At 37.2% G+C, this 72,089-nt stretch overlaps 3 protein-coding genes and 1 long non-coding RNA gene across 10 annotated transcripts; 2 read left to right on the forward strand and 2 right to left on the reverse strand.

The window, feature by feature from the left end:
- Positions 1-8,126: 8,126 nt before the first annotated feature.
- On the forward strand, positions 8,127-12,789 carry LOC116265229 (uncharacterized). 6 transcript variants are annotated; one of them, XR_007575106.1, is made up of 5 exons: positions 8,127-9,789; positions 9,925-9,987; positions 10,100-10,275; positions 11,782-12,168; positions 12,292-12,789. It is a non-coding gene; the product is annotated as an uncharacterized LOC116265229 (long non-coding RNA). The 6 variants fall into 6 exon arrangements; XR_007575107.1 differs by having other exon boundaries at positions 11,785-12,168; XR_007575108.1 differs by having other exon boundaries at positions 8,127-9,532; positions 9,663-9,789; positions 10,100-12,168.
- Positions 12,790-28,533: 15,744 nt separating this feature from the next.
- LOC116266372 (SNF1-related protein kinase regulatory subunit beta-3) lies at positions 28,534-35,823 on the forward strand. Its single transcript, XM_031647552.2, has 3 exons — positions 28,534-29,094; positions 35,089-35,221; positions 35,317-35,823. The coding sequence occupies exons 2-3, from the start codon at positions 35,195-35,197 to the stop codon at positions 35,632-35,634; spliced, it is 345 nt and encodes a 114-aa protein (XP_031503412.1). The 5' UTR covers positions 28,534-29,094; positions 35,089-35,194; the 3' UTR covers positions 35,635-35,823.
- Positions 35,824-36,919: 1,096 nt separating this feature from the next.
- On the reverse strand, positions 36,920-41,332 carry LOC116266135 (uncharacterized). The gene is made up of 5 exons (XM_031647236.2): positions 41,128-41,332; positions 37,761-37,841; positions 37,534-37,670; positions 37,299-37,447; positions 36,920-37,222 (listed from the first exon to the last, which is right to left on the reverse strand). Exons 1-5 carry the CDS (start codon positions 41,174-41,176, stop codon positions 37,135-37,137), a joined length of 504 nt encoding a protein of 167 aa, XP_031503096.1. The 5' UTR covers positions 41,177-41,332; the 3' UTR covers positions 36,920-37,134.
- A 17,790-nt stretch (positions 41,333-59,122) lies between these two features.
- On the reverse strand, positions 59,123-67,922 carry LOC116265886 (cell division cycle protein 48 homolog). 2 transcript variants are annotated; one of them, XM_031646862.2, is made up of 9 exons: positions 67,815-67,922; positions 66,178-66,349; positions 63,752-63,980; positions 62,534-63,303; positions 62,082-62,303; positions 61,431-61,502; positions 60,860-61,141; positions 60,216-60,575; positions 59,123-59,595 (listed from the first exon to the last, which is right to left on the reverse strand). In XM_031646862.2, the coding sequence occupies exons 1-9, from the start codon at positions 67,841-67,843 to the stop codon at positions 59,287-59,289; spliced, it is 2,445 nt and encodes an 814-aa protein (XP_031502722.1). In that variant the 5' UTR covers positions 67,844-67,922; the 3' UTR covers positions 59,123-59,286. The 2 variants fall into 2 exon arrangements, with proteins under 2 accessions (XP_031502722.1, XP_031502721.1); XM_031646861.2 differs by having other exon boundaries at positions 61,431-61,505.
- Between the last annotated feature and the right edge of the window lie 4,167 nt (positions 67,923-72,089).

A 72,089-nucleotide genomic window follows, 5' to 3' on the forward strand; every position in this document is an offset into this window, starting at 1 on the left:
CATTTTCATTAAATTAAATTGCTCCCCAACTGCCTTCCACATGTGATCATGACATGGCTTGTGGGGAGTGGCATGGGACATTATGACATGTGCAAGATCAACAATATGTTTACATGTAAATGTATATTTGCATGTTTAAGCATCACCACTATTATTGGCGAGAGGGGAAACCCACCATTCCCCCACCACCCAACACAAAGCTGAAGCTCCCATCTGACCTCTTGTTTCCCCTAAAGGTTGTTTGGTACCAAGAGCACTCTGTAAGTGCCCTATAAATTTGCCCAAAAAATGAGGCAAATTTATAGAACCCTAAAACTAATATTCCGTAAATCTGGCCCAACCTTTGGAGCAGATTTACGGGGCACTCACAAAGTGTTCTAACTGTCAACCAATTCTTAGGGGCATTATGTGAGTCTCTCATAAATCTACTTTAAAGGATAAAGCAAAATCATGAATCTATCTCATTCTTTGGAGAAAATTCATAAAAAACTAAACCACCCTACAGAGTAAATGAACAGTCATGATCAGCATATTTGGTTCACCAAGTGGCACTTGCTTTCTTGCCTACTCAGGTTGCCATGGGCGAAACTGATATATAGAAATAGCAGCACTAGGGTCATGGATTCATGCTGACCACTACAAATCATGTCTGAAAGGATGCATAATTTGCCATATCTGATTCAATCGATCCTCCTTAAATCTGATTCCTGGCACTTGATTTTTAGGAGATCAGGAATCCAGATTCAACATTAAGGGTACTAAGTATAAGAAAGTTGGATTCTTTATCTATTAAATTTGGATCCAAATTAAATCAAGTTCATGACACTTAAAACGTACGTTGATTGTGAATCTAATTATATTGGATCCGGATAAGTAAATCCAGTTTAGAAGGGTAATCGAGTCTTATCCATAACCTTCATATTCCTAGATTGTAACATATTTTTGGCTCATTGACAATTTTGTGCACTTCTCCGTCGCCCACCAGAAAAGGTTCCCCGTTAATTTTGTCTTAATAATAAACGCTACAAAAAAAAGCAATTTTTATTATTGACAGTCCAACAAAAAACCGCAAGTAATAAAGTGATTTCACTGACAACCTACTGGTTGTAACGACATGTCCGTCAATAAAAGTCTCAACAACGCTATCCTGACAGAAGACCATTTATACTGGCGGACCACTTCTGCCGATAGTAACGTTATAAGTGACGGTTTCACTACTTTTACTGACGTTTCTCTCTACCGACAGTAAATCTTATAGTTTTTTTTTTTTTTTGTGAAAGAACATACGTCCCTCGTGAACTTTTTTTAGATAATGAATTAGATCTTCCAAATTGAAGGTCTTTGCAGCCAAAGGTAGTATTTGACTCTAGACTACTACTTTCCAACTTTAAGTATGTTTGAGTGGTGGAAGCAAACGTCTGGGATAGATTAATTTGCCTTCATAAAATGTACGGATTTTCCAAAAAAATCTGTAATCGTAGATGACCCCTTTCTCGAGACATATTTCAGTATGACAAATGCCGCTTAAGGAGTCTTACAGCAGCCGAAGAGGCCATAGACACCTAAACGCGACACGCATCTCCAGGAAAAAAATTTCTGAAAAATGTGACTATTAAATCTGTCTGTGTGTAGTTACATCTTTAGTCATTATTGGACTCGCTTTGATCCTCGATCTCTCAGATCCGTCCTTGATGAATATATATCCAGTTACGTACTAAAGCCTTCCCAAGTTAGATTCTGGCAGACCATCAGATCAAACGTCCGGACATTTCCCATCTTTAGATATTCAATCCCTCGTGGTGTTCACTGCCTCAAATTTTGGGACACGAGGCAGTAGTTGAATGCCCTTGTGACATCTGTGTATGACTGGTTGTTTTCTTTTCTCTCGTCTTCAATTTAAAATTGTGTTTGTGATCGACATATGGTTCTTTTATCAAGAAAGGATGTTGTGAAAATTGATTTCTAACAAAGGGGTCATCTTGGGAAAATGCAACCTATGAGGTACATGTGCATTAGAATATGCAACCTGCAAATTGGTTTCCGAGGCACCAAACGCAGCCTTGGCATGCTGGGCAGACAGGAAAAAAAAAAAAAAGTATATTGATTATTATTTGTGTGGTAAAATGAAATACCGTTTTTATTAAGGGCAAAACTATAAATTTTTAATTGGCCATGAGGTAGTGAGTTGGGTAAGCTATCTGGACCCATAAACACCCAAGTTTAACCGCTAATTTAAGTTTTGAAACAATGAAAACACCCACCTATCTATGGCCATGTCTCTTACTCACCAAAAAAATATAAAATGTTTTTTCTATTAACTTCTCTTTTAATCCCGAGAAGAATCAAATAAACAAGTAAAGCTTGGAAACACTGGTAAAGCCATATGGTGACCGGTGTGAACAACTCTATGCACCAATCTTTTAAAAAAAATTTATTTTTAGATGAATATTTTTAAACATTTATCTTTATGTATATATATATATGTTCCACTAAATATGAGTATTTTTTAATGAGGACTCTTCAAACCAATTTTTTTTTTGTTTCACCACAGCTTGGAAATATATGAACTGATATATATTTTTTTTCGTAGACCAGTGGCGCATATTAATTTTATATTATTGATATTGTAAGCATACCCCGCACGTTGTTTGGCCAAATCCAACAAATATCTATTGTTGAGGTTGGAAAAGGATTGGGAGGCGAAATTTGAGACGGTTTGGTTTGTATTCAAATGAGAAATGAAATCCCGCTATATAAACCTGTAGCACAAGTCATGATGATGATTGTGACGGTTCAAGCCAAGCTTCACAAAATCATTACTTTACATTGAGAAAATCAAGCATATGGTCCAGATGTCCATTGTCATTACCAAATGGACCGTTGTGAACATTCTCATGAGATCAAATTTGCAAAGAAATAGACACAAGTTTGAATGCCACGCAGCATGTTCTATTGATCTCGATAAGTATACATGCGTGTAATTATTTCGTAGTCCTTTTATCATGAGCTGTAGTTTCAAATTTTGAGTCGTAGTTTCGAAAATTTAACAGGACCAAATAAAAGTTTTCAAATTTTTTATATATGTTAAATTAAATGATACTATATATCTTAGGCGTGTTTGAATGGTGGATAAACGGCACTTTTAAACAGACAGAAATACAATTTCTTCATTCAAACACGGTGAGTACCATTCTCCTTTGTTCTTAAGGATTTTTTTTTTCTAGATTTTCTATCCCACCGGTGTGAAAATGGGGAGTCATGGTGCCAAGTAAAACAATTGAAGAGATCACGAGATGGGCAGTGATGGAACAATCCTCTCCACCTTTCAAACAGGCCATAGAAGTCTCAAAAAGTTCACGCCCATTGAGAAACCCATTAATTCTTCATTAAGAAAAAGCTTATAGCAATGCAAATTAATCTTCTAATCAGCAAGTCCAAGAACAGTGAGCCACTATTCTCGCTCATATTACTTCTTTCACCTCTTGAAGCAAACACGGCCTTTATGAACAGAGTAAAGCATGTAAAGAGAATCGTGATTAATGGCCGACATGGGCAGATCATGGTCGACCCACGTCGGGCCCAACAATTTCAGAAGTCAAAAGTTTAGGCCCAAGATGCCCAACAATGCTCGGACTCATCTTGGGCCCAGCCGGATCATTTGTCGGGGCAAAACCGGACCATGTTTGACCTCGCCAACTCCTCTGTCCGGCCAAACTAGTGGTGGAACTGAATACAAGACCCCTCCGGTCCGGATTTGCCAAAATCATTATATATCCGAGAAGATGAAATCATCGGCCATCCATCAATTCCGATGTCTCAAACACGCAGTGGCTGCGTGGATGTTAGAAGGTTGGAGGATTATATATATATAGATATATATCATGCAGCTTTTCACAGCAGAAGATATATCTTATGTAATGCTAACACCGTCCAATGCAATGCATCAAGTGACTTGTGATTAGACGAAATTCAAATTGAAATTATGTATGTGTTTTTCCATGTTGAAGTTCTCGGTCTGCTGCTGGAGCAGTACAACGCAGGCCGCCGGGTAAACTGTTAAGCGGACGCAAAATTCATCTCCCGTTGATCATAGTATACAGTAGATTGCATGTGTCCCCTCCCCCTCCCTAATGGCGAACAGTTCATCACTCGGCCACTTGATGTCTGCTTCTAACACTAACTAATCTATTTATGAAATTGCTTGGGGAACATTTGCTCAGACCCAAATGCATAATATGACAACGTTTGAAGTGCTAATTCATTCTGCATTTTATGCTCCAAGGAAGAATGTGTAAAATTTTAAATTTGTAAATGTGAAAGCTATATATATATATATATATATATAAGTTTTGTGAACTTATCCATCCAGGTATTGACAAAGAAATCATTCGATTTCTCACAATATATTGTCGTCTCATCCACCTGATGTAAATGCATTCCGTGGTTGGTATAACTCAAAATTCTGGATTTCAAATATATAATAATATTAAATGTAATGCATTAGGTGGTTGTAATTGGTATAACTCAAAATACTGGATTTCAAATATATAATAGTAATGATAATAATAATATTATTATTATTAATATTAATAAACGAATAAGTACTAGACACTTAGGTGTTATATGGTGAAAAACAATCTCAGCCTTTTATTTATAAATTGATAAAAAAAATGTGATAAACATTTTTATTGTGTGTGTGTGCGCGCGTGAAAACATGTAAAATCATTGCACGTTGAGATCTGAAATAGTTCAGAGTTGTCCTTTAAGCCCCGTTTTACATGTTTCACCCTACAAATTTTTACTGTTATTTTTGAGAAAATTCACTGCGGTTACCGCTGGTTTTTCAAATGGCAACAAATGATGGAACCTTTCCCTTTTTTTTAAGCTATTTGTATTTTTCGCATAAATTTTTATCACTAATTTTTTTATAAAGCTTGCTAAGTCCTTTCCACAACTTCAAGCAAGGACCCCATTTTGACTCGTTAAGTAGAAGCAAGGAAGGTTCTTACAGGTAGGACTTTATATAATGAGTCAAGTCAAGCTCAAGCTCGAGCTTAATTAATTGAAAACTCATGCTTATAAATGAGTGAACTTCAAATTACATAAACCAGACTCATTTAAAGTCAAGTAACCTCATTTAATCAAGATATTGTATTGCAATTTGTTAACTTTAAATTAAGAAAAAGGCTCAAAACAAATGAGGAGTTGGTAAACCAGCTTAAATGAGTTGATCTCTCCCCAATTCTCAATCTATCAAATCGAGCTCAAACTAATATTGTACAACTTGACTCAGATTCAAGCAGAGGCACTGGCAGAGCTAGAAATTTTTTCTTGTGAGGGCTTTCATTTAATACATATTTATTTGGAGCATTTATATTTATGAATATCAAATATATCAAAATATTAATATATATATTAAATTAATTTTATGAGGCTTACGTAAGGCAACTGCTCACCAGTCACTATGGAGCTATGACACTGAGCAAAAAGAATATATGAGTTGAGTCCATACAATCCTGACTATGTAAGAGGAACAAGAAAAAAAAGAACATGCATCTAAACTTACTAACCCAACATGACGACTTGATCTGCAAGAACACTGCATAGTGGGCCGAAAATTGGGCTCTTTCTCGTCCAGATGAGATCCTGAGATTACGCAGTAATTTATAATTATATACATAAATAGAATATTTAATGAAAGCATATGGCATCAGGCCATGCAGCTGCTGACGTCACATGGTCATGCGTGTCAACGGCACCAAAATTTAGGGTTACAGAGAAGAGGCGTGAAGGAGCTAGCTTGGATTTTCCCCCTTTTTTATATGTAAATCTATTTTTGAAAGTGAAAAAGGTACCATATTTTACAGCTCAGACTACCGCAGTCTGCGTTTTCCCATTTTTGATACGCCTCAGAACGAGTGCCAGAGCTACGACCAAAATACCATCAAAATCGTGCTAAATTACGCCGCCTGTCCTTCGTGGTCAGGTCTCAGGGCAGAACGACGATAATTGGGTTCATTTGAATGTGGCAAGTCTTTTCCAGTTTGACTTGCTTCTTTCAAGTGGCGGAGCCACATCATCCCTTTTATTTTTCTTCATTTTTAAATTAACGTCTTTTAATGTTAGTGACTCCTCAAATATGAAAAATCTATGAATTAGTGTCCCTCAAAAAAAAAATTTCGACTCCATCAGTGCTTTCAAGTCTAGTTTCAGTTCTCTTTTTGTACTCGATTCAGTTGTATTCATGGATATTTTTTATTGTGGTATGGAGAAATAGGGGATAGAGTAAAAGCAAAGCCAAAAATTTTTCACGATAAAAATTAAAGTTTTTACACTAAAATTTAAATGTAATTTTTTTTTAAAAAAAAGTTTTGAGGTGGGGGCCAGGGCCCATGCAGGCCTTACCTTGGCTCCGCCCTTAAGATAAAAGAAACCTAAAACTTGCCTACTTTTATTCAATGCAACCATTTGGTACAAAGAAAATATAAAGAGAACTTCCATATAATGTGTTTGAACCACACCTGGTTGGGTGATGAAATTTTGCACACCCACTCAAGATCTTAAAATTTCATGCCCATTATTCTAACCGTCAAGGCCTGCATATGTTTGATCATGGGAATGGGAAGAGAACTGGCGCTCAAAAGCTCAAACTAATAGTTGATGCTCAACTACTCTACTATTGGTTATATACGTGGTGTGTATTGTGTATAAATTTTTCATGCATCATTTTAATAATGTGCCCATAAATTTCAAATTTTAAGGCACAATTTCAAAAGGTTTGTACTTCCATATCATATAAGAAATTACACAAAATTGTGAAAGTTAAGGAGTCACAACTTATAAAATATGAGATACTATTTCAAGGGGCACAATGTACCAGGATAAACTTTTGAAGTAGAGAAAGACATGTTGGTAGTTTGATTCCGGTAAATGCTATTGCCTTGTGCAATATGAGATATACCAAGTAGATAGTATATTGTTTCTTAATTGAAAGGCATTGATGCAACTTAGGAGAGGATTGTCTCTTGGCTTTTCTTTCTGGATGGTAACCCTAATCCACTCTCCCACCCTTAGTGGATGGAATCCTTAAGTTCTTTTGCCAACTATACAAAGCCTATTAACTTATTTCGGCATCTCGAGACACCCAAGCCTTATCTTTTAAGAGATGAGGGGTCGGGTGGGGGCTTTCGGCTTTTTTTTTACGATGGGTCAAACCCTGCTCACCCAAAACAGATGTTCATGTGAGAGTTTGTTCATCATATACCCACTAACTTTGAACATATTCATTTTGTTGTTCTTTATAAGGAACTATTTCAAGGATTCAAACCATATAACCATTATTAAATGTCTATGGACCACTAAATGAATATGTCATGGCGATAAATTCCTCGTGAACATAAAAAAGCTCGTGTTTGATTACAAAGAAGAATCTGAGAAAAAGAAAAAACTCGTGATGTAAAGTCGCAAATTAAAGATTGTATCATCGAATTGAAGGATGCAACCTATTAGGACTTAAATAAAACGTTCGGATGTGGAGTTTCCACCTTGTCACCAATAAGGGGCGGAGCTAGCACTTGCCCACATAGATCTAAAAAAAATGTATTATTTTCATATTAATATTTAAGAACATATTTTTTTGATGCCTTAAAAAATTTTAAAGTTTTATAATTTGTGCCGCTAGCTTCCTCTCTGTTAAGGGGAGTCTCGGGCCGACAGAGGCCTTTAATTTTTAAAAATTTAGTTCAACTTATATAAAAAATTTAAAAAATTTTATTGCAACCTTTCCTGAAATTTTATAATTATAGTTTCATTCGTACAACAAAAAAATTCTGGTTAATTTTGGCTCTACCTCTACAGTTTCCCCATAATTGGGGCTGCTCTCTACGAAGTACGAACGTGGTTGGTTTTCCATTTACTGTGAGAAAAATCAACAAAAATTTAGAAAGGAGAAAACATTGTGTTGTCGTTATCAACATCGCCCCATCGGTGTCGTTCCATGTTTTGGCCTGTGCCAAGTGAAGAGAATGGCTCTTAGTAATTCCTCCAAAAGACGGGGGCCAATATATGGCTCGACTTGTATAATTGAAGAATTGAGCCTTTTCGGTTCTGCCTCAGTCGCATGTAGTTCTCTCCCTCTCTCTCGCCCCCTTCGTGCTCGTCGTCGATCCGCCCGTCTCCTACTCACCTATGCGTAGTGGGTGTTCCTCGTCTTCAATGGGCATTCTGTTCTAACTCGAACCAGCCGCTTCTCAAATTCTCTGGTTTTGTGCCGCTTCGAGAAAGAAGCCAGGGCCTTCCCCCCCCCCCCCCCCCCCCCCCCGGAAAACCGCTTTCATGCGCCGGAAAACCCCTTAGAGGCTTCCTTTCTTTGTCTATCTCTCGGTTGTCGTTCGGTCTGCAGATATGACAGTCGGTTGCCCACCGTTAATCGAGATCGACAGACAATTGGAGATAGTATAGCTAGGAAGAGGGATCCAAGTACCAACGACCACCAAGGCCTTTGTTTCAAAACCCGTGAGTTGTTTCCTAGTTTTCTTCTTCTTGTTTTCTTTCCTAAGTATTGCACCTCTCCCTGCTAGGTTAAGCTTCTCTTTTTCTGGTTTCCTTAGTTTCTATTTCCTAGCGGTGGAGAACCTTGTTTGGCAGTCCACCCACATTCCCTTTTCCGGGTTTCTAACTCTTTTTCTTATTTTTACTGATTTTTCTATAGATGATAAGAATGAGAAACTCTACCCTTCTTTCTTTTGTTGATTTATTTTGAAGTTAGAAGTTGAGAAGATGTGCCAAACAATAGTCACGCACTTTCTTCTTTTCTGTTCATGTTTCTGGAGATGAAAGAAATGAGAAGCCATTCTCTAATCTTGGTTTTCTTTTCTTCCTCATAGAGCAATTCTTTATATCCCGAACTCCGTTTCCAATTCTGAAACCAGAGGTAGGGGCAGTCTCCCAAATTCCACAAGCAAGAATGATATTAAGAAACCGATGGTATTAGATCAATCAACAGTTGGTTTAGTGTATACAAATTCTTATAAAGCCTCAGTCCGACTGCTGAAGATGATCGGACGGTGGGTCCCGTGTTTCATGGTTTACCCTTTTTAGGTTTAACTATGTACTGCACACGAAAAGCAGGATGGTACTCTCTCTCTCGCTCTCTCTCTCTCTTACGGCTCTATCATGTCTCAGTTGTATTGGCATCAGGAGCCTTCTCAGAGAGTAGTGTCAAGTTGGTTTTTCCCGAAAACTATTTTTTCAAAAAAAAAAAAAAACTTTTTTTTTGCAGCTTGATCATCTGTCAGAGAGAGAGAGAGAGAGAGAGGGAGAAAGAGAGAGTTGGACGGAAGAAAGAGTGCAGTAATTTGTGCAGAGGCAGCGGATGCATGCACCAGCAGCAGTCTGATCATCAAAGGCGTTGGTCCCTTTCTCGTGCATGGGAAGAGAGAGAGAGAGAGAGGGAGGATACAGAGACAGAGATATTTGTTGCAGTCGGTGTTTGCAGATGTAGCATCATCAAGATTCACAACCTCCAAGAGAGGTGGCCCCTCCCATGTTCTCCATCTCTGCCCCCTCCCCGCCCCCCCTTCTCTCTCTCTCTCTCTCTCTCTCTCTCTCTCTCTCTCTCCCTGTGTGCACTATTACATGGTGGGTGTACATGTGAGCTTCAGATGGAAGGAGGACTGACAGTGAGAATCTTGATGATGCTGCATCGGCAATTAGCGACTAATGGTCTTACCTGTTGCTGGACGCTGCTCAATCTTTTGACAGATTGGAAAGAATAAGGACGAAAAAAAGGTAATACCCTACTTTCAGATTTCTCAAGGGACCACTTCCACCTCCCCCTTACCTCATTAAGACCAATGCTGCTACACTGTAAGAGATACATCAGCGTCAAAGATTAAAAAGAAAAATTGGTGTTTCATTGTGCAGCTTAAATGGAAGACCCAACAAAGCTTTGTGGCATGGATCTTTTTGCCAACAAGGAATCAGTGGGTTGTTTCTATTCTTCATGCTTTGAAATTGTGCTTCTGTCTAAGGATACTTGTACAATTTGTTTATTCTTCTTATAAGAAGTTTTTACTTATGAATTGATGGTTCAATGCAGATTGTATCATTGTAGCAGCATTTTTCCAAAGGGAAAGACAGTAATCATTCAGGGTTCTTGATGCATGCAGAAGTTCTGCCTGGTCGCAGAGAAACAACATCTTTAATCTCCATATGTCATTATTTCTCATCGCCGGCCGTCTTGATTTAGTAAGGAGGCTACCTCCACGCTCTCAGGTAGCTACCGATACCCATCGAAACTGTTTCTGAATGAAGCCTTTCTTTGTGTTTCCTGGGGAGAACAGAGAGATCAATCTGGGAATAAGAGACTTACGGCACTACTCAACCTGTCAGTGACCGCCGATCACCTCCGCTGCCTTGGAAACTTGCTTTTATGTCATTTTGAGCCATCAGCTTGACGAATGGCCATTGCGGATTAGTAGGTGCATTGATTTGACGCAGAGTATGGTGGGTAGATCTTTTACATGTGTCTGTAGTTAGTGGATGTAATATTTATGGGAATCTGAGCTGGTGGAGGAGGACACAGTCCCATCGTTGTGATTCCCCAAATGACAAAAAAATTCTGAACTTTCAAGGGGAAAAACTACAGAAACATTCGCTTACTGCCACAAGAAACTATGCAATCTCATGAAGTTGGGACCAAATTATGGAGTAAAAAGTAAACATTCTCCCAAGAAGAAAAAGAAAAGACATAGTATCATCACACTCAAACTTTCTGGTGGATATCGGCCATGCTGTTAGATATTCTTGATACCCAAAAAAGATTTCCTTGTTGGTCCTTTCAAAAACATGGCATTGTTCAGCCTCTCGGCCTTTTCTATTATTTCCCTCTCATTTTTATCGTCCACCACTCGTGATCTTTCTCCCTCCCTTTCTCTCTCTCTCTCTCTCTCTCTCTCTCTCTCTCTCTCTCGAGAGAGAGAGAGAAGGCGCGCTTACACACATACACTAGCACGAAGGCATACTCGAGAGAGAGAGAGAGAGAGAGAGAGAGAGAGAAGGCGCGCTTACACACATACACTAGCACGAAGGCATAGGTACATCGCATCTAGCATAAGACGGGGAAATGTACTGACTATAATCAAGGCAGGCGGGGCATGGGGGATGTTGCATTAGTCTTCTTTTCCTTCCAATGGGCCTTACCCAGAGTTAATGCCATCTGGAAGAGTCTTGCCATCCATGAAATGCACTGGGGAAACATGTACCTTTTGGTCCCTACCTTTCTGGGTTTCATAACTCTAATATTGAATGCATTGAATATGTTTATTTTATCAGTTCATTTTTATGCATTGCACTTGTACATACTATTGTTATTATTGTGCTGTTGGCGGTATGCAGCCTCATTCACATTCTATTATTGCGCCTATTTCATATATATATATATATATATATATATATAAAGGGGGAGAGAGAGAGAGAGTCAGCTCTCGTTTTATTACATTTTTCAACATGCTTGAAATTAAATTCAAAATATATACGACCTGAATATGACGGAGCAAATTAAGAGTTTCCTTTTTATCTGTAATCTCTCTGTCTCTCTCGCTCTTTATCTGACTCACACACATACACACCGACGCGCATATTATGACGGACATGCAGGCACGTACACATAAAGTTTACTGCAATAGACTTTCTTTTGCATACATACGAGCGCGGGTGTTCCAGTATATGTATATTACCTTTTGACAGAAGACGACTCCTTTACTTTTGGAAACTTTTCAGCAGGATAAGTGCGAACTAGAAGGGGACCTGAGAAAAGATTTGATTCAGTAACTTTGGAGAGACTGTGACACTACGTAGCGGGAAGGGAAGATAAAGGGCATCGGTAAAGTGGGCTTTCCTTTTCTTAGCCTTCTTTCCTTTTTCCGGATTGACACCGATTATCAGGCGTTACCTTGCAGTCATATTTTTACGTATCAAGCACAACTAACTAAGAGAAGACATAGTCTTAGCCGAACGGTGTTCTTGAATTATTTACTGTAATCATGACCTCCATGTTCTTGGTTTATCTACTGCTAACTGGTCATGAAATTTAGTGTCAATTTGAAAGGAAGAAGCACATATCCTCCTGCTTAATTCTGTTCTTTCTCAGAGGATGACAGTACGCATGTGAGTTTCCTTTCCTGCTTGATCAGTAACCAAAATGTGTGCCAATCTTTCATAACATAATGATTCGTCAGTATTATATGATCAGTAACTAAAACTCTTGTTTCTGCCACCGAACATGAACAGCAGGGGAAGACGGTCTCTACTTGCAGACAAGCTACGGAGCCAAAGCCTTCAAATATGTGGGTTGCTCCAATTTAGTTTCGCCAAGAACGTTCTTGACCGTATGCGCCTAACGAACTATAATGAAAAGTTTTGAAGTAGTAAGCTCCAATTCCTAACGGATGAGCAGCTGAAGAAGATTTACTGACTTGCATGTGGACCTTTGGCAATGAAGCTATTGTCATGTGGATGGCTTTCCTGTCTCTACCGTCCCGATTGCTCCAGCTTCATGCTTTCTTTTTCTGTCAGAACCATCTTCGCACCCCTTGCTACATAACTGTTCTAGCAGCATTCATCACCATACGTGAAGGCTGGGCCTGAAATCCTCCTCATATCGTGACTCCCTTTTCTTCAAATTCTGCAACGCAAACTATTTATCTTTTCAGTGAAGCCTGGATCTCTGGATCTTGTTGTAAACCCCAGTATGATGAACAAAAGATACATATGCACCCTTTGTCTTTAGGAATCTTAGCTTCTCTACCTTAAAGGACTGAAGTGATAATGCTTCCTCATGTTGATATAGTCTGCATCGCTTGTGTTTCACCCATCACGTATTATCAGTAGCTAGTTAGCTTGCTACAACTCGCTACTATGTTTGACTTAGTCTCAGTTGAGCAGAGTGGTTGTAGACTTGGGATCTCTAAAAATGCATAGACATCATATATATATATATATATATATATATATATATATATATATATATATATATATATATATATATACTCATGCTGCTTTTGGGCATGCAGGAGGTTACCAATCCATCATCCCAACATCCTTCTCCTGCCCTCATAAATTTCCCTTACCTTCGGAGTCCTAGTCTTAATTGAAAACTGGATGATGTACAATACATCTTTTAACTTAGTGTTAAGTTCCCACCTTTAATAGTCTACTGGAATAGCATGAATCAACTTATTTGCTACGCCTCTTGAGGCTCATACTCCGAAAACCCTCAACATCACAAGGAAAATTCAATTTTTTTGATGAAAAACCATCTTTTTTTTTTTTTTTGAAAGACTCACATTATATTCAGGCCCAATTAAGTGGGAATGGATATCTTTTTCTCTGTATTCTCTTTCCTAGTCTGCTCATCGTGGAGTAAGAAGTTGTCGAATCATACAACTAAGCAGCACGATGCCATTTTGCTTCCCAAGTGGGGTGAATGTGAAAATTTTTTTGGGATCTTAAACAAAAAATAGAGAATAAAAAGGATGCGAGCCTTGTGATGCTGTCACGTGTTGACCAAAGATTTTATGATTCGATAAAGCACATAACGAATGTCTGATTCAATTCTATACGCAAGTCGTTATGACTAATATGCTCATTTGAGCAGCAAAGAAGTGCCTCCATTTTGTCTCTGTCTAGCTCATGTCATTATTTCATACATTTGTTGTTATTTTCTACTCATGTCATTATCTCATACTTCTGTCTTTATCTCATACCATATTCTCTCATTATTTAAGATAATGATAGAGCTTGGTATGAGATAATGGCAGATATATGACATAATGACAGAGATTGGCAGATATATGACATAATGACAGAGATATGAGATAAGGATAGAAGTGTGAGATAAGGATAGAAATATGAAATAATGATATAGTTAAGAATGTTCATTGTGCACGTGCAATATTAGGACATTGAAGTAAATATGCATATTGATAGTAGGGTCCATCCCCTGATGTATGCTCGTTATGTATATAAGGTGGCATATGAGACTGATTCTCAAAAATTTTGTGTGGTTTGGTCTCATAATTAGAACTTACATTCACCAAGAACTCTATCATGACCTTCTTTCATTGCTCAATATTGATGCTGAGATAACAATGCATGTCCAATTTGATTGTAATGGATGTTGACTATTGGGATGATTTCTATTAGCAATTGACCGGCTTCCAATAGTTTTTGTTTCCATCCTTATCACGATACCAAGTGGTTTTTTTCAGCATGCACAATATTTAATTAGGCTCATTAATTCTTCATGGTAGGATCTGAGAATTTGCTTGCCTCTTCAAATGATTACTTGCCTTTACCACTCTCTTTCTGAGCCATGTCCAAAGACCTAATTTGTTTCTCCAAGATTGAGATTGAGCCATGGCAAAAGTTTGGTAAGTATATCAGCTATTAGGCTTTGATTGCTTCAAGGCATCTGGGTATGATAGTTGGATATTCATATTATTAAATTCTTAATTTTATTAGGTCCAACTCTTCAAGTTCAGACTTGCATCGCCAACTTATTTTCACGTTTTTTTCATTTTTTTGTTGCTGGGAAAGTCCCAAATTCCCCTTCATTTAGCGTCTTGCCATCAATTTTAGTTTAGGTTGAAACTATGGAGCTCCACAAAGATACATTTGCAATCCGTTTCCTCATTATCAACTCATGGATATATGAATAGATATGCGCTTTATACTTTTATTTGCATAAATGCCTAGGATAGAGACATATATCACCATGTGTGGCAATTGTCCACACAGTCCAATAAAATTCTGTTGTTATTTATTATTTGACACTAACGTTTTGTACACTTATATATAAAATGCCCCTCAAATATATGTTAATTACTCCTTAGTCAAAATCTGTCTGTCTTCACTACTGGTAAATGCTTGAATTCTCAAATTAAAATTCAATGACGACAAAGGCTTGTTGAAATTATACAAAAAAAAAATGATATACTCTTCGCAGCTATGAGAAAATTAATGAAAGTGTGTGTTTGTGAATTTCTACTGTTAATGATTCTATTTCATGTGGTGCCATTGAAGATATTTTCAGTAACACACAGCTTTTTGCATCAATAAAGCATCATGGTACTTGTATTGTGGTTAGAGCTCATGAGCTCATTGTATGAGACCTTAATATCAATTCATTCATATATTGGGCTATCTTGCACCCTTGGTTGACATTAACCAGAAGCACTGTATATTTGTATATTTGCATCCTAAATCCGCATATATGTAAACACTTGCCTTAAGTTTGCACCTACGTCCCATCCAAATTATCCCATGTTTGCATTCAATTATGCATACTAGACCTGGTGGATAGATTTATCATGATTCAGTCGCACGAATCGACTTTATTTTAGCCAACAGTATTTCCTAAAAATGTTACCATTTCATTTTCATTTTACTGCTTTTATTTAAAAGCAAAGACATACATATCTAGTCAACGTCTTGTTTAAGTAGATTTATCAGAAATTCATATGCATGTTCGTTGGAATATTTAATTTACTTGAAGTATCAATGAACAATCTTGGCTAGCTAGATGGATTTCAATTCAATTTGAATGGAAGAAATTATTGTGCAAGTATGAGATCTCAAAATAGAGTGTAAATTAGGACATGATCAACATTTAGTATGTCTACTAAGGGATCCGACCAATCAATTATTAATTTGATTAATTCTCTAGCACTATACAAGCAGGTAGTGCTGCGGCTGTAGATTCACATTAACTTGGCCTTTATTGGCTGGATGCCAACATCAATTTGCATGAGTATGTAACTTCATGCTGCTCATATATGTTAAGGCCAACAAGATCTAGAGAAAATATGAAGATATTTTCAAAAAATGGTGCTACCACAGAATAATTTGTGTGTATGCATGTAGAACAGGTGACTCAAGAATACTATCAATATTGTTATTAAAATCAGTCAGAGTCGCCTGATTCATGAAGTCAAATAGGCTCTTTGATTCAAGCTAGTCAACAAATGGGTGTTTTCAAATGATTCGCTCAAATCAGCTGCAAATTGGCTGATTCAACTTGAATCGCCTGAATCAAATTTAAAAAAAATGGTGTTTTGGTTTTCTCCTTTTTTTTTTTGAAACAAGCTTTCTCAGAACTTGAAGTCAACTGCCTGGATGACCTTTTACCACCCACTTCAACACAAGTAGCATGCAGGTGGTGGGGGAATTGTGGTAGGTGTTAAAATGAAGCTTGTACTGAATGAACTTTCACAATTGCAATTAGAAAAGAAAATTAATTGCTAGCTTTCTTTTGAGATGATAATGTGGTCTTTAGCCAACTTTCATTTGATTCCTTTTAGTTTCAGTTAGACAATTGCAGCTCTATTTTATGCTTTATGGAAGTTCAATCAATGTAATTAACCTCTAATATGTGATTTGGATATCATTAAGGGGCGCATTTGATATACTCAAAATCATGGAATTTTAGAACAAAAATGCTCAATTTAAGAAATTGGAATTATTAAACAAACATGGTATTTTGTTTTCGGAATTAGGAAATTAAAACCTGGAATTTTAATTTCATTCCAATTTGAGGAGGAATTATGATTCTAGAGTTTTCATGATTGAAAGAGAGTGAAGGACTTGACAGCATGTGGACACATAGTTTAACCAATTTTTTTTCAACTGCATAGAGGCAAAGACCTTTATTTTCCTAACTTATGATTTTTTTTCTTATGTATTTCTTTTCCATCATGTTTATGTGATGGAAATTATTGGAATAAAACGGTTAGATTGTAAGGTCAGAGTTTGGTTTTTCAATTTAGGAAAATGGATTTGCAAAGAATTTAAAGAAGTTATTTGATTTGTTTCAATTTATGAGCAAGTGAAATATAGTTTTTTGCATTTATGCTTGTTTAATTGTTGGTAGGTGGATTTGCACTCAAGCACACATTGTCAAAGCAAAAGATGATAGTGAATGGTTGCTATTTTTTGGTGCAACATACTTCGTTTAATTGGGTTCTTAAATATTGAACAACTGTTAGACTAATTAGTCTCATTACATTTGTTTGCACTTGTTAATTGGAGTATTTGTTTACAAGTGTATGGTTAAGTAAATTATGGCTTTGTAATCTACATTTTTAAAAAGAATATACTAGGAGATTTGTATTAAGTTTTAAATATTGAAGTTTGCCCTAAAACGAAAATAGTTTTGCACAAGCACTCATAAAGGGGCTATAAAGTTGACAATTTGAAGTTAGAAAATATGAAATTTTAAAGATTTTCTTTGATGATCAAAGATAGTTATAACTTACATTTGATATTGACTTGAAATGTCATTATGTTGTTGACGTTAAATATGATTTTTTTAATGAGAAAAAGGCCAAACAATTGATATTAAGAAAAAAGTTAGCTATCAATGATCACTGTAAGGGCTGCTTAAGGATGGTCGCTTATATGAATGGATGATTGCAAATGTAGATATGGAAGGGCATGAATTAGATTTCATGACATTTCTGAATTGGTTAATATATTTTCAAATTAAAATGCTTGAAATGGATATGTAAAGATCATATGATGATAAAAACTTTGCCGCTTCCTGCACATGGCTGGCAACTCCCACAAAAGGTGCCATTGATAAATAACTAATGGTGGAACACCATGTTCTATGCAATAGTTCAAATTCTTTTTACTTAGCATTCTTCCAAAGTCTTGAAAAATATAGAATGAGTTAGCCTTTGTCTCATTGGTAGTCATCCTTTTGGTCAACCTTTCAAATGGGGGACCAAGTACATTAATTTGTTCCTAGATTTTCTATAGCAAGTAATATGGGAAGAGCTAGCAAATTTTTTATATTTATCATTTTTTCAAGTTGTTGAAAAATTGTAGAACGAGTTTCTCCTTGTCTCAATGGAACCCATTCTATTGGCCAAAATTTTCATATGGTGGACCGAGAACAATTTGTTCCCAGATCTGCTATACCAACTATTTTAAAAAAGCTATGAAATGAGATCTCAAGCTCTATTTGAGACTCTAATGGTAGCTCTTTCAAAAATTAATAATAGAATATATATCATAAAGTTCAAGTATCATGCCATAGAACATTGATTTTAGATTATTTTTTAGTTAGACCATTAGGACAATTCTCTTCTAGGAGGCATTAAAATCTATCTCTTTCGTAATAAGAAATAGAGTTTCACATTTTATGCTTATCTAGACAATAAAACATATCTTTTTGTTTAGTGACCTTGGTTTGATTATTATTTCTCGAGTTGAGTCAGTCTCATCACTAAACAACAAATGGTTATTTGTAATTTGTTCTACAGTTTTCGTTGACAATTTTTATTGAAACTTAAAAACGTCTTTATAAAGGGTGCATTACTATGTTGTTAAGATTTTATCTTTTATTTACTTTTGTCTGCTGTTATACATTGTGTATGTTCTATTTCATACATGTCCTACTTTATTCACTAGTGAACTTATATGATGGCATGAGATTTTGAAAAGTTCATTGTGTCCATCTTTTGACTTTCTTGTGATGTCCTTGCCATCTTTTGCATGTTGTATTTGTCTATATTCCTCATGGCATATTTTTTTTGTTTTTGATGTTATTAATCAAGGCATATGAATGTATTGCTGAATACAAGATAATCATGTACAAGTGAAACGTCTCATTGGTAAGCTCCTCACTCAAGAGTCAAAGTTCATATATGTCAGCATGAAGGGCAACAATGAGAATATTAACTAAAGTTTTTTGGGTTTTATGTTTAATTGTTTAAGTGGGTACCAACTTTTTGCAAAACTTTATTGAAAATTAATCCAAATAGTGTAATCATATGTACCAAGGGTTGGAACGACAATTGATTCTAAAATACATTTGTTTCTTATGGAAGATGCATTTAGAGATATGATGATGCTTTAGAAGAAACAATTTATGTAATTGGGTTTTTTTAATTTGGAAAGTATAGGGTTAATCATTAGTGCTTTCATAAGTTAGAAAGGAATAAAAACTTTCACTAGAATGTAATATACATGTGAAGACATAAACACAAGAAAATTGGAGGTGGTTATTTAGGTTTTACATGTAACATGTTAAATTAATAATATGCATGCCATTACTATAAATTCATATATTAGGTGAAAATTTTCAATTTTTTTATTTTTATGAACAAAAATTATCAATGTAAGCTTTGTGCATTAATGAAAGTAAAATATGACTCTTTATATAGTCTTATTATGTAAAACTAATATAATGACTTTGTATAGTTGATGGGTTCTGCACATGTTTAAAAATCTTAAAAGTGAACTCCTTGGGAGTGGACTACATGAATTTTTCATGATTATAACATAGATAGAAGAAGGTCCATAATCAAAATGCAATGAACAATATCAAAGGAGTTCAAGATTATTCATGGGCATGGTTGAATTATGTAGTGAGATACTTTTGTGGATGTGATGATAGTGAATCTAACTACAATAATATGAGTGAATCTTTGAATAGTGTGATAAATTGATATAGATCACTTTAATTATTGATATGATTGTAGAAATCAAAACAGATCATATTATGGCAATGTTGGAGAAAATAAGGTCGAATGCAAGCTATTAGTAAGATGGGGTTCTACATAAAATAAAGACACATAATGATAAGTGACATGATGAATGACACAAATGTGTATCGTCACATTGTTGGCAGGTGATCAATAGATCATTGTTATATGAGTTTGTTTACTTTTACTGTTAATAGTTTTTTATTTGATTAGCATTATTTGCACATGTATGTGTTGCAAACGAGAAAGAATATGTAATAGTAGTACAATGCATTTGATTGAACATGAGTGTACAATAATTAACAACTTAATTGCATACCATGCAACTATTATCAAGTCATTATTGGAAATTTAAATAGTGATGATCATGAAGCATGTATAGATGTTTAGTTCTAATTGCTGCTTAAAAGAAAATGCATGTAAGGATGATCCATGTTTTACTTAATAGATGATGACAAGTAGAAGATTCATAAATTTTACCTCTTGATACAACAAAATGCATATTATAGATCATATAAATTTTCCGTAGTTCAAATTTGGCTTTAGGTTCTACTAGTGTATGTTATAATTTTAAATTTGTTTCGCATCACACCTTGAACTTGAATATTCATTACGCTACCTTGAACTTGAATATTCATCACGCTACCTAAAATAACTGTAGTTTGTGCTATGTGTGGCTCAAATTAATAACTCTTCTTTTTCTCATCATAATATCATGATCACACATACATTATTGTTTTAACTAACACTTCATTGAAAAAACAATCTTAATTAAACAATATCTACTTCTGTTAGACAAATAAATTCACTGAATGTTTTATTCAACTATGACTAGCATATGTTGATGTTTGACATATGTATGAACTTCTACTGCATGCCTTATTATCTACCTACTTAAGTTGATTATAATGATCTCCCAAATTACAAAAGACACACACACAAATAATGACAATAAATGTTTAATCTGAATATAAAGTACAAGCAAAGCCAAACATTTTGCCTAGCCACTTTCCTTATCTTGTCAAGGCATTTCTTTTATGATTTAAAGCTAAATCTTCTCCCATTCTTCTATGCATATAAAAGCACAAGTTGACAAAGCTCATGCAAAGACAGGGTTGAATTTGAATTCAACCTTGTCTTTGCATTAGCCTTGTCATCTTGTATGGTTGTAGGAAAAATAAATTAATATAACTGAGACTCCACTTCATACAAACAATGAACATACCTACGCTTAGCTAAATTATGAAAAGTTGTCCTAATTCCACCACTTAGACTAACCAAAAGGTTTAATAATTAAATGGTTTTACCATATTTCATTTTTAATATCTACAAATGATCCAAATCAAATTAAAATTGCAATTAGTCTCAAGTCAAGTTCAAGAATCAATGTTAAAAATATTAAATTTACACTCAAACATCTTAACTAGTTAGCTTGAATAATTGGATCGAATTAAGATTGTATAGGCATTGAACCTTGCATAAAACTTTTCTATGAAATAACATTTATTCAATATTCACAGAGTCTCTACTAGATTTTTGATTTTTTAACATTACCAAGGACAACATTTTAGGTAAAATTGATGCATAAATTTGAGTCATCCATATCATGATTTCAATGAATTCTATTATGAAAATACATGCATTAATTTATCTTTTCTACTTCACCCTAGCTACTTATCACATGCTTCTTTAAGATTTATCAAATTGTGGGGCATCAATCTCAAATATAGACTGCCCTTGAATTTCATGTTTAACATGATGTTTTTTGTTTGGAAAAGAGGAAAAAAGTATTATAGTTAAACCACAAACCTCTTCTTTAACTAATCCAATAGTGAAAAATAACTTCTTTGTCTCATTGAACTCTAGTAATAAACAATGTTAGCTAGCATTAGTTGTTTTAATGGTGTGTTTGTAATTGTACTACAAATTAAACACTTATTAGAATAAACAGTTAATCTTATTCCTAAATAAGTAATGCATAAAATCAAGCAACCACTTGAAAAATGAAAAGAAAAACAAACCAAGATGTAACACTTAGAAAAAAAAAGGAAAAGAAACCTAGGTTCAACAATTAAAAAACCAACTTGTTATTTCATAAACCAACCAAGATGCCAGTGGCATAACTACGTGTGAGCTTATGTGGATAGTTGCCAACACAGACCTACATAATTTATTGTTATTTTCATATAAGTTCTTGCACATAATTTAATTTGTTACATATTAGTGCCCCATAAATTTAAGATTCCTTACATTAGTAACCTTCAATTATAAGTTTCTAGCTCTGCCACTACAAGGTGCTAACAATGATGTTTAAGAACACCTATAATGTGAACAAAAAATATACCTATTATATGGTAGAGAGATTAGAGAGTAAATCTCCAAGGGCCTAAGAAGAGATTATCTTTCATACAAAAATATATCATGGTGGAAACATGATTAATTATTGTTGATAGACAAATAGTACCACCATGATGAACAAAAAAAAATTCACACACTTCCCAAATGGTTAGACAAAATTCGAAGAGACAAGTGTGCCAAATAATCATCCATTTATTGTTTTTCATTAAGCAGCATGGGCCATAAAATAAGTCACAAAAGATGAAATTGGGCACTAGATTCAGTAATGGAGTAGCCCAGGTGGTTGATACAAAGTATTGGATAAAGTTACATGCCTAAACGAGGTGTTGCATCAACTCTTGTTGAAGTAAACAGTAAGGATAATGGCCTATTATATGGAAACCAATCTTTTAAGAACTTCTAAGGTTTGCACTCTTTCAAAATATAGACTACAAGTGCTCAAGCAGTAGGATGATATCTATTACGCCAATCACTTTCTTAGGCAACCAATAATTTAAATACTAAAGATGTACTTTCCCATAAGTTGACCATTGGGGTAGCGATTGAGTGACATTTGTGTCTGCTAAATTTGATTGACAATTGCAATTCATGTCTCACTAGTATGAGAAGCAAGTCTAGGATTGGTACTGATGTAAATCCTCAAATCTGTGATAGTGATGTCAATTGGTTATTATGGAAATAGCCTAAGCTTCATCATTGATAAAGAGACAATCAGGTACTAAGGAGTAAAGTTCTGTCCCTTGAATATAGCTTTGGAATGCCAAAACCGCCTCTAGTTAAAGGCATTGAAGCAATATGCCATGACAATACATGCTTCTAGTTTGTGGTGGTTACCCCATTTCAAGGAAATGGGTCAGCAATGAAATGAATTTTTTTGTCCACAATTCTTGGAATAGGTGAGATAATGCAATTGATTATGGTAATTTGTTCAGCTAATGAAAGATATCTTACTTTCCAACTTTATACTCTTGCTTGCAACTTTAAGATAACTGGATCCCGAATATTTGCTTCCGTTGAGAAACATGAGTGGCAGACCAAGGTATTTAATCAAAAGTTGGCTGATCAAGTAACCAAATATTTGATCAACATCATGTTTTGCATTTTCATCTGCACTAAACAAATATAAGGTGGATTTTTTCTTCATTAACAATACCTAGCTGCACTTGAGTGAGTTAAATACCTTTAGAGTCACATACACTTGCTGTCATTTATGGAGTAGTTGCATGACCAAACAAAAGAATATTATTTTTATAGTGAAAGATCAACATCAAGCATGTTGGAAAAGGTAATGGAGTGAGAATTTAAGCATTAACAACTATTTCCAATCACATGACCCGACCTTCAAACACCATTGAATAGCATCAAAGACAAGGGGCACTCTTGTCTAACTCCAGTCATGATTTTGAATAAATTTTTTATTTCTCCATTTATGCATAAGACACTAATGAATGACAAGTCAACTTTTGGATCTATTTTAGCCATTGATCTCCAAATTGCATGTATTACATAATCTGAAATAAGAATTCCCAAGATATAGAGTCAAAACTTTGGTAAGATCAACCTTTTAACATATAAAAAGGAGCCCAAGTGAAGGCCATTGAATGTGCAATTCCGAAGTGACTACACATTGATTATGGATATAGTGGCCTAGAATGAAAACCTTTTGTACTTATGATATCAAGTGAGAGAGAAGTGAGTGATGTCAATTTACCAACACTGTTGTTGTATCCACTGGTCACATTATTAAGAGAAATGGGTCATAAAGAGGTGATATATATGCAATCTGATCTCCTTTAGATAAGAAAAATTTAACGAGTCCATGAGGTAGTCAACTTGCATTGTGATGAAGTTATGTAAACATAAAAAGCAAGTCGAACTTGACATCCTACCAAAACCATTTGAAGAAATCGTTGGAAAAACCATTGCTACCCATCACATTAAGATCAGATAGTTGTTTTATTGCTGCAGCCTCAAAAAACATGACTTGTAGTTGTTCTACTTGATAAGGAGAAAGCTGATTGAAACTGAGGAACTAATGGTGACTGAATAGCTCAAAAGTTAAAAAGATTACCAAAATAATTTTTCATTTCAAGGAGCACTTCAGCTTCTTATAGGACCCAACCATTGATGGTCAATAATGAAATCTATTACGCTCAAAACTGATAGGTGGCTTGTTTATGAAGGAAGCAAATATTAGTGTCTTCAAAGAAATCATTTGGCAACAATAATGTAATGTTACTGTGCTATATATCTTTCTCAAAAATTGGGGTATATTCATGAAACACGTTCAAAAGTATGCTATGAATCTACCCTAATTTTTTAAGTAGATACATGAAACTATAACATTCTATTAATGTTGCCAATTAGCCCTAAAGTGTAACTTGCACCATTTTACTTTCTCCCTAGTTCTCCATTCCCAGCAAATTTGATTCAAAACTTCTTGTATCAAGAGGTGTCCCTGAGTTTGGATGGTTTGCAACATAGGTTTTGCTCCCCAAGATTTCTTAGAATGTACAAGACAACAACACTATCAGTCTTGATATATTTGGCTAGGTGTTCTGTCTTAGTTAGGGTTTTCATTGCAGCATAAGGTTACGAAGCTGGGCCTGACCAAAATCACGAAACCATTTGACAAAACTGTTTTTCTATCAACCATTAGTGCTCAAAGTGAAATGGTCTTCCTCTCTTGAATATATTATCATGTGTGATTAATAAGCTCAAGTGGTCTAATGATGTATGCATTGCTACAAACACCATGATGTCTAGCAATTCTTCCTTGAAGCCTATATTGATATGACCTTGTCAAGTGTTCATAGGCAAGGTTGGGTCCTATTATTTGACCATGTACAGTGTTCCCCAACAACTAATTGGTTCTCTTCAATGAAGCCTTGAAGGACTACTTGGAAACAACCCACCATATCAGTTTATTGGAATAACTTGGTTCCAACATACAAATAAAATAAGATATAGAAAGGTGGAGGCCATGTAATTGACAAGCACATAGAGAGATCTAGCCACAATTCTTTCAATTGATGAGAAGTGTACGGACCATAAAAAAATGTAATGGATAATGTGTTCTCTCTTTGATTAATGCACTATGTAGTAACTGAAAAAATTTCAACATCAACAATAGAAGTATGTATCAAAGAGTGCCAAAATACAAGGATGACTCCTTTATAACCATCTGATGGCTTAAAACTGTCACACCACAACTCATTGACATATCTAATAAAGTAGTTCTTCATCTCGGATTCCAAGAGAACAATTGATTGAGTTGAGAGGTCCTGATAATATTAGCCACATATAATCTCTTCTTGTGTGGAGGCCCAAATATACTGTCACAACTACATTAGGGTTAGATTGCCTATGGTTTGACGATGAAGCACTAGCTAGAGTCTGGTTCTGAGGTCTACTACATAGGAGCTTAAGCCAATTGAGTATAGAGAAACCTACAATGAGTTCAAGGCTTGTGGAATAGAGGCTTCTAATTTAGCACACAAATTATAGACAGCTAATTGAGTAAAGAGGTGGAGAAGCAAGGTCAATCAGAGATAGAGGTGATGGTATTGAGCCACAAATACAAAAAATTTAGGCAAAACATGAGAGGGTCTAATGATGCGAGGTTTAGGTGGAATGTGAGGCAAAAAAAGGGTGTGGGCAAGAGAATTAACCGACTAAGTGAGAGGTGACATGCTCAGACACATGCAAGAAGGTGGTAGAAAATGAAAAAGGAAAAAGTAAGGATAAGGTTCTCTGAGGGAAAGTTTGTGCAATGATAGTTCTAGAACTTGGTTGGCCAGTGAATTACGCCTAGAGAAAGGTCCTTATGGGGAATATAAAGCTAACTATTGCACATCACAATTAGTGTAGATAAGAAGATAAAAGCATCATTTGATTGCACCAGATGATGAAGCATGTGTCTGGAAGGCGACATGTTGGAATTTCAAATTGTTACTTAAAGTTCAGTGGAGTGACTATTGGTCTTCCAACATAAGTTGAAGTTCCTACATGAGTTGTCTTTGTGGGTACCTGAAGTGGAATCCAAAATCATTGATATAAACAACTTGAGTTTTAATAGACGCATCCTCCATTGATGTAATTTCAGAAATTTGATTGAATGAAACTCTAGATCAAATGCAGAGATCTAAGATCTAATACTAGGTGTTTTCCAATGAGTAGCTTGTGGCGAACGTAGATGGACCTGGTACGAATTATTTTTCTCTTGTCCACACTAAGAGCTTGAATCAATGGTGAAAATGCTGTAAGATGCACACAACACCAATCACCAACATGCAAGAGCGGTTTTGAAAGCTCATGTTGAAGAGATGAAGTCCAAGATAGCCAATAGTGGGGACACTTTTCTATCTCTAAAGGAAGGGTTAGCTTGTCAGATGAACGTTGTCCAATGCTATTGAAGTGAGGACAGAGATACTGGTCCTCCTCCCGAGCAATGTGTTTGAAAGACATCCCCTAATTGAGAATTGGCTACAGATGATGCCATCCCCACATATATATATATATATATATATAATGTTTTAGTAATCTTGAATTCCTTCTTCTCTCTCTCTCTCTCTCTCTCTCTATATATATATATATATATATATATATATATATATATATATATAGAAAGAGAGAGAGAGAAGGAATTCAAGATTACTAAAACATCATTCCAATGAGAGGTTGGAAGCTTACAACGTCATACATGACCAGATGACAAAAGCAAAAGAAGGTCCATCTAACCGCCAAATCGAACTATGCATGGTGGGAAGCATATTTACGAGTGAGAAGTGCTACATCAAAAAGGATATCAAGCCCCATTTCCCTGATATCTACCTTATTTATGTCCATGAAAAACTATATCATTTCGAACCAGACAAGTTGTCTTCCAGGTAGGGTCGAACCAGGTCCTCCATAAAATGTGTTCATTCTTATGATGGTGCAACTAAGGGGCACCAAGCATGATATCCATTAACAGTGATTCTTCCTTAATGTCAATGTTCATAGGCTGGTGCCAAGTATTGTCGAGTAATGCTTGCATGATTGAACATTTCCGAAAAAGGTGAACAACATCTTCTTCTCCTTTGTGATAAAGCAGGCACATGCTGGGAAGTGGAAACCAATTCTCTTAAGGTTCACTCCAACCTGAATGAATTCTTTCAAGCAAAATCAGCCATGCCAAATACTTGGATCTTGGCGTACGTCCCGGCTTGCAAATGAACATCATTTGGAAAAATATGGACGCCTGGGGCTAATAAAGAGGTATAGACACGTAATGTAAAGAACTTGCCTTCTGGTGACATCATCGATTGGAACATGCTATTGCCCTCTGTCATAAAGTCGTCTCTGTCCTGGAAATAGTTGAACGGTTTCATCCATGAGCTCCATAAATTGGATTTGTTCCCCACCAATCTTAAAGGGTCCCTCAAACCAAGGGTGTAAAGGCCATATTTAAGTTAATCTTATCTGAGTCCATACCTGGATTGTGGCCCAGCTTAATGCTGATCCGAGCTCATTCAAACGATTCCCGAGTTGTCTCTACGAGTTTGATACGAGGTCTAGGGACTGATGGTCATGCTATAATTTTTCAAATGTTCATGAGGGTCAAAATAAAATTTTAAAAACATTAGAATTAAAAGCTTATTTTTTTTTCAAAATTTGGGGTTTTGGCTCGTTTAAAGATTTTTCTTGGAAATAACAATGTTCAGAGGCAACAGGCAATGCTACTAAAATGGAGCTTCAAATTGAATCGATATTAAAAAAAAAAGATTCAACGAATTGGCTGAGCAAATTGTTTTAAAATAATATCAAATTGAACTCATATTTTAATTGAAAAGCAAAATTTGAATATAAAAATCATTAAAATAGGTTGCCTATCACTGTTGGACTGGAAGCTGTCTTGATCCCAATCGGGACTTATTTAATAGGCTGATTCAAGGGATTTTCACAATGATTTTGACAATATTAAGAGGCCGTTTGTTTACCTCGGAATGACATCCAAAGGGATTTGATGCCACTATTATCAGAAGAGTTGAGGTCAAATCCCCTCTTTTCCTTTCCAACCTCAATTATGAGGTATTAGCCATGTATTAAGGATATCAAATCTTCCTTTTTCTTTTGTTTTTAGCGGTGAAATTCAGTCTTTATTTGATTTATGAGGTTTTTTTTGGACTAGTCTTATATATGAGATCCCAACGGTCACTATTAGTGTTTTATAAAAGAATACTTGTTCAAGTGTTTCGTCAATCTGTTATAATTTTTTTAAAAAATTTATGAAATACTAAAATGTCATAGTTACCAAACGCGTTGAAGCCTATCACTATTAAAAAAATAAAAAGTCAAAACAAAAAAAGTCTATAAAATAGTGGAAATATGTTATTATTACCAAACTGGAGGTTGGTTGACAGTTTGAAAAATCTTTTTGGTTTTAACTTTTTATGATAAAAAAAAAAAGAAAAAAAAGAAAGAGAGCAGCATAACAATTCCGGAAGGGCATTACTAAAACTACGAAGCTAATCTTGGACTTAAAAATCTAAAACGCAGTCGATCGTCGTCATACATAAGTCAAGCAATAGGTACCTTTTATAATTACGACATAAGCATGGCAGTGTCCTCCGAATATCTAAAAGCCAAAAAAGTGCCCGAGAGAAAGGGGCGTTCTGCCGACCTTTCTCCCTCGCCGTCTCCCCGCTCTTCCTTCCTCCACCTCTTACTGACGCGCATTTTGCCAGCGAACGTCGTTCCTCTAGAAGAAACGAAGCGAAGTGTTCTCTTCCGACCCTTTCCGTTGTCCCGCATCGACTGCTTGTCGGTCTCCGCTCTCCGGCGGCTGTTGCCAGTAACCCGAGGGACCCCCTCGCCGAAACGTCTCTCTCGGGTCTGAAATCCGCTGAGAGGCCTCTATTGGACGCCCCAACTACCGGCTGGACACGCTGCAATTGGCAGTTCACCGAGGACTGCTTTCGCAGTTTCATCAACTCGGGCGTCAAAGTCCAATAATCCTAATTTGGAATTTTTAGCGCGTGAAGGCACGGGACGCCGGCTGCAACTGCATTAGGGTTTCAGCCTTCGAGTCGGACGAGTTTCGGCGTCCGGCCGTAGCGGTTTGGCGGGGACAGCGTATTATCTTTATAGAAGCTCCGGCAGAACTTATACAGTCCGTGGCTTCTAAATCCTGGGGAAAGACCAGGTAACGAAATGAAACCCTAGATCTCTCTCTCTCTCTCTCTCTCGGCCGTCTTTCATGGACTGAGCAGGGTCAAGCCTGGATTGCCTATTCCGGTGCATGCAGGAATTCTTTTTCTGCTTGCGCTTGACGAATGGCTAAAACTTAAAACTACAAAGATCTGATGGTCTTGATCGGCGGAAGATGGCCTTTTCTTATCATGGATGGCTGCTTAGTTCTTTGTCATGCATGCCCCCGTTCTTTTGGTTGTTCGCTCTCTGTTACATGTACTTGGTTGTTATGTGAATCGAAAAAATCATTTGGGTTTCTCTTACTTTGCCCTTCTCGTGCATTATACTAAAATAAGATTTTGCCATGTAAAGTTTATGCTCGATGATCGTTTTTACTTGGCTTACTTTGTTCTGGCAAGGGGCCGGGTTCTCCGGTGTACGTTATAATTGGTGAATGTCTGAATGATGATGATGCCTAATTGGGCGTAGCTTGTTGAGGAGTGATGATGCTTGATATGCTTCTATATTTTTGCTGTTGACCCTCCTTCTTGATCATGTTTGTGTAAATGTGTTCATTTTGCTTTTGATATGCTTCTCTTTTTATTTGTACAAATTAGCGTGTTTACTATTTATGGATTCTAGGCTTCCTATCTGTTTCCGACTCTATGAGTTGCGCGCATCATTTAGGGTATATTTTCTATTTTCTGACAATTTTTGACGTGAAGAATTTGAAAATCTATAATTTTCGTTGCATAAGATTTATACATCTTAGATGCATGACTAATTCATAAGCTAACAACTCTAACGCCCAAAATTTCCAACATTCAGATAAATGTAAAATTTTTATCTAAGATACAATCTTCACATGAATTTCCTAGGACCTACTACATAAATCTTTTGCATTTGTTGACGTTGGAATTTTAAATGCAGAAACATATTGAAGGCAGCCCCTTAACTATGCATTTCCATCTCTGGCATTTGGGCCAGATGCAGTTTCGCACTTTGTGTTTTGTCTCATGGGTATTGACTTCATGTGTTTCCTTGTCCAATAGGGTAAATCAAGGAAATGGCAATATCTATGTTTGTGTGTATGCATATGTATGTATGGGAAATGAGTAAAACCTTTCAATTTTGGGACTGGGTTTTTAAAATCGCTTTCTCTTCCTATATTAGTGGAGACGATAGTCGTGAAAAGGAAAAATGAAAAAGAAGAAGGGAGAGAAGGAAAATGTAAGTGACAGAGAAAGGAAGGGGAGTAGTTGAAGCTTTGAACCCATTTTATAGGTATATCACATGGGTGGGGGTGCGAGTGTAAGCATTGGTGCAGAGCATTGTCAAGGAACTTGAGTTAAATTACTAAACACAAGCAACTGTACCTGTCAACTTGCTGGCCTTTGAGCCATGAAGGGCCCTTGCCCAAATGGAAGGTCATGTTTCATGTTTGTTTTGCTTTGCCCTATTTATTATCAAACTATCAGTTGAGTGAATCTATGCTAGTTCTCATTTAATCGTTTCTCCTATCACCTAGATACAGTTCTTTGTTATGTATGATCATTTTCCAATCCACCAACAATGCAAGAGCTGTTTGCAACTTTGCAAGTGTCCAAGCAACAAACGTTGGACTTGAGATCAGATTGAAACAAAGTCCAAATTCGTAGGCACTAAATCACATGGGTATGGGTACGGAGATGTGGGTATAGGTACAATAATTTTAGAAAACGTGGTTATGAGGTATGGCAGCATATATGTAATATATGCAAAATCCCACAAAAGCTCATGCATTTTATTAAAAAAAGGAAGGTTTAATGTGTTCTGGATCGGGTCTTATATATGTGTGTGTGTGTGTGTGTATGTACATATATATGTATAAAATCCCACAAAATTCATGCGTTTTGTTATGAAGAAAAAGGGTTAATGCATTTTGGATTGCTGTGCCCGTGTCACTATGTTTATACGGGTACAAAGACCAATCTGACATGCCCATGTTACTTTGCACGAGTAACTTGCGCTATTCCAAGTCTCAAAAGGCACATGGTTGTCAAAATCAAAAGTTAGGTTGGTCAAAGGCAAAGCCCTAAAGAGATAGTGAATTAGTGAGACTAATTGGTTTTTGGTCCAACTCGGTTGACTAAAATAAAATCAATAGCATGTGCATACACATACAGTGCACAAAAATACATGTACATAAAATACCCTATAGAACCTATATACTGTATATAGAGTATAGATTATAGAGCATTATAATTTGGAGCATGTAAGATATATACAGTAATTCATGGTTTAGTGCACAAAAAATACGTGGAAAGGTTAACATTTTAGAGCAGAAAAAGTAAACGCTACAGAGAATACAAAATACAGAAAGCAGTTTATAGACTTAGAGTTTCATGTTCCACAGAAAAAAATGTACATACATTGTGCTCTATACAAAGCTTCACATTTCTTTTTTGGTGGGGAAAAAAGAGGAAGGGGGGGGGTTGGAGAGAGAGTCTTAAAGCAACAGGAAGCTGGACATATTGTTTTTATAGGTTTAAATAGAAGGAAAAAGCAAAAAGAAACAAAATGGAAAACTCTACTAACAAATGATTTCGTAAACAATCTACTAGGAAACACATACTAAGCCACCATTTTTATCTTTAGATGTGCTTTCTGAGCCATAAAAAGAAAACCTGGCTCTTATAACACCAAAAGTGGAATGCTTAAAGGTCAAAGTTTTTTATAAACTTAACTTGATTCAAACACTTTTTGTAATAGGCAAGTAGTGGTAATCATATTAGTATATTTAGGTTAAGACTTTGCAGTGAGTCGGTCAATTTTTAAGCTTAGATGTTTGGAATTAAAGGTCACACCATAAGGTGGATTCTAGAACCTAGAACATATGGTTGAAATATGTTAAAAATGAAGAATGTGGTAAAGCATGTTGGAAAATATGACTTGTTGAACACATTTCTTTTATGTGTGTGCGTGTGTGCACATCAAATGATTATGTAAACTATCTATTTAGGATTTGGGATCCAGGTTGTTTTTATTCCAGTCATCTATCTGTGCTCAGCATGTTAAAAGCATTGTCACAAATTTTGCTTTTGGGTATGAAATGACAAGGTTTTTTTAGGTATAATACGACAAAGTTGAAAATCTTGGCAAGTTTTAAAAAGTTAAAAGACTAAAATAAAATGTGAAAGTAAAAATTTGGTACTTACAAAATGTAAAAAGCATGAACAAGCGAAAAAAATGCCAAAAAAGAAATATACGTTTTTTCTCTGTTTTTTTTTTTTCATTTTGGAGTTTAAAAAAAACAACTTTCTTTTCTCATTTTTCTGGGCTGACTTGTTTTTAACATTTTTTTTCGTTTTATTCGCGTTTTAGGCTGTATCCATGTGACATAGATTTGTTTTAGACCATGGATCTTCTTTAAGCGCATACTACTCATAAGGTAAGGTTTCTACCCAAGTAGATGTCCCGTAGTGCATGTTCTGATTATGGTGTTTGTTAGCTAGATTCAGTGTCACAAAGAAACTTGAACTTGGCAGGAGCATTTTAGAATTTGGAAAATGATTCAAAATTATAGGAAGACAGTATTAGCATATAAGCTAGAGAAGATAATGTTACATAAGTATAGGATCTTGCACTTTGACATTGGGATACTTTGAATATTTGGATCTTTGACACAAAGTAGGTGGAATTAAGATTATATAATAAGGTAGAATTAATACATTCTGGAATACAACATGGTGATAAATCATAAATGTTGAATGCAAGTAATAACCGAAAGGAGCACTAATTAGCATGTTGTAGAAAAGCATATGCTAAGACCAATGTTCACAATGTTACATTTGTATCATTAAATTAACTTCAAATGATAATATTGAGAGAACCTGGCAATATCATCGAAGTGTCATCACATGTCATGAAGATATAACATCAGTTCTTCTCTTTCTATTTCTTGGAAAAGGTCCTACTTGTACTTTTTTAGCTTGCAAATGTATGTTTCCATTTTGTTTGTTGCTTCCATAATCTAAAAAAATCTTTTGAAATTTTTAAATATTCTTGCAAAGAAAAAGGTTAGAGAACTAGCAAAGTCACATGGGTGTGGGTGTGGATACAGCTGCAGCTACAGACTGTGCAGGTATGAAGTGTTTTCCAAAAAACCTTGGGTGCAGGGATACACACACATATAATGGATGACAAAACCAAAAAAAAGTTGTTTGTTGACTAAAGGTGTTAAACCACTGAATTTATGACTCATTTATCAACTCCAACTCCTATATGCAAAGTCAATTCTGACGTGCATATATCAAGTTGATTGCACTTATTAAAGCTGGCAATTGCATTTGCTGAGTTGGAGCAGCACCAGCGCCCATCGTGCGTTTAACGACAGGTGCAGCAACCTCCTCAAGGAGTCAATGTTGCATAGGTAACTTGTTATTTTATAACTTTTTCCCCATTATTATCAATTTTTAATTGTTTGAAATTCCAAGATATTCCGGACAAAAACCACATTGGAGAAAAACTCTGAGAAAATTTATTGCTGACATGATATAAGAATATGCTCTGAAGGCCCCGAACTTACATAAAATTATAGCGTTAGAAATGAAATAGTAAAAGATGTTGAGGGGTTTTATAAATGAAATATTGATTGTGAAATATTGTTGAATATGGCTGGGGCATGTGCCGGTGCCTATTATGGCACTGTAAGATAGCTTGACATGATTAAACTAGGAGTTGAAGAGTTGGTGATGGCCATTTAAGATTTGGAAACTACAATTATTGAGGTTGTGGCTGTAAGTAGCTTGAAATGAAGAGATTGAAGAGGTATGGTTGGGCCTTTGTACTAGGACAACACTTAACCATATAAGGCTTTAGAACATTGGAAAGACCCTGTTGAAGGTTCCGAGTAGAACTACTTTGTGTTATGTAACAGACTGTTTTCCTACTAGACAAGTGGAAAATATATCTGGAAAGAGAAAATTCACCTTGAATAGATAAGAACAGGTAAAATCTATAGCTTAACCTTTACTGGACCTAAAGCTCCAGAAAATTCATTTCCAGGTAACAGTTGAAACCCTTCTCTCTCTCTCTCTCTCTCTCGTAAAATTCAAATTTCTGGGGTTATGCCTTATTACATTGAAAGTTTTATGACCTTGTATTTCCTTCAAAATTCAAAACCAATTCTCCTTGTGTGTGTGCGTGTTTGTAGTTTTTACATATACATGTACATTACCCGTATATCTAAATATCCAAAACCAACTCTGTTTGCGTGTGTTTGAAACGAACATGTATCCATTTATTTATTTTTGTTATTATATCTTTGTCACAAATATTGCAGTTTTATTTTACAATGTCATGTTAAAAATGGAAAAAAATCAATAAAAATATAACATTTTTATTGCCTTTTTCTTATGTTTTCAGATTCTTTACTTTTGAGGTTTCTTTTAACATTTAAATGACTGTTTGAATTTTTATAGATGTTTCTGTAAAATAAAGTTAGTGTAAAAACTCAAAGTTTCATGTTTCTTCTATTCATTTTCTCTATTTTTTCATTTTTTGAGTTTCAGAGGTTTTCCCAAGAAGTAGAAAACTTCTTGACTAAAACCCAAAAAGGTTTTTGCCAATAACAACCTGAAAGCAGTATGTCATATTTGTGGTAACGGTTTATATTTTATAATTTTATATTTAAACGTATGATGTGCCCTCACATGCAAGGAAATAGTTGCTGATGTCGAGCCCTTAGTTAATGTTTTGAAAACTACTTTTGGTATTATTAGGCCTTCTGAGAGTCTGAGACTTGGATGATATTGAGCCTCTTTCAACTTGTCGTTTACTTGATCTTTGGAAAGGAACCAGTTTGCTTGTAGTGAGTTTTGCTGTATTATATTCTGTGTTTACATTTTGTCCCCTATCTTTTGATTGTTCTGCATATCTTAGGCCAACATATTTTCATGTTTGCACCTTTTGCAAATTATAGTTAATGCAACTGAACTCCTTTCTGAATTTTGCTGGAATCATATAGGTAACTTGTGAAAGTGATCCAATAAGAGGGTGTCTTTTTCATCCTCAAGAATTCATGGTTGATGTGGTGTACAATTGATGAAATTTAAGCTGCTTACTGCAACACCATGGACAACCTTTATGCTGAAGAATATGTAAGGAATCCCCTTTTATTTCCTAAGGTAGCAAAAAACTTTTTTTCCCCGAATGGAGTGTTTACTATTTTTCTACCGATTTCCATGATGTGCAGGAAGAAGTCAGTGTAGTTGGTTTTGAAGCTCCAAAATCACCTGAAGCAAGTTACAACAGCGCCTTCCCTGGTCATGAGGATGAAGCAAGAGATCCTCCCCTGGTTCCTCCGCACTTACAGCATACCTTGTTAAGCTTTCCTGCTAGCAAAGATGCCTCTGGAAGCATTCCAGCACCTCAAAATGTAATTTTAAACCATTTGTATATCGAGAACAGGGACAGCCCTCAGCCTGTTGTGGCTCTTGGGCTGACCCACAGGTTCCGTTCAAAATTTGTGACGGTCGTGTTATATAAACCCATCCAAAGAAGGGGATCTTGAAGGAGTATCTGCATAGGTCTAGTTCACCTCGTGATTTGTTGAGGGGTGCTGATCCTTGTTGTATTCTTCTTTTCCTTTTGGGATGGAGAGACACCCATAGCTGCTGAATACAGTTGCAGGTGCATAATTTGGTTCGTGCTGAAAGTTGAATCGTTATACCGATTGGAAAGAGGCATGTCTTCCTTTTGAGTGTTTTTGTTCTTTAAATTATGTGGCTCTTTTTTATTTTATTTTCCTATATATTGGCAGGGTACATGGGGCCATTTAAATATATTGCACAATACCTGTTATCTGATGATTTCATCATCATTGAGAAAGAGATCTAGTTCCTTTGGTAATCAATTGATGTCTTCTGTTACTGTTCTGTATGAAGGTGACTGTTGCCATACGTGTGTATTTTTTGGATAACATTCTTGTCCTAATTTAGTGCTTGTGACATCTTAGTTATGCAGGATCCCAGGTTCTTCATGCTTGCTGAATTGCTTCAGTGTCGCTGTTATGTTCATTTCAGGGGCCTTTTGGCAACAGAAACAGTTTGTTACTGTTTGTCATGGAATACTCATGGAATACTATAATGTATTCCATGAATTTGCTACAATTTTGGGCAAGATTCAAGGAACGTTAACAACCTCTTCCCATTGTCAAACCAAAAGTCAGTGTTGCTGTTATGCGGCATAAAAGTTACTAAGCTATGGTTTATGTGTTCTTTACTGTCTCCACTTTATTTCAAATCATGTCTATGTAATTCAGGAAGAAGCCTTATCGTACAAACAAAACGTGTTTAGCCAATTAAGTTACACAAGAGGATCGTGTCCCAAACAGCTTGATGGTGTGACATTTTAGTTCCCGAACGTTTTGTTCCACTTGAAATTTTAGTTGCCTAAACGACTCAAGTATGATGAGTTTCATCCTGCAGGTGTCAAGACAACAACAAAGAAACCACTGTCAACAGAACTAATATAACTTGCTTGTCGTGGCACATAACTAGAATTACGATGCTGATCGTTCCTGTTTAAAATAGTGGGTTTTGCCCTTAACAGGAGCCCATTCTCTTGGTGACTGCCTATTCCGAAATCATGTTTGGTCATCACTTGGCGGCTGAGTTCTACTCTCGCAGGAAAAGTGTTGCATATTTAGCTACTAAATTTTGGTAGTTAATATTCTGCCTAGAGCGACCACTCTTAACGTTCAGAAGCAATCTAAGCTGGCGACCAAATTTCAGAAAGTCAATTATAGAACGTTTTGTGACGAAAGGTTTCACTTGGACAACTTTCTGGACCCTGCCTAACATAAAATGAATTTGATTTTTTATCATCAGTGAAAAAGTTTTTGTTCACATGTCTAACACCTTATTCTAAGTGAATGATTGCCCTGAGGGCGTGCATAAGAAGTCTATCTACTCTAGATCAGCAACTGTGACCTGCTTGCACTTCCAAGAGAAGTACAATCATTCCCTGACATGAACGTATTTCATAGACGATATACATTTTCTAAATGCCATCAACCTTTTACTTGACCTCGGCCATCACAGACTCTGCAATACCGGGCAGAGGAGCATTTGGAACAATAGCTCCATTTCTTTGGCAGCCTGAACAAGAATGTTACATATATCAGCAGATAATCAATACTAAAGGAAAGGAAAGGGGAAGCAATTCCATACATACCCCGCAGTGTATCGAGTGGCCATGTTCTTTGCGTTTAATCTAGCCTGCTCAGCAGTTGCTTCGCCCAGTCTCTTGAGCACATATCCTTCACCATTACATTCTGCACAAAGACCAGAACCACCGCAAGCTTCACATGGCTTGGAAGGGCTCTAAAAACAGGAGCAATGTCAGAAAGTTTCTTGCAGTAGAAATGTTTATATTGTTAAAGATCATACATGAATGGCTGAGTCATTACTTCCGTGAATTCCGAAGCTTTTCTGTTCCCCAAAACAAATGCTGCCCCAGTTCCAACAGCTAGTACTGTGACTAAAATTGCTGTTGCAGTTTCAGGTACTCCTCGTGCTGTTTGACAGCCCCTCATATTTGCTTTTCCTGATGGCTTCGGACGATTATTAACACATCATATTTCTCAGCAAGATCATGCGATTCATGCTGTAACAAGTAAGTTTATAGTGAAATTACTCTGTTGATGCTGACACTCATAGTTCAGTAGATTTGGTCTGCACTCCCTGATGCGAAATGAGTCTCCATGATCAAAACAACCTGCATGTATTCAAAGCGTAAGGATATAAAACTTCATGATGCACTAACTGATGGCAGTAGAGATTGCAAAAACATATTTGCAACTATGAAGTCCTTCATTTCATGTCAATGGTGCTACTGAGTTGCAGATCTAATCTTTCGTGCCAATGCATAGTTTAACAGAATTGCATTACAGCTATCTATATAAGAGGTTTTATGTCGAAAGCACATAACATTAACCATGTCAAGCACATCAGCTAATAGCGCACGGCTACCAAATTATTCATAAATCATAAGGCATTTATTGTTCGTGGCTACCTTCACAATTGTTAGTGACTTTTTGCTTCAGAGATGGGAAATTTCACTAGGGTGAAGAGGTTTTCATCTTCTTTCTCTTCCTCCTTTTTTCCATCAAGTTTAGAACACATTCTCAGAGAAGATACCACAGGTCACACCAACAATGATAGGGCAAAAAGGTTTCTGCACCAACTGAACACTGGATGATGGATGGCAGAGCTCGGATCAAAATTGGTTCATGAAATTACAGTATAATACTTGCACAAGTTGCATGTAACTTAAAACTTTTATATTGTCTTGACTTGACTTGCGAAGCTTTGGTTGGAACTCAGAGTTGGTTCAGTTTTCTCACCTTCCAACTGAGGTGATGTGTCTGATAGAGTTCCTGAAAGAAATTTGTACATGCTTGTTCAAAGCCCTAAACTCCTGCTATCAAACTATACTCATGCAGCCGAGCATCTACACCAATTTACAATGTAGATTCCAACAAGGTGAAGTTGAGTAGGTCCAACTCTATGATGGATGTGGGTAGAGGCATTGCTTCTGTTGAAAAACATGTGAAGCTAAAGATTGGTTGGACTTACTTCAGACATAGTCAACAGTGTCCTTAACTTTGTCTATTTGCCTTTATTTTCTTTTATCATATTATTTTTTTCATTTTTAACATTTTGCATTACCTTTTTCATGTCCATACCTGTATTTAAGTGTATTCTAGTCTGCCACACAGGAAATTAGAGTTATGAATAGACAATGTCGATTCACATTATTGAGCTAATTTAGACATCAGCAGACAATCCAATGGAAATGAAGAGTCTCAAGGTTGTGTCTTGAAAGTTTGTCTGTGTAGCTCTAAAGGTATAAACTATGTAGCAGTAGCTTCATCCCACCAATGGACTAGCATATTGAGCATATATGGGATCAGTTTTGATACTCTCCTATTTAGAACAAAATTGCTTCCATTCTCATTGCTATTTTGCACAGGCCGTTATCTATTATTGGATCTATATCTTACCTCTTGTTTATAAAAATAAAGTTAAAAGCACAGGAGACCAAAGGTACTCCATCAGATTGAGAAATTCTGTTGAAGACAAGACAGACAACAAAACTTGCATGACACCAAACCCTATCTTAACACCGAACTAGATTCCTGTTCTGCTGAGCATGGATTTTGGTAAGACACTGTCATATAAGTACTTTTGTTAATGACAGACCTCCGATGCTTTCCATTAAGGACTCAAAAAGATGTAGTAGTTCGGTGCCCTTGAAACACCAATTGGTGTGGTTAAGAAAGCATAATTACCTGTGTTAGCTAATTTGCAGCCTTTCAGCAAGGCCGTTGAACAAAATAAAATTCATGGAGAAAAAAAGGATAAACAATGAAAATGAAGGGACTAATTATGAGTAAAAATAAATTATTTGAAAAGCAAATTTTTAATCCTAAATGAAATGGGTTTCTGATAAATGAAAAACAAGAGTATCCAAGCTTTCTTCTCTTTGGAGAAAGCACTTAGTGTCTGGTTTCCAATACTTGTTCCTGGAAGCAAGATTTCCCTATAAGTAGAAGTCCCCAGTATATATCTTCTGTACTTATCCATACCAGTCGGTTGCCAGCCTCTTTTCTTTCGTACCAGTCTAAGCATTAACATGATGACCCCAGTAAGCACCTTATGTTGTTTCAAGAAATTCGCCAATGGAGATTAAACCTCAAAATTGGAAATTAGCACGCCTTTTACGTCATGTCAATGGTTGTGCATCTGATCATCGCAATCTGCTTCCTGCAGAAACTTCCTTAAACCTTCAACGTTTTTTTTAATATCCTATATGTTCCTCTTTGCATTCTATGGGGCTAGGCAGTCTTTGCATTTGTCAGTAAGTAGTTGAACACCATACCGAAATTTAACGTGGTCATGAGACTTTTAATGGGGCAAACTCCGTCCATATTTTTCAGGGACACAATAAAATGCACAAAGAACAAGAAAGCATTTGTCAAGCATCAGACTGTGGAAGCAACCAACAGTTGTGATTCCATCGAATTGCAGCAAAAAGGAACGCATAGACGACACAGCTAGTTTATGTTTTCACAGGACATATATCTAATTACTTGGCATGAATGGTTCCAGTGGAAATGCAAAATGATAAAGTTTGTTATATCCCTATAAATCTAAAGTGCATACTTTGGGCAAACGAAGAATCACCAAAATCAATTGAACCTAAAGAAACACTATTTATACCCGTGTTCAAGATCCGTCAACACACAAGCCGTGCATTGGGAAGCTAACGAAAGGACCAATGAGGAAGATATGTAACATGAGGAAGTCCGGGCAGTCAGGAGCAGTAACGATGCTAACAGACATGGATGTTTACCGGTTAAAACTATTAAAACGGTCCTTAGTAGCTCCTGACTGTTGTCTTTTTTTTTTCTCTTTTTCTTTTTTTTTTCCTTTGTGGATCCTAAGCAATCGAACATGACCGCATGGACGAATTCATGTTGCAGACGTGAATTACGTAAACCAGGTGCTCTGTCGAATGACATAACTAAGAATCACGATTGCCTGCAATAAGCGTAATGCTGCCACCATTTGAGAATTAAAGAGAGAACATAACAGCATGACGATTTTGATTACAAGACAAGGAACATAATGCTGTTTCAGAATTGAAGAGACATCAAAGAATGGGAATCCCGACCACAGTCAATATACCCAACGCTACCGACAATTGCTGCAGAGTAGGAATTCTCACAACAAACAGGAAACACTTTGAAATTCAGCACGAAGCACAAGCCACAAGCCACAAGCCACAAGCCACAAACAATTTCAGAATCGAAGAAAGGAATGACATTGTAAGATCCTGATTGTAAGCACACAACGCTTTAAAACCCGCACCAAAGGCAAGCTACCAACAATTTCAGAACTGAAGACAGGCATATCAGAGTGAGAATCCTGATTACAAACAGGCAACACTTACTAAAATTCATCTCAGAAGACACGCTAAATTGGAGATTCATTAATACCTCTGGAGACGCAGGAGATCGAGCGGACAGGTGCAGTGAGATGCACCATCGTTCTGATCCTCGCGTACCTGCGTTGGTCAAGGTAAGGAGGAAGGATATGAAGAGGAAGGTTGGCGCGCAGGGACAGGGCTTATCTAGGCAAACCCTTTTCGTGGGTCCCGTGGTATCCTCCTTCCTGTAGAAAGGATGACGGCCACAACATCTGTGGTCTCAACTGGTCTCAACTTGCAACTGTACTCATAAATCTAAAAGATTCGACGATGTATTCAGAAAATTTAGTTTCTTGGAGAATATGTCACAAACAGGAAAGATGATATTTTAAGCTACCCTTGAGGAACAGCTCAGATTTATTGTTATCTCATCAAGTCACATGCATTTCACGGATAGATTTATCTAATTAGTTACTTATTTTAACTATTCATGTTTGATTATTAAATCATAACCTAACTGACCTTTGTCTGGTGAGACTAACAAAAATGTCTCAACTGATAGTGGGCATAATAATGTACGTTCAACCGCCTACCCACTAGAGTATGCGCCTTATGCATGAAACTATGAAAGATGAGAGAGGAAATAGATAAGAGATGAAATCCGGACTTGAGATTGGATGGACAACTTCTTTTATCTCTTTCCACGTCTCCCTGTTTTCCTCTTCCCTCGTGGCCCACCCTTCCTTTCCTTTCCCTCCTTCTCTTGCATTGTTTCCTACGTTCATCTGTGGAAAGCTTCAACTTCTCTCTCTCTCTCTATCCTTATTCTATATAACTTGCCCCATGGATGTATACAAGCTAACCTTTTGTCATACTTTTGTGATTTACTTTTTGGTAATCAAAGGCAAAATATTAATTGACATAGCATAGTTGATAGGACTAACAAAAAGTAAAAAGACATGTCACTAGTATGATTTTTATGGGAGCTATACTTATGTATTTTAAAGTGATGGGACACATGCTTAAGCATTGCTGCCATCATTGCTGATGCAATTCTTGACCTTTAATATAGGGGGAATGATGGGCCGTTGTGTCTATTTTTCGAGCAGTAGGTTATTAACATCAAGCTCACCTGAAACATGTCATATAAGATTTAGAATAATTGCGGATAATTGGTGTGTTGACACACAATGCACTGGAAAATGAACGTCTTAGTTATGTATAGAATGACCACACACTATTGATGGTTTTCTTATATATGCAAATATGCTAGATTGGAGAACCAATGGCTAATTGGTGTCATTGGTGCTATAAAACCTGTTCCTATTGTTTGACACGTTCCAATAAACAATGGTGGACAAACAACTCATTGACATAATTGGCATGCTCATTCTTATTTTATGGAACTCTTTGAATGGGGCGTGCTCATGTATTTCATTTTGAAGGTTGGATGCTATACAAAGGTTAAAAAAAAGGTATTTAACAGTTTTGGACAAACTGTTCCGATATGACGTTTGCCTTGTTATTGGAAAAATAGGGGTAATTTTATTTTTCAGTTGCTTTATTAGTACTATTATTAAATTTGATATCCATCGAAAAAATCAATATAGCAATTTAATTGAGACATTGTTGAATACAGAGGAAAAAATTAGAAGTTAGAGAATATGTTTGACTTATTATGCTAGCCATATGTAGGAGACAGTTTACTCAACGAAAATTAAAACCTCTAATAAATCACATTTGTCCTTAGCTTGTTTGATAAATCACAAAAGTGAGAAAGTATATATTATTTTGTGAAGTATTGGAAAATATCACAAACTTCTTATGGTTATTTAGTAAGGAGCCCATGATGTAAGACTCGTGATCATCTCTTTTCACTTCTACTTACCATGCGCTAATCATTTCTAAAAATGTCAACTCACTTGCTATGAAACAATTTCTCCAAAGAGTTGTATTAAAAAGTTTTACATGAAAATAATTTGAAAGAATTAGAAGAAAAATTTGTCCTTACATTGTGTTAATAGAAAAGGATCTTTACCAGGGGCAGAGACAGGTTTGGGTTATGTGGGGACGATATCTTGGACAGACCCCAAAAAACTTTCCATTTTCATATTGATATTTTTGAACATTTTTTTTTTTCATTTACATATCGGCGCCTCTTAAAAATATAAAATTTTGTACCAAGTGCCTCCTACCAAGAATTTTCTGCTTCTCATGTTTACCTTACAGTTTTTTATATAATGATACACATGCTTGTTCACCTGACAGGAAAGGCAAAAATAGGTAAGGTAGTGCAATATCAAAGTATGCAATATGTTTTTTTTTTCAGAAATAAATTATTGATAGCTGACAATTTGCTCTTTCATGGTGACAGTTGTTTAAGTTGATTGAAATCTTACTTTTCAAGGAGAAGCCATTTAGAAGCATATGTTACAGAAGGTTACCTAATTGAAGAGTGCATTAAAATTTTATTTTTGCTATATATTTTTTTCATTTTTCTTTCCAAGTGAGTGAGGAATTTATGAAAGCCCATTACCATGCAGAGTGGTCATACTCATACCCTCTCTTTATCCCCTAATCTTTTGAGGTTCAGAGCTTGCATCAAGACCAATATGGTTAAGGAGAATAGTTTCCGAGTCAGGTGGCGGCCACAAGAGTCGACACGGCAGCCCTTATGTTCAATGGACCCCCACCCATTTTCACTACACACTTGGGGCTGGTATTTTTTATAGTTACACAATGTAGAGACAAGGTTGAATAATTCATAATTGAATGATGATGTTGTTGGAAAAGTAGATGAAATAATATAAAAATTAAGAAAAGGTTGGGTTTTGGCAAAATTGATGCTTTTATCAAAAGAAAAACAGAGATTCAAGGAAGGAAAGCCTAATTTTAACGTGGTTCGGTGTCAACTCACACCGACGTCCACAAAGGCAGATATCATACTTAGTGTAGATAGCCCTGGATCTTTCTTCTATTTATAATAGAATTACAAGCATCATCATTTCCTGTATCACAGGATTTATATCGATTTTTACAAAAGGAAACAATATCTAATTTACAGTTCTGTTTAATTGCTGCGCTCTCTATTGGGCAACTGTATCTTCATCTCTTGAAGCACTAGTTTGCTTCATAAAAATTCGAAGGTGGACTGGGAAAGAGCTTTGGTAAAAAGGTCGGACACCTATTGAGTTGATGGAACAAATTGAGTTGTAAGAAGACCGAGAGCAACCTTTTCCCTTAGAAAATGATAATCTAATTCAACATGCTTCATTTGAGAATGAAAAACCGGTTTGATAGACACTTGAAGTGCGGACATGTTGTCACAATAGAGAACCGGTGGGTCTGGGAGATAAAGTCCGATGTTTTTAAGGATATATGTAATCCAAGTTAATTCAACAGCAATGGATGCCATTGATTGGTACTTAGCCTCGGTGGTAGATCTGGCCACTGTCGGTTGCTTCTTTGCTGTCCATGATATAGGGTTAGTGCCAAGAAAAGTAACAAAACCTGTAGTTGAGCGACATGTGTTTTACAACCCGCCTAGTCGGAGTCAGAGAAGGCATGAAGTTGGAGTTGCTCCTAAGGATATAAATGACATCCAATATCAATGGAGCCAGTAATGTATTGAAGTAGTCTTTTAACTAATTGGAAGTGACTGACCATGGGCATTTGCATGTATTGACTAATGAAGTTGACAGTGAAAAAAAATGTCGGGCTGCATGAAAGTAAAGTATTGTAGACTTCTGACTAAGCTCCGAAAAAGTGTTGGATCTGAAAAAGGTGTGTCATCAACCGAATTTTTGTAATTTTGAATCAAGGGAGTAACAACTGGTTTGCATGATGTCATAGTGGCTCTTTTTAGCAGCCTATAGGCATATTGCTTTTGATTTAGAAAGAGTCCACCTGAGAACTTAATCACATCTATTCCAAGGAAGTCATGAAGATATCCCAAATCCTTCATAGAAAACTCCTTGCTAATATCCCGAATGAATTCTCGAAGAAGCATAGGATTGCTGCATGTTAAGATTATATCATAACATATAAGATAAGAAGGATGATACCACCTTCGTCTTTGTAGCTGAATAATGAGGAATCAGAGATGCTGGAGAAGAAGCCTTTTGATAGAAGGTAAGTGTCAAACCGATCGTACCATGCTCTTGGAGCTTGACATAAACCATCGAGAGCTTTATGTAACTGGCAAACATAACTTGGTTTTTGGTTGTCAATAAGTCCTGGTGGTTGTTCAATAAACACAGTTTGATCCAAATCACTATGTAAAAAGGTGTTTTTTACATCCATTTGCCGAATATCCCAATTTTCAGATAGACCAATAGTTAGCACAATTCTAATAGTTGTTGGTTTAATAACAGGTGAGAAGGTTTCTAGAAATTCAACCCCGGGCACTTGGTTGAACCCACGAGCAACAAGTCTAGCTTTAAGACGCTCGACCGTTCCATCGCTCTTGAGTTTTGTTGTAAAAACCCAACGAGTTGAGACAACATTCATACCTGGTCGGCGTGGTACCAACGTCCAAGTGTGGCATTGTTCCAAAGCATGTAGCTCTTCCTTCATGGCAGCTACCCAACTTGGATCCTTAAAAGCCTGCTTAACAGTTTTAGGTTCAAGTGGTACCGTTAATGCCAAAAAATACTTAGGATTTGGTTTTAAGAGACCAGCCTTAGCCCGAGTTACCATGGAGTGAATATTTGAGCTTTCTTGGATCGTCCGTCTTTCTTCAAGCTGTTGACTTTGAACCTCATTGGTTGGTGAAGGCAGATCATTTTCGTCTCTACCATGTGTCTCATGTGCTGAAATATTGTCGTCTCTTCCACGAGTCTCTTGTACTTAAACATTATCTAATGATCCATCGAGCAAGAGATGATGATGATTGATCACTTGGCATGAATCATCTTTTTTATCATATTGGGAAAGATTTGGACAATGATCTAACATTGTCCAATCACTGTATGTCGCTCCATTTTTTAAGGATGATGTAGTAGAAAAAAGTGCTCCAGGTTGTTTATAAGGGAAGATACTTTCATCAAAGACAATGTGTCAGGGTACATAAATTTTTCCTGCAGGTGGATATCAGCACTTGTATCCCTTGTGTGTATTACTATATCCCAAATATACGCATGGTAAAGGTCTTGGCTCAAGTTTGTTGAGAGCGCAATCTCTTAGATATGGAAAACATCTAGTCCCAAATGTTCGCAAACAAGAGTAAGTCAGACTTTTTTTCAAAAACCAGTTCAAATGGAGATTTCATCTTCAACATTGGAGTGGGCAGTCTATTAATAAGCCAAACTGTAGTGGAAAAGTTTCAACCCAGTAGCGAGCTAGTATATTTGCATTGAACATCATTGCCAATCCAAGTTCGACAATGATTCTGTGGTGCCGTTCTGCCATTCCATTTTGGGGTGGCGTGTTAGGACAAGCTTTGTGATGATGTATACCATTTTCTTGCAAATATGCTGCAAGTTTAAGACTATTGAATTCACCTCCTTCATCTGTTTGAATCTTCTTGATTTTCTTATCAAATTGATTTTCAACATATTTATGAAAAAACGTAAATACGTGGTATAACTTTGATTTATAGCACAAGGGATAGAACCAAGTGAACTGGGTGGCTTCATCAATGAAGACAACATAAAACCGGAATTTAGCAATTGAAACAACTGGGGCTGGTCCCCATAGATCGTAGTGAACTTTGTCAAGAAAATTATCACAATGTTCATTCACTGGTAAGAAAAGAAGATGACACATCTTTGCCATTTGACAACTAGAACATACATTGTTTAAGGAGCTAGAGCCTGTCACATGAATAGCCTTTTTATTTGCAAGAACATTTACTACCTCACGATGAACATGGCCCAGACGTTTGTACCATATTTCTTTATTCGCTGCTTGAAATCTTATAGACAAATATACTTCATGGAATCAGTCGCTGCCTTCTCCCTTATTTTTGACTGCATAGAGATCGTCATGCCTCTTTCCTGTAATTACCACCTTGTTGGTTGTCTTTTCCTTCACAGCAAATTCTTTAGTTGAAAATTTAAAAACATAAGGAAGATATGATATTAATTGATTGACGGAGATAAGGTTTTTCTTCATCTTTGGAACGACTAAAACATTATCAAGAACAAGTTTTTGTCGCCCATTTGCTATAGTGTCCTGCCCAATATGAGTAATATCTAATTTTTTTTCATTTCCAACCATTATTTTATCTGTCCCATAATAAATGCTGGAAAAGAAACCTTGACTATTGAAAACCCAAGAATAATATTTGTGGTTGTACTCTAATCTAACGACCCAACAAAGTCTTCAATCATTGAAATGAGGATTTGAAAGGTATCTCCTTAACAAAGTTTGTTTCTAATACAAAAAGTGATGATAATAACAAATTCAAAAAAGCGGTATGTGCCATTATATCACATTTCTCAAGCGTTGAAGGTAGTTAAAAGAGACAATGTATATTGTTCTGCTGTTATTGAAGATATTGAGTTATAATACTATGATGAATTCAAATTTGTCTTATTGAACATGATTGATTTGATGTTGTTAGCCACAATGAGTAAAGAAGAATAAATTTGCGTTCACATTTATTAACTATAAGCATAGATGCATGCAAAAGGAGCCCTTTGTTTTTGGCATTTTAAGTTTTTAGGTTTTATATGCATAAGAGCCTTTAGGAAATTATTAGTAAATTTGTCATTAAAAATAAAACTAAAAATTTATTTGATCTGCGTAAACAAGGTAAGAGGAGGCCTGAGAGTTCATGATTTTCAAAGATATCAGGACATGAATCATATACGTAACATTGAAAATGAAGACGGTGATGGAATTGATGAAAATAATGACATGGGTTGGGTTAAGATGTATATAATTATGGCTATACTTAGCATGTCTGTATTTTAAAAGCAAATACTAAGAGAGGAAGATCAGGAAATTGATGAGCTGACTACAGTAAAGTCTCATGTCTATGAACATGCAAGCTTAGTTAACATGAAACAACCAAGCTCATTGAGCAATACTTGGCTTTCAAATAGTTAAGCCATACCCATGGTACAAACAACCACACATTTATTGACATTCAAAACCGTCAGTAAAATGAACCATTACATACATGTAGTATACGTCAGTAAAGGCATTAGTGCACAGACAATTTGTTGAAAACATCAAAAAAGCTTTTACAGGCATAACCTTTACCAATGTGTCTTCTTAAACATTAGAAATACTAGTTTGACTGATGTTAACCCTCGTTAAGTTCTTTCACTTCAGTAAAACTTCCATTTTTTGTTTGTGCCACAACTGCAAAGATATATAAGATCTGAGGTAGGAAGCAATAATTATGACCATGAAACTAATCTCCTGTTTCATTGCTACATTAGTATGCCGAGCAGACAACAAGATAGATTCCACAAAGTTAACATCTTAAGTGAACGTTGACAAAGCTATACACACACATGCTACCCATGTGGTGACAAAGAACTCAATTCTTTTGCAAAAGTCGGTGAATTTGATAAAATGAATGAAACTCCAGAAAAATTCAGCTCTTGAACATAATACATTTTTTTGACTTATAAAATGTGATTGTATGCTTGTTGATTTTCTACCTACTAAATTTAGGCAGGTTAACTAATGAAAGAGTTTTTTGGCACACATGGGGGCTTGAAAAAGGTCAATGAAGATTTTCTGTTCCAAAACCAATATTTTTTTTTTCATATAGTTAATCAAACTGTTACTCTCTTGGATCATTGCAGGGAACTGCCAACTTCTTTTTACATGTTCAACTGCTATTTATGACATGGAGAATAGGCTAATTAAGCTAGTTAAGCTTTCTTGGGAGGAATTTGTTGGCCCTTATCATTGTAAATCTGAATCTTGAGGTCATCAAAGAGTCCTCATGAAGGACCATGCATACCAAACTTTACTACAATGCATGGAATATATGCATATGACAAACACAAGGATGTCTAGTGCTAGAAAAGGAAACAATGGCTAAAATGCTGCAGTTAGAGGATATAAGAAAGCAACTGCATGTATGATAGTGAAATCTTACTTAATAATACTTTAAAAACTCTCTCTTACAAATGACATGATCCTGCCCATGACGCGGTTGTGGGATATGGTTGGAAAACATGAGACCAATAGATCGCTATTAACCATTCTTGATCAAAACATATCAACTGTCAGATGTTTCGTACTGTTTGGTAAACTTTGAGCTTTTTGTTTAATGATGTTTTTCATAAATGAGATTTTTTTACCAAAGTCAAAAGTGAGTTGGAAAAGCTCAAGTCAATAGCATATTCAATATATGCTTAGAAGTTTGGAAAAATGTGTATGTTGCATATCTTTTGCATAAATGAGTTATAATTAGTAGGTTCCTGCAAAGAAAACAATGAAGAAATTGCAATTGAAAGATTAATTATAGAAAGCAACAGGTCTTTTAAAAGGTTTTTGTCATTGCAAATTTCAGGGCGCTGCCACATGCACTTTCTTTTAGTCTACACTCTAGTGCATGGAACAAAAAACAAGCTTTGGGAGCTATTTCCTACCTATTAATTTTCCTCTCATTCTTCATTCTTTTATTAATTGATAAAATTATATGAAAACTCACTTCACATATTTGATCTTGTTGATCCATTAGCATTTTTGTCATTCTGGTGGTCCAATTAAGGAGTTTGTGAATGATACCCAACATCGATTACATTGCCTTCAGGTACAATGTTCTGAAGAGAAATATTTCATCATACCACCTAACTGGGAGCCAAAGCCTCTACCATTCTCTCATCCAGGTTGAATTTTGCTAAATATGTCTGCCAAAGAAAATTCAGGAACCAAGGGTTCCTGTCCATGCACAGTTTCAAAAGCGAGCTTAAGGAACAAAAGAGGCATGCAGTTGCAGTAGTGGAACGATGATATTTTGGCCAACAGGCACTCAAGCCACCAGCATAGGTGTGATATTTTGGCCAAGGGCTCCAATATGTAATTTATATGTCATCACAATGCCACTTTTTGTTTTTCCACTGAATCCGCCGTTATACAGTTGCATGGCCAAATTATGGGTGAGGTTTTAGACAACAATCAATGGCATCTTATGCCACATGGCAGCATGTGAAGGCTGGAGTGACAATATACCAAACCCAGTAAGCTGCTGCCAAGTGCACCACTCTCATGCAACCCCTAGCAACAGTGAGAAATAAAAGGCTAAAAAAGAAGGGATAGATGGGGAGACAAAAGAAAAGGCATGAGGTGAGGTAGATGGGGCTGGTGTGCAGCTACCAACAAAGTCATACTTTTGCAGGTTGGATCAAGTGAGGGAGGTGTCACCTAAGGCGGACCTCAAAGTCAAAGCCCAGGTGGCGGATGTGAAGAAGTGAAATGTTCAGGCATGAGCACGAAAACTTGTGATACCGCTTCTCTTTCCGCCACGTGCCCCCGCTTATTGAGTGGGGACGACGTGGCAAACGAAAGGCCCCCCCCCCCCCCCGCAGCAGATGATTGGGTGGAGCATATCTCAAAGGGCGGTTGCTTGACCTTGTGGATCTTCCCGGAGCAACAACTTTCAGGTCATTGTCTTCCAGATCTTCAACGCAAGTTTGATCCTCCTGGAATGGTTTTCCGGTCAGCGGATCGTTCAACTCTCATTTTGGAAGGGATCTACCATATCCACCGTTCAGTCTTTGTGATGGACCGTCAACCTAGGTGTAAACATTAATGATGTCTACACACACATCTGAAGTCAAGATTGCTCGTGTGAAGGAACCTTTTGCAGCATTCAAGTGCGGTTGCCTGACCTTGTTTCTTATTTCAGATAAAGTAATCTACCATATTATTATACTTCCAAAGAGATCTGCAATCACCATCGTCCGTTCTCAGAGATGAATGGTCCTGATTTGGTGCACAAATTATTGGGCTCGAACATAAAGCCTTTTCCAATCACATGTATTGATGACATGAATACTCTAGATCGGTTACTACCAAACATTGAGAACCGGAAGAGGAGGACGTCACGAAGGCTGTTTGTCTGCTCTTGATCTTCGGTTGAAGAACTGAGTTAACTGCAAAGCAGGTTGGATGCTATTCACGTTATTTACTTTCATTTAGGATTTCAAAACAGGATAAGGGAAGTCGCTTTCTTTGCGTAGTTTCGTGGAAAGGGGTGCCTTTCCACTGCCTGGAACTCTCCCATGCGTGCCACTTGACTAGCTACTTAGCTTTCGAAGCCAATAGCCCACGCTATAGGTCCATAAGAGTTGCAAGTGGTCGCGGTATGGTTTGTAGATCTTGTCAATTTCTAATGTACCAAATCTGATCCTGCCTCTAATGCGTGTTTGCTTTCCCAAATCAGATTCATTTGCAACCCCACTGGCTCAATTTGGATGTTTGGAGTATATATATATAAATATATATAATCTTTGTTGGGATACCATGTATTTTAATTCAATATATGATAATGTATTTCATGTAAGCATATTTAGATCGGCATTCTTCAGATTCAGATTCCAATATTGCACCTGATCGGAACATATAATTAGCATAAGTTCAGGGTCATTAAATGGTGGTGTTTGAGGTCCACATACAGGTCGTCATAACAATATCCAAATCTATCTGATCCGTAGGCATGCTCGTGACACATAGTAAATTAGTCAACTGGACAATTTTCACATTAGTTTTTGTACATTATGGCCTTATATTTGTTAGCTCATAATGTCCAATTAACACATCATGTTCATATATCTATATATATATATATATATATACGACCATATTGAGCTCCATCCAATCAAGGCCATGAGTGGATGTGATTAAACACATCATTCACTCACTGCAATGCAATGAATGCTTTAGGCCATATGCTGTGAGAGGTTGAAAGATTTCTTTATTCAGATTGGCTCGAATGGAGAAATCCACAAATCCTATGTATATATATAAAGGAAAGGACTAGGGTAAGTTTTAAAATTAATATGATATCTAGAAATATGATGTCTAGCTAAGCGGCTGATGTCGTCTCGGTATTGTTTTAAAATTCCAATATCAACGCACTTAACATAAACTATAAAACAAGGAATTTAAAAAGCAAATCCTCCAAAGCCAATCTGGAAATTGGATTTTATACAATAAGTTCATTTAGCACCTTTGGGTTTCACTTTTTCTGTCATTAATCATATAGTTTCGAACATCCTGAGAACAATTCGTATGGTTGAATTTCTTATAAGAGATAGCTTACAGCAGGTTGGCATCCTTATTCTAGGAACCCGTAATGAATATTGAGAATACATATCATCTCATACAAACAAATGAAAATCAATATTAACACACACACACACACACACACACACACACACATATATATATATATATATATATATATATATATATATATGGCAGGATGCAACAACATGCACCTTTACAGGCCACAACTCCGAACATCAGACCGGCCCCCTCATGTGGGCGGCTGGCTACTTACCGGCTTCACCCACATCACCTTCCTTCAGTCCCCTGGCTCTGATTTCTTCTTCAAATCACAATCCAAGTAACTCAAGGGATCTTCAAATCACAATCCAGGTAACTCAAGGGATGAGCGTTTATATATCGGCTCGGCGCCGATGGTGGTGGCCGGAACCATTTGGGCAGGCAGTTCTTGAGCTCGGCCGGCTCCCGGGAACCTCGCTTGTTCTTGTTGGTTCGCGGCTCTTGGTTGGCAAGACCACCTGATCGTACAATGAAAGTCTGCATCCGGCCTCCTGGCTCGACTTTCCTGTTGGCAGCGGCAAATTCCGGCGACAGGACAAGAAGCAGAAGGATAAAGAAGGCTGCCATGGGAGATGGAGACATTAGAGCTCAAAGCTGGGAGATGGAGCTGCGTCTCATGTATATTGTGTTTTCTTTCTTCATAATGGTGGAAAGAGTTGTAGAAGATATATAGGGTGGAGGGGAAGAAAGGTGGTGAGGGCTAATAAATGAGCTCGTGACTACAGCATGGCATATGGATGGAGAAAGAGGCCTTACTAGAATCCAGCTCACCGAAGCCTTAGAAAACGTGGAATTTGCGTGACTCCTGCCCATCAAATTTAGGGAACGTACTTTTGACCACCTTGTGACTCTTGCCCTTGCACCTCCCATTTATTCACTTCTTTTAGGCCTAACCCATCAAAGCTTGTACCTTACGTTTCCTCGGGATATAGATCTAAGTAGGTTGAGCATATAATATATATATGTATAGAGAGAGAGAGAGAGAGAGTGATTGGTAGGTAGCAGAGACACTTGTTCAGGAACAAAAACCAGATTGCTTAAGTATAAAAGTTATTGTATATTTCTTAAAATCTAAGCTTACATATATAATCTTAAAATAAGTTGATAGAAAACATATATTAAGTTAGTCAATCATTTGTTAAACGTAATTGTATTTTTATAATATATAAAATTGAACAGCTCATGTGATATCGAAATTTTGATGATGGAAAAATCCCCATATTTCATGACAGCAACTTAAGCCAAAGCAAAAAAAAAAAAAAAAAAAGGAAAAGTTTAAAATGTTTTTTGAGCAAAAAATTAAATGGTCAGGTTTTTATCCCTGGCCAAACTGCGTGGGATCTACCAATTTTTTATATATCTTAAATCACTAGGTGAAGGACAAATGCTAGAGCACTCAAAATTGATTGCAAAAACACTTTCTTTGCAAAATATAACCGCATAGATATGTTCATAGAGATACTTTGATGAGAATCGTATACTAAAGTTATCGCTTTTTAAGTTTAATGTGTTTCTATAATAAATCAAAAAATTGGACAGCTCTTATGACACCATTTTTTAGTAGTGGAAAAATGATCAATATTTTTCTTAAAAATAACTTTAGCTAAAATATATTTTATGCTCAAATAGTATTTATAAACACAGTAGAATGTTCACGTATTGTTTAAAATATATTTCAATGACGTTTCTAGGTCTAGGTGGAAGCAAGACACTAAGCAGCAGGAGTACAATATATTCATTGTTTGCAGTCCAAAAGAGTAGTGTCCATTAGAATCAAACTGGTAACAGGGTTTTTGCCAACCTGACCAGCTACGGTATAATGCTTGGAAACTTGAAAACTTAATTTGCCTAACATAACGGTGATTCACTAGGAGAGCCCAATATTTGACTGCCTAGAGCTAGCCCTGGCTTCCATACTGAAGTTTGAGAGACAAGGATACAGTGGTGTAGCCACATGTGGGCTGGTGTGGGCAGTTGCCCATACCAGCTCTTTAGAATTCTTTTATTTTCACAGTGTACATATATAGTATTCCTTCATATATAAATGCTTCTAAACAGGTGCCTCTCCAACTAATTTTTCTAGCTCGGCCACTCAAGGGCATGTCATTGAGTTGGACCAACCATGGGTTTGGTTTTTGGATCTTTAAAGCTGGATGCCTCAATGGGTCGTGACCACTTTTAAGCCAGTTTAATATTTGGAAAGATGTTTGTCCAAGTTGATCAGCACATTAAAACAGGCTGCTTTTCCCTTTGAAAATGATGGCTAATAAGCAAGATCTGTGATTTTGAATAGTACTGACAGCTATCTACCTGCCATCAACTTGTCCCCTCTATAGCAGCTACTTGCATTCTCAGTTTTAACTTCAATATGCCCGTTGGTAGCTAGTCTCCTCCACTGGTACCGTGAGCTAATGCATGGCATTGCAAAGTTGATTCGATGGTCCAAGGATCCTCTCTTTGGTACGACAGGTTAGGTTGTCTTTTATTCCTCTGAGTGGAAACTGTTCAAATAAGCGCAGAAGCCCTCCTCACTTTCCTTCCATCCAAGAGATTTATGATGCTTGGAACTTGGTGGACCTGTGATACAACCATCAACTACAATTTTCGAATGGAACTGGCGGTCCATTAGACTGACCAACTATAATACACCCCTGGATCACATATTATTGTTTTACCATTTTGTCCTTGTAAGGGGGCTTATTTGTCACTTTTATTGAATTCAATTTGACAGAAAAGTCGGATTGTATCCGACTTTGAAATATTGGTGGTGTTAGCTTTAAGTGGCGTGGGTTTCAAGGACCTTGAGGAGGTTAGAGTGCGTCTATTGCGATTGTGTCTGTGAGAATATCTACAAAAAGTGGGAATGGACAAGGTTTGCTTTACATAAAGTACATGGGTGATCACAATGTTGTAACCTTGTAACCTAGACCTGGGCATGGAGCAGGCGTGGCCGGATATTCGAAACCTGAGCAATGCCCGAAATCTGAGCGGAGGCCCAACTCGGCCTCGCCCAATTACAATAAAAAAATATTTTTTTAAATATAAAATAAAATTTTCTATATAAAATATCTTTCTAATAATAATAAAATATATTCTTAATAAAATAAAAATAATATTTAAAAGTTATTGAGCCAAATCGGGCCTGTCGGGCCAACCCGAGCCAGCCCGATACATTATTAGACCAGCCCTAGCTAGTTTTTTTTATCGAGCCGGGTACCCAGCTACCCATTGGGTACCTAGCCCGATCCCCAAGTCTAATTATAGATAAGATATATTGTAATGTATGTGAATATATCGTAAAGCTATCTTTTTAAGGTCCAAAAATCAAATAAACAATAGAAAATTTTGGAAAAAGAAGACAAAATCAAGAAATTTTTTTTCTAGAAATAAACATGTCGGACGCATACAGTGAGGCGAATCAGTGGCCATCTATCCTCGTGGGTTTGGGGAATTGAGGAGATGAACGAAGCAACTTTGATTGCTGAAAGACGAAACCATTAATATGTGCTTATTGAAGCTCGCACGGCAGCTACTCACCAAGTCAGATAATATCTTATAGGAATGAACAAACATGAATTTAACATAACATAATCATGACGTCATAAGTAATGACACATTAAAAAATAAGTTTAAAGTCTTACACATTACAAGACGAAATTGTTTATTAACAATTGAAAATAACACAAAATCCATTAACATCAAATGTGAGTTGGAAGTTATTGTCTTTAGTAACCTTAGCGACGCATAATATGTATATATATATTTTTAAATGAGTTTTACGATGTTGATTGGAAGAGAAAAAGAACTAATACCGGTCACTGGCAAGTTCAACTTGTCACCCACCATAGTACATTCTAATCTATCACATTAGACTTGTCAAAGTCTCGCGTTATTCTTCTTCCTTTCACAATATAGATGAGTTATCTGTGAAGATTATCTTCTTTCTCCTCTTTGGTTTCTTCATCCACCATAGTTGTTAACATTTCCAAGCCTTCTCCCTTAGGGTGGAAGGCAACATTGGATGTTTATTCTGAGGGCACGCTTTCGGAAGCAATAAGCTGCAATCTTTTCTCTTGATTAATAATCATATAATAACTCTCAATAAATGATAGAGATTTTTAAGAGCTGTAACTATAGTTACAAAGTTTGTCTTTTATGTTCCGAAGGAAGACCAATTAAAGTGTAATGCACCATATCTCAACAATTGCTCAACAATGGCTAACAAAGAATCAAAATTAATCTTTGACTTTATTGAAGTAGTTGGTCATGCATTTATCACTCTTTTTCACATTTCACAGGTTGTGTTTCAACTGTAGGATTTCTAGAATGAGAGGTGTAGGCACTTTCCGAGGCTCATGAGTAGGGTGTGTTAGTTCATCGAAGAAACCTCTAGAACCTGTCTCTCCAAATTGCTTGAAAATCTATGTGGTTATTGACTCAATTATGTGGAGAAGACAATTTAAAAGTGTCATTAATGGGACCCGCTCGACCCTTTATTATGTTCTCTTCCTTATTCGAATGTCATATCAAGTTGTGTATTTTTAGATTTTAACCACCTCTATAAGGAAGGTACCTAAGGTGCCTGATGTGAAGAAATATCTTATTTGTTGGCTTAGGAAAATTGTCTAACTGAAAGGGTGTGTTAGTTCATCGAAGAAAGTCTCAAGCCTCTTGACTTGTCGGTAGTATGGTTGAAGAGGTGCATTTTTTTGGTCAAGGTAGTCCTAAGCCCCTTGACTTGTCAGTTGTTGATGAAAACCGTATGGTTTGAAAGGATAATGAAAGCAATGCTAACAAAAATCATGTAAAGTTGGAGATGATGCTAATTAAATGTCATACAAAGCTAACAGTTAACTTGAAAATAAATTTAATATTGAAAGTTGTAACAATATGTGAAGTTGTAACAACACATTTCTTAAAATTACTAACTGCGATAAGGCCAAGAAGGTTGATAAACAAAATTTCTCAGCCGCTCTCCTCACATTAACTACAAAAATGTATATATATGTATATATATCATTTTTAGAAGAAGAGTGGTGGTTAGGCCTGGGCATAGGGCCGGCCCAGCCCCAATAAGAGTGAGTTTTGGGCGGGGCCCCAGCCAGTGGCGGAGCTAGAAATTTTTGGCTATGGGGCACTATGTACTAGTACTTGGCTGGCGTGGGCACTCGCCAGCCCAAGGCAGCTCCACGCTGGCTCCGCTACTGCTATAAGCAGTTGAGTTTCTTTCTCGTGCGTGTGGAATGCCCATAATTTTAATTTTATGAAAGGGAAAACGAAAGCCGAAGCCGGTACATGCACGAACAAACTTGAAAGAGCTTTCTTGGGCTGGCGTGGGCAAGAAACAATGCCTACACCTCTCATTTTAGTTAGACTTTGTTAGGCAAAAATATTGAGACTTTCTTCGATGAACTCCACTTAGACAATTTTCCTAAGCCAACAAATAAGATATTTCTTCACATCAGGCACCTTGGGTACCTTCCTTCTAGAGATGGTTAAAATCCAAAAATACACAACTTGATATGACATTCGAATAAGGAAGAGAACATAATAAAGGGTCGAGCGGGTCCCATTAATGACACTTTTAAATTGTCTTCTCCACATAATTGAGTCAATAACCACATAGATTTTCAAGCAATTTGGAGAGACAGGTTCTAAAGGGTCATCTACCAATAAGATGTTTAAATGATTATTGACGCCCCTTAGAATGCAAATTTCAATACGAGGATGAAAACTAAGAAAAATATTAGTGTCAATCCATAAGAGGGTCCTTTTACATGCAACAACATGAACATTCAATGTGGATACGATCCTCACTCTGGACAACCAAGTTGCGTATTAGTCACATTGTTTTTATGACTATGAAGCGCAGTAGACTCCCCATTTGGACATCCAGCCTCTTGAAAAGGAAGCATTTTCTTCTTTCTAACAGCTTTTCTAAAATTGTTGCTGCCAGTGAACGTTCCTTTTGTTAGCTTGCTTTCCGCCAACCTGCATATTTGTCTAGCAATTTTACACCCAAAGAAGAGGCGGTCAATTGTTTCACCATCAGATATGCAAAGGTGAGGTGCTTTTATACATAGTTTTGTCATTGATCACCTCTCAAAAGGTGAGGTGCTTCTTGTCAATCTATATTAAACGGTCTTTCATTGCTCTTAGGGACATAATATTGAGAAAATGTTTAACCCTGGAAAAAGCTATTTTGTAGGCCATTGGTAATGTTCTTATTAGAAATTGGATTAATGTTTGTACTACCAACATACGATATATGTTTCTACTTCAGTAGTCCAAATAACAAGCTTCATTCCAAGATCTAGCAGCTTTCCCATCTCCAAGATGCCAAGAAACGTTACTATAACCAATCTCAAATCATTCTTGATCCTTCATTCAATGTTAAACATGCGGACATAAGGGCATTAGATAGACTTCACAAAATTCATTTCAATTGGACCTATATATTCAAACATTTACTTTTAATTGAGTCAATCTTTATCAAACTCTTTGTTGGATATTGGATGGATTCACATTCAACTGTGAACTAAATCCAAATCCGACGAGTAAATAAGTCCAAATTTCTTGAGCAGATACAACCAAATTGACTTGAAACTTTCTACACCGGCATTTTACAAAAAACCAGTAAAAATGTTACTGATGTTTTTTGCTCTCTTTACTGACGTTATATTTGCGTCAGTAAAGGCCTATGGTATATACATCCTTAATTAAATCCAATAAAAGAACAAGCAAGGTAGCAGTGCCGAAATGAAGTCCTTGAAGGCAATCAAAATGAGTAATCTTGTCACCTTAACACTACCAATAAACCCATATGTGTATCCAATAGATAAATATGAACATCATAAATACTACAAATGGAGCGTGGATGCAATATATATGCGTATGTGCTCTGGGACATAATACATATAGACATGTCTTGATCTATGAAGCACGTTATGGGCATGATAATAAGGAAAGCTCAATTGAGCAAGTCAACATCAAAGGCAGCATCATCTCCGGCTGCCGAGAACTGATCAGTGGCATTAGCTCCGGCCCTAGCCTGTGGCCGGTGAGCGGCAAACTTGAACTCACCTCCGAATCCTCTTGACTGCTGCAATGTACGAGCGAAGGACTTATACTTCCGGATGTCGGCATCGCTAACACTCCTGCGAGCATATTTCATGGACTCTTCAAAATGACGTGCTTTGATCTCTTCGACCTCTTCTGTGACGTCTTCTGCCATAACTTCTGATGCCTCATGAGCTCTTCTTTTCTTTCTCTCCATGTCCTATAGTTAAAAATTCGAGCAAGAATAGGTGAAAACGTTAATCCTAGCGTGAGATTGGTATGGACACAGACTTGTAAAACAATATGGAGCCTGCAGACAATTAAAGCATCACATCTACATGCAAGAGTAAAGATTTGCTACTAATATAATATATTATATCATATCATGTCATATCGTGTCTAATGCCGTGGGGTTTCAGGAAGGTACTTCAGAAGTTGGTAGTTGCTACAAATGATCTTGAAATTAATATTAAATCTTAGGTTTTCCTTTCAGAAGAAAATGTGTTTATGTAAGAATAGCTAACTAAAACAGCTGGAAAGATTTCTTTTTTTAGTAATTATATGTCCATAGACAAATTAAACTAGTTTGCATGCGGTAAGCGCACATTTTTCAGTTTCTTTTATCTCGTCTAGTCCTTGACAAATTGTCAGGCGTTTGTCTGTACTCCTTATTCTAATAAGAACGGGAGCCCCGCCATTTCTTCTTATTATTCTCCAAATTTTCTCAAACTGGTAATTAAATATCGGGATTTTTACATCGCGGTTTTTAAAACTGGATTACTCTCTTCAGGAAGGCCTCAAATTAAAAGAAATGGAAGACAAAAGAGAAAGCGCACTTACTTTCTCAATGGTCTCTCTAATGGCGTACTTGCAGGCCCTTTGGCATATTTCAGTAATGTCAGCGCCACTGAACCCGTGTGTGTACTGGGCTAGCGCCCTGATATCAACGTCCTCAGACACAGGCGACTTCCTCAGGCAGGCCTTGAAGATTTGGAAGCGGGAGCTCTCATCCGGCAGAGGGATGTAGATCAGCTGGTCGAGGCGCCCCGGCCTGAGCAGCGCCGGATCGATGATGTCCGGCCGGTTGGTGGCGCCGATTATGAAGACAGTCTTCTTCGCCGACATCCCATCCATCTCCGTCAGCAGCTGGTTCAGGACCCTATCAGCTCCACCACCTGCATCTCCCACACTCCTCCCCCTCTGCGTTTCGAATCAAAACCCATGTACTCATTATTAGTAAAACTTTGTTTGAAAATGTCAATGGTTTGTAACTGTTTTATGAATATACCACAAACATTAAAAAAGCTTGAATTGTATCAATATTTTGAGCATATTCATGAAACAATTACATATTATTTTTATCGCCAAATGGTTTTGATAATAAATATAGTGTTTTAAAATCTGCCTTAATCTTTGAATTCTTCAGCCAAATGTTTGATTTGTAAAGTGTAAGGGATGTAACTAGTGGCGGAGATGAGGGAGACCTGAGTAGCGATGGAGTCGAGCTCCTCAAAGAAGAGGACACAGGGGGCGGACTGGCGGGCCTTGTCGAAGATGCCGCGGACGTTGGCCTCGCTCTCGCCGAACCACATGGTGAGCAGCTCCGGCCCCTTCACGCTGATGAAGTTGGACCTGCACTCGCTGGCGATGGCCTTGGCCAGCAGCGTCTTCCCGCAGCCCGGCGGCCCATACAGAAGAACTCCCTTTGAAGGCGACATGCCAAACTTCTCGAACATCTCCGGGTGCTCCACAGGGTATTGCACCGTCTTTCGACGCACAAATGCATTTGAATATCAGTCAGCGTATTCATGTTGCAGCAGCCAAATTAATTTCTATAACCAACATATTGGACCAAACATATGTGGTTTATAAAATATGTGGCATGAATAAATATAGAAACTAGATCACAGTTAGTTAAAGTTTGTATGGTATTATATATAAAATGGCGTTTTTAAAAATGTAAATAACAAGTTTTACTATACAAAAGTATACTTATATGTCACACTTGATTGTCATAAATCAAGTAATAAGGTAGTTGGTCGGGCTAGTAATAACCTCTTGAAGCTCACGCTTGACATTTTGCAGCCCACCAATATCATCCCAGCTGATGTTCGGCACTTCCACGACCTGCTTTATTAGACAAAAAAAACAAAGGACTAAGTCACGAAAAGAAAAATAAAATAAAGAAAAAAAAATTAACATAAAATGAATGCTGTGAGAAATTTTCGCAACACATAGAGAGAGAGAGGATCAGCTGAGACAAGTAGAAGTCTACTCACGTCTGCTCCGCTGCCAACAGAAATAAGGAGATGGAAAGTCCTCTACAGCCTAAAAACCTCTGGCTTTTTTAGGAGAAACTCAAGAAAACAATCACTAATTTACTACATGTACACAAAAAATAAATACCAAGTTCTGTTATTTAATTAAAGGTCGATGTTCTTAATTAAGAGATCGTCTCATATCAATCTCTCATTCACATTATTAATGTTGGTGCTACCCAGCAGCGGAGCTATAATAGTGTGGTTAGCATGAACCTTTCAAAATTTCCATTGCAGTGAAGCTGAACTTGGATTCAGTCACATGCTCACACCAGAACCGAGTCCGCAACCCAAAATACCCGTCAGCTAATTTTAAACATTATATAACATCTAAAGAAAAATGTGTATTAATTGACTAGCAATATTTGTTAAGGGGCCGGGAACATACAGTCTCTCGCAAGGCAGAAGGGTAGCTGGTGGCAAGGGCAGTCATGAAGTGGTCATTGGTGACGGCCATGGCGTTGAGGATCTCGGCGTCGATGCTCTCGTCCTCCAAGTCGATCACGTCCATCTTCTCCCTGATGCACTGCAGCGCCGCCTCCGTGCACAGCGCCGCCAGGTCCGCGCCTACGTGCCCATGCGTCTCCCTCGCTATCCTCTCCAAATCCACCTGCTCCATACGCAGCAAGAGAAACTCATTAGGCAATACTGTGCGTGAAACGTCCGGCTCTGCATTCGATTGAAACATCTGATTTGGATTAGATATATTAACATTCCATTAAAAAATTAGATGAGATTTAGATTTAGAAATTGACGTACGATGGATTCATTTTTGGATTACTTAAATAAATTATATTAAATTGTATGAAAGGAAAGGAATGGAAGTATGTGAGAGAGGACGTCATCGGAGAGCTTCATGTTGCGGGTGTGGATTCGGAGGACTTCGAGCCTTCCTGCATCGTCGGGGACGCCTATGTCGATCTCCCTGTCGAAGCGGCCGAACCGCCGGAGCGCCGAGTCGATGCTGTTGGGCCGGTTGGTGGCGCCGATGACGACGACGTGCGCCCGCGCCTTCAGCCCGTCCATTAGTGTCAGCAGCTGCGACACGATCCTCCTCTCCACATCCCCCTGCGTCTTCTCCCTCTTCGGCGCGATCGAGTCGATCTCGTCGATGAACACCACCGACGGCGCCGCTCTCTCCGCGTCCCGGAACGCCTTCCTCAGGTTGCTCTCGCTCTCCCCCGCCAACTTCGACATGATCTCCGGCCCGTTTATGCAGAAGAAGGACGCCCCCGTCTCGTTCGCCACCGCCCTCGCTATTAGCGTCTTGCCCGAGCCCGGCGGCCCGTACAGCAGGATCCCCTTGGGCGGCCTCACGCCGACGGACCTGAAGAGCTGCGGGTGGCGCAGCGGCAGCTCCACCAGCTCCCTGATCATCGCCATCTGCTTCCGGACGCCGCCCACGTCGTCGTACCCGACCTCGTCCAGCCGGCCGGAGACGTCCTCCCGCTTTACCGGTGGGCCGTCGCAGAAAATCTCGGTGGCGGGGCTGACGATGCAGGAGTCAGATGGGTCGGTCTCCATGACCTTGAACTCGACGCTCCGCATCCCTCCTCTCACCATGAAGACGTCCCCCTTCCTCACCGGCCGGTACGCCTCCCAGAAGTAGGCTGCCCAAAGCAGATCACCCATCAAACCCTGTTGTAATCGGTACCTCAATGCCATTTCTAAGACCAGTCATGTTACAGATGGAGACACTGCTACAAATCCGCCATTCAAATACTACCATTCTTGGTTAAAAATTTGTTCAGATCAACTTAATGGAAACCCTTGATTTTTAATCATATATATATATGTGTGTTGAAAGTAGTACACAGACACATCAAAGCAACTTTTTATATTATTTATATGTTGATGTCTCTTAAAAATTAAAAATTTATTACTAGCTTTTCTTAGTAAAAAAATTTGTGACTGCACCCTGCTACAGAATGAAAAAAAAAAACGAGACATAGAAGAGGATGATATATATTTAGCAAGAAGAAGAGAATAGCCAACACAAAAGAAAAAAAGGAAAGAGGAAGACGTAGGGGAGACTCAACCAAGAAGTAAGAAAATTACGCTTCAAAAATGCATCAAACAGGCTGCCGGTGACGCCTTCGATCGTGTCTTCGATGGGCAAGACATGGATCCGCTTTCCGTAATTGATATCGGGGCAAGGGTGCACCGACACCACATCACCAAGCCTGACCCCCAGATTGGATCTAACAACCTTGTTCATTCGGATCTTTGGCTCATCGCAGATCTCGTCAGCCAGAGCAATGCAAACAGTGTCTCTCCTCCTTTTTCCCTGTGAGAAACCAAGTATGGATTCCGTAAGATCCAGATTTTCAATCTAATTTAAATTTGCAGTAAATCGTGCAAGCATTAACCCGTGAGATCCATATGTCCAAAATAGATCAAGTCCGTAGACCACAGGTATATTTGTATAAAGCATGCATATGCATGCTGATGACAAATTCTTGCAAAGTAGTTCTAATCATTAATTAGTTGAGAAAAACTTGTTAATTTATGTAAGGAAACTATATCCCTAAGCATGCATTAAGAGAAGGGTCTCCATATCAAGGTCGGGCATGAGGCCGGGTTAGGAGTTGAGAAAGACTTAGTTATTTCTAGAAAAAAAACCATATCCCTAAGCACGGGTTGTAAAGAGAAGAGTCTCTACATTAGACCTGGGCATCGGGCCATCCTGACCTGATAAGAAATTAGGTTTGGGTCAGGCCGAACCATGCCCAAAATCTGGGTCGAACCCGACAGCCCATAACTCACGGTTGAGCCCAAAATGGCCCGGCCCCATTATAATAAAGTATTAAAAATATAATATAATATACAGAAAATATAATACAACATATAATTATAATTAATTATAATTAAAAATATATATTTTTTGAATAAAAAATATTTAAATAAGTTGTTGGATAAGGTGAAGCCTACTGGGGCCATCTCAGCTCGGCCCAATAACTTTTCAGGCCAGCCCGATACCCAAATTTAGGCCAGCTTGAGTAGGGACTGGTGCCCGGCCTGATATCCATCCTTAATCACTATCATTGCACAATAAGGTTGGGATTTTCTGCAAGTCATAAGCCCTCAAACAACAAAATTCTGGTTTCAACTTAAAAAAAGGATGAGAGAGTAAAAGAGAAAGAAGCTCAAGTGGCATGTGCAACCAGCAGCGTCCCATAGTCATCAATCACATAGACTGGCATATGCATTCAGCATTTGCATATATTCATGCATGAAAGGAAAAACAACTTTAGCATTTCCTTGATACATCAATATTTGAATTACATGACGACACTTAGATTTTAAATAGGTTTAATACTTTAAGTGCTTGTGAGACTGAAAAAAAGTTTGATTTGTTGCTTGCATTTCACTGCTTTTAAAGAAGAGCTTGAAATATTCTTACCAATTTTGGCGCAACCAAAACAATGACCTTCCTCGCTCATTGAAAATCATATATTAGCTTCACAATAACGTAATCTAATAATATATGTTCTTAAATAATCAATCTAATTAATAATTCAGAACGGCAAAGAAAAACATTTTCACCTGTATTTTTATGCAGGCCCGGCCTAAGTTGGGACCTATATTTTAATGGGTGCACATTCCCATTGGAGGAATAAATTGAGTAGGCGAGTTTAAATAAGCAACTTCGAAGTGCTTTGGATATCTTTTCAAAACTCACTCAAGTAACAGAAGAAAAGTATATTTAGATAGTTAATGGAGTGATGATATTCACAGCTGATTCTTGTACCCAACGGAAAGTATTTCGGTGACTCATAAAATAGAGTCTGACCTATTAAAGCCAAAGCCGGTGTGAAATTGGGTGTACCAGATCATTAAATCTTGTCGACCGTTTGCCTTTAATGATTATTATAGGATCGCTTAGAAACTACAAAAAATTAATTCAGGAAAATTTTATATATATATATATATATATATATATATATATATATATATATATATATATTAAAATAAGCTGGCTACCTCTATGGCAAGCTGTCTTTTTTAAAATTTTTATGCCGAAACCCATCGCTAATGTTGCATTTCATGGCTAAAAAATGTGACCAATCAACTGTTGTCACAAAATGACTATTTGCAAGGGTTTTTAGTATCATAAAATATAATAAAACCATTCATCCATAAAGGTTGGCCTACTGATTTATATATATAGATATATATAAATTGAAGTCAACCAGCTACGTCTATAATTGGATGGTTTTCCTTTATGTTGTATGTCATTAATCACCACCCGAAAATGGTGCATTTGTGATGGCCAGCTGCTTGGTCACGGTTATTAGCAATGAAATGCACATTTTGTGATGATTTTTAGCGGCATAAAATAAAAAATGGTCGTCCGACCATATGAGCGGGATTGCAAACATGGACATGAATGAGTATTATATATATGTGTATGTATGTGTATGAGCGGGATTGCATGCATGGACATGCTCACACGTTTAATATTTGGCACTGTAACTAATTACCTTAATGAGGACAGTGTCCCCTCGGAGGATATGAAGCGTGTCCATGGTGTCCGGGTGAAGAGAGATGATAGAATTGTCATTTAGGGAGGCCTCGTCTACCACCAATCTATTCAGCGCCTTCTTCCCCTCCAGGATGGCTGTGCTGTAGTCCTTCTGCCCCCTTGCTCTCCTCCTACATGTTAATTTATGTATGCACTTCTTTAAAAAGCAGCAGTGATCAATATGGCTCTAGATTAATGAAACTAAATTTTACAGGAAGCAGGGCATCTAATCATCCCAACAAGCAAAAAGCCACAGCCGCTATTAATTCAAGGAATAGAGAACAAGGGCCGTCCTAAAGGATGGGGCAACTCACACCTGGAGGGAAGGGGAAAGGGTCATGAACTCTTCTTTTCCCCAAAGAAATGTTGCACAAAATAAGCATCTTTTGATCTTGAACCTTCTTGCATTCGTAGTTGTTTTTCCTGCAGCCATGTTGTGTGTCACTTTTTTTTTTCCAATTTCAGGGGTGAGTGGCTAGTTTTTCTACCACTCTTAAGAAAGGATGTAGAGTCCTATGCCTATTTTTTCTGGGGTTTACAGACCATGCTTCGGACCTTTTTACGATTCAGAAAAGTTACACATTGGATCATGACAGCGACTACAGGTTTCGTAATACATACCCCTTTTGGAGTGGTCCAAGCTGCAACAAAAAAGGAGGAAAAATGTGCCAAATAGGTTTTTCATCATATGACGCTTTGCCTGTGCAGAATTATAGAACTACCAAGATGCCCTGTCTTGCTTAGTAAGAAAGTTCCTTTTCATTGTTTTGAGCATATGGTAAAAGGAGATGAAGGCCAAGACGTTGAACTCCAGACCTCCCACTTGGTGGCTTTAGGGAGTGAGTGGCTACTGCTCGATAAGTTATACAATACAAGTTTTACCTAGACAACGAATTTGTATTTGAATAGCCCTCATTTACCTTTGAATGAAATACTTTGCGTAAAATTGTACCGGTAAAGTTTAAGGCATGCCTTTTGAGGGTGAAGACATTTTTTACCAGGCTCTGCTCGAAAGGCTGAAGGCACTCAAAACCGAGGAATGAGATCTTTTTTAAGGTAAAAATTTTCCTTTTTTTTGTTATTTTCGGTATGAAATTGAATTTCCTCGGATTTTTTCTGAATTGAACTGAATAAAACAGAAACCATATACGAATTAGCCTTATAACCTGCTATCTCCTGCTTTGAGCTTCTGATAAGAACAAAACATAATGAAAGGTAACAAAGCAATGAAAGAAAGGTTTAAAGGAAGTCTCAACTTCAAAGCAAGTTCATAAAGCTCTGCCTATCCCTACTTTGTCAGTAACCAAAGGGCAACAAATAGGAAAAACCTAGGGGTTTGGTGCTATTGATGAGATAGGTGCTGGTAGGTGAAAATTTTTGTTTCAAACTCCTGTGATGTCAACTCTCATTACCATCAAAGGGAGCACCAATATACAAGTTAAAGCATAGCAAAGGCTTCATCATATTGCATAAAAAACAGCCTTAGACCTAAGGAGCTGGATGAAGTTTCTGCCTTCAGTCCAGCAGTCACACTCACCTGAAAAAGAGAGAGAGAGAGAGAGAGAGAGAAATTATTCATGTGCTAACTGTACTTACGAATTGGAGGAACGAGGTTGGTGGGACATTATTTTTAGCTGCCCAAAACAAGAGCCAGAGATAAGAAGAGATGGCCAGAAAATGTAGAAGTGATCAGGAAAAAGTGTGCTCAACTGCTGGTCGTTCATGAGAAAGGCCGGGAGGCAGCATTTGTACTAGCAGAAAAGGATCCCAATATTCTTATCACTTGTGGCCGAAGGAAGGTTTTTTGCTTTACTTTTTCCCGCTTTTTTGTTGTTACTTTCTAAACATCAAGTTTTTACTCTTTTTCCTTCCGCTGCTTTTTTTTTTTTTTTTTTTTTTTGTAATGCAAGTTTAGTTAAGCGCACTGAAAAGAGAGGAAACTGGTTTTTGAAATTCTATAGAAATAAAAGTACCTAATCCTACTGTAGCAATTCTAAAAGCTAGCACCTATTTTTGACGATCAATATGATTTCTGTGACGGCAATGTAAAAGAATAATCATGTATGCAAAACTTATAATGTGAATCAAATAAGGTTGAACAAGTGCCGAAAAAGTTCGATCTGAAATTTTGTAGACATGTTACTTTTGGACGAACCAAAAAAAAAAAATGGTAGGAGTAATTCAGATGCACAAGAAGCTTTTTGGTAACTTTTCTTCCGGCACAAAGATTGTTACTTTCTCACTTTTGCAAAACAGCAGCTGACTTGTCTTTTGCCAAGCACTCACTCATATCCCAAGAGTGCTACGTTCTCACTGTTGAGCTATATTCAGGAGTGGAGGTAGAAATTTTTTCTTAAAGAACCAAATTATATCTTTCAAAATCATTACCGGGGCTGAAAGATGTTTTTTGAAAAAGGGTCAAATAAAAATTTTTTGTAAGTTATAACATAAAAATCTATTTTTCTCAAAATGAAGTGGGGTGCCATGGCCCCTGCCAGCCTGCCTTGGCCCCTGTATCGATCAATATTCCTTAAGAGGATATTGAATTATGGATTTACTTTCAGCTGTGGCTTACTCAAAAAATAGATTGAAGATAAGATGTACACCTAATGATAATTTAAGCTACCATTTTAGCCTTACCACTAAATACCCATCAAAAATGTTTCTCTCTTCAGGTTACGGCCTTTTGTCCTTGGAGAACTGCTTAATTTTCATATTAGTTACATAAGCATTTCATTCATAAAAATATGGAAACTGTTGTGTGAGAGTAAGAGACCGGGTGTGTTGGTTAACCTGTCATGCCTGAATATGATCTAAAGGCCATTAGCACCAACTAAGTGGTATTTACGTGACCAAGATAAGAGGGTAGTGTAAATTTGCAATGCTTGGTAGTTTTAGAGTAATTTGTTGGATGAATTGGTTCCTTAAAGAGGTTGCACGTAAATCGGTTTTGAGGCTATAGACTATTCCAGCGTTTTTCCATTTCTTTTCAGGAAGGAATTGAATATTCTCTAGCAATCCTACCTTTGCTTCTTTGTAGAATGAAAGAATAAGCATCTTTTTCTTTTGATATTACTTGGTAACCTGAGCAATAAAAATGTTTCTTATGGAAGATTAAAAAATTGGAGATGAATATATTCAAGATTAATCTTGGTAGGCCCATTACACACTTCTGTGAAGATTCAAAGCTTCAATCTCTTACAAAACAACTCTTCGTGGAATCTCATTGTAACAATGAAAACGGTGTACAACTTTACGTGCATGTGAATGCTTGTAGTAACAAGATACAAGATAACTATATATGTATAAAGACAGAGAGAGAGAGAGAGAGAAGTACCTAATTGTGGAGTACTCTTTTGTTTGGACATGCAATCCATATCCGATATGGTCCTAAGGGGCATAGCGTAGCTGGTTAGATTTACATGCTACTGGAAGTTTGGTTGTCAGTTCGATTCTCATAGGCGCTATCCTTCTGCACTGCAAATGGTTGATGCACGGTACTCTAGTTGATGGGTAACCCTCTGCCCACCCAAATCCCAGAAAAAACCAAAAAAGAAGAAGGGGGTGGGGTGAGGGTTGCAGTGGCTTCAGCCTCTTTGGGATATCTCCATCCCTGCATCAACAAATGAACATCAAACCCCACCAACCCCACACCCAGCCATTAGAGTATCTCTAGACCCTACTTCTACTGGAAATCGGGCAGGGGGATCAACCCTCTATTTATTAAAATAATAAAATAATGACAATGAAATCTGTACAATAAACCAAGAATAGATTACAAAGGCCTTAGGCCATTAGCATCTTCCTAGTTAATGAGCCAGGAGATTGCCTCTCAAGACAAAAACTCATTAGAAACAACAAGATGCTGGCTCACTGAAACCAAATAAACTTCAACAAAAGGCATGAATTGCAAAAAATGAATCCATCCCCGCAACCATCGCTTCCACTTCACATTATTAGCCCTGATTAGAATGTTAATAGATCTGTCACCAATGAACCTGATCAGGGATAACATCAAATTGAATTCCAACCAATTTCCCTGCCCATCATTCAAATCTTCAACAAACATATTTTCTCTAACAACAACAAAGAACCCCATCACATACTCGGACTCTTCCCACCCAACTGGATACCACATCTAGAACCCATCCTTCTTGAGACGTATTCCTCCATAAAGGAGAGAAAATCTTAGTTTCAAGCCAAATCCCGGTAGCACAGATAGCATTTTCAGGCCAAACTTGCTTGGGGATCACCTCAATGCTGCTATACCAGACGCTCCATCTAATGCACTTAAGAGATTTGAGTTTACCCTCCTGAATGACATGGTTGTGCCAGCCCCAAAGACACTAACATATGCAGAATTTTTTGCAAGAAAAGTGTCTTTGGTGCCACCAAACCAGCTCAGAAAATACATCTTGACAGGGAATCCTGTGAATACAATCTCAAACCAAGAACAAATAAATCTCCGAACAACAACAGCCGTAGGGCATGTAAAAAGAACTGCATTTTTATAAAAACCACGTATAGAGACTAAAGTTATACCCAATCTTAACAATCTCATATATGTTAATAGCTGGTTAAAACTACTAACAAAGAAAAACTAACATGCTCAAGGAAGACATCTTGAATTTCGTATCAAATTACACCAATTCATTCTAACACCTTTCAGTCTTATTCTGCACCAAATATGCTTCCTGTCGGATAGGTTGAAGATTATCTTTTCGACAAAGCCTCTCTGCCCTTGGAGTAAAGGGATATTACATGCAGCTTGAATTGTTCCATACATTCTCCACCCTTCAGAACACTCCTTATATCCACCAATCCATCTGCTAAATGAAATACCAAAATCAGTCTCAATTTCTGAATAAGTCTCAATCAAAATCATAATAGCAAGCATATATTGCACAACTGATGTAGCCAAAATTTTGCATGCTTTCTATTCCTAACTGTTGGGTCGGGTCCAACCTCTAGAGAGGACCCGACCCAATCCCACCCGTCACTTAAGTGATGGGCAGAGGAAAAGGGAGGGCACCCGATGGTGCCCCCAATCCCTCTCACGTCTCTCTCTCTCTCTCTCTCTCGTGGGTTTTCTTTTGTGGAAAAGAAAAGAGGACTTCCGTCTTGTGGCTGCACACAGCAAGAGGAGAAAGAGAAGAAGATGAAATCGCAACAAGGTTGTATTTCTCTTTAGGTAAAGACTTCGTCATCATATCTGTAGGATTATTCTCTGTATGTATCTTCTCTAATTGAATCAATTTTTGCACAAGCACATCACGAATCCAATGATATTTGACATCAATGTGCTTGGTTCTTGAGTGGAACGCTGAACTCTTCGCCAAGTGTATAGCACTTTGGCTATTACCATGCAACACATAGGTATTCTGACTAAGACCTATATCATCAAGAAAACTCTTCATCCACAAAAATACTTTACAAGCTTCAGTTGTTGCAATATATTATGTCTCTATAGTGGAAAGAGCAACACACCCTGCAAAAGTAAAAACATAACCAGAAAGAAACTTCCTAGAGTTTAAGTCACCTGTCATGTCTGCATCAACAAATTCTTGTATCTTTGAATTAGATTCACTAAAATATAAACAGTAATTAGAAGTATGTTTAAGATACCTTATGATCTACTTCGCTGCTGCCCAATGCTCATTGCTTGGATTTGACAAGAACCTGCTAACTACGCCAACTGCATAAGCTAAGTCTGGGCGTGTGCAAACTATAGCATACATGAAACTCCCTACTATGGAGGCATATGAAACATTCTCTATTCTTTCTTTTTCATCTGCTGAGGATGAACATTGGTCATTTCTCAATTTAAAATGTGCTGCTAAAAGTGTACTTACTTTTTTGGCATCTTTCATG

Source organism: Nymphaea colorata, chromosome 12, assembly GCF_008831285.2.
Source record: "Nymphaea colorata isolate Beijing-Zhang1983 chromosome 12, ASM883128v2, whole genome shotgun sequence".
NCBI classification, from domain to species: Eukaryota; Viridiplantae; Streptophyta; class Magnoliopsida; order Nymphaeales; family Nymphaeaceae; genus Nymphaea; species Nymphaea colorata.

What these genes read in the sequence shown, in the direction of transcription:
- LOC116266135 (XM_031647236.2), bottom strand. Translation starts at nt 41,176, where the DNA reads ATGGTGCATCTCACTGCACCTGTCCGCTCGATCTCCTGCGTCTCCAGA. An exon ending in GATCTCCTGCGTCTCCAGAG is followed by an intron (nt 37,842 to 41,127) that starts GTATTAATGAAT and finishes GAATACATGCAG; the next exon opens with GTTGTTTTGATCATGGAGAC. An exon ending in AAGCTTCGGAATTCACGGAA is followed by an intron (nt 37,448 to 37,533) that starts GTAATGACTCAG and finishes TCCTGTTTTTAG; the next exon opens with AGCCCTTCCAAGCCATGTGA.
- LOC116265886 (XM_031646861.2), bottom strand. Translation starts at nt 67,843, where the DNA reads ATGTCCCACCAACCTCGTTCCTCCAATTC. An exon ending in GGGACACTGTCCTCATTAAG is followed by an intron (nt 63,981 to 66,177) that starts GTAATTAGTTAC and finishes GGTTTCTCACAG; the next exon opens with GGAAAAAGGAGGAGAGACAC. An exon ending in TTAGAGAGACCATTGAGAAA is followed by an intron (nt 59,596 to 60,215) that starts GTAAGTGCGCTT and finishes TTTTAACTATAG; the next exon opens with GACATGGAGAGAAAGAAAAG.
- LOC116266372 (XM_031647552.2), top strand. Translation starts at nt 35,195, where the DNA reads ATGGACAACCTTTATGCTGAAGAATAT. An exon ending in ACCTTTATGCTGAAGAATAT is followed by an intron (nt 35,222 to 35,316) that starts GTAAGGAATCCC and finishes CATGATGTGCAG; the next exon opens with GAAGAAGTCAGTGTAGTTGG.